General features: G+C 42.4%; 1 protein-coding gene across 1 annotated transcript; it reads right to left on the reverse strand.

Annotated features, from left to right (window-relative positions):
• Nucleotides 1-12,786: 12,786 nt before the first annotated feature.
• On the reverse strand, nt 12,787-45,283 carry LOC147463038 (histidine kinase CRE1-like). Its single transcript, XM_086486732.1, has 9 exons — nt 43,043-45,283; nt 41,420-42,406; nt 41,211-41,327; nt 40,942-41,063; nt 39,364-39,589; nt 34,373-34,481; nt 33,818-34,295; nt 33,122-33,746; nt 12,787-13,821 (listed from the first exon to the last, which is right to left on the reverse strand). Exons 1-9 carry the CDS (start codon nt 43,403-43,405, stop codon nt 13,609-13,611), a joined length of 3,240 nt encoding a protein of 1,079 aa, XP_086342858.1. The 5' UTR covers nt 43,406-45,283; the 3' UTR covers nt 12,787-13,608.
• Nucleotides 45,284-72,089: the final 26,806 nt, after the last annotated feature.

Consider the following 72,089-nt stretch of genomic DNA (forward strand, 5'->3'; position numbering starts at 1 on the left):
GTGTTTTATAATCAATCAACGGGTCAAATTCATGACGAAATGGCATTCCCAAAATCATATCGAGACCATGCAATGGTGCTACCAAAAATGTACGTGCTTGTGTGAATTCACCAATGCAAACTTCAACAGTAAGTTGGGTTTTACAATTAAAACGTTGATTATTAAAAACAGTTTTGACCTTGTGAGGTGATGAAATTTCAGAGAGTGATAATTGTTGTGCCAATCGTGTGGAAATGAAATCATGGCTACTACCATCATCTAGCAGAATGGTGAAATTTTCACCCTTAATAGTGCCTTGCACTTTAAACAAAGTGTGAGGAGATAAAGGAGTGCCTGAGGATGGGTTGTCATCGTTATCATAATCAGGATCATATCCCTCACCGTAGTTAACTTCCACTTCGTTGTCGTCGTGTATAGCATCTTCGATGAGGTTAAGAGTAGCTCCGTTGGGGCGGTTTTTGTTGAAGGGTTTCTGATTTGAATTCCTCTTGACTCCATTTGAATGGCCATTGGATTGACCATTGCCCTTAGCATGACCATTTGGGCACTTATCTACATAGTGACCATACTGAAAGCATTTTAAACACTTCACTTTTTTGTTACCATTAGAATTTGGAGGAGAACGTTGGTTGGAAGGATGTTGGTTGCCTCGTTGCTGAGTGTTGTGGTTGTTGTTGCTCGTATGAGGTTAAGCAGTTGTAGAAGGATTGTCAAATCTTCGTCTTTTGAAAAAATTACGGCTTTGGTGTTTGCTTCTGTCAAAGTTAGGAGAGAAAGGAGGTCTCTTGTTGCGGTTAGTGTTAGCAGGTTGATCAGTGTGAGAGGAATGTCCACCTTTTCTTCTTTTCTGTGTTGAGAGCCAAATTAATGGCCTTTGACAGAGAATCTGGTTCGAACATATGTACCTCAGCACTAATTTGTAGTGCCAAGCCTGATATGTACTTTCACTTCAATTTCCTGCAAACTAACATGTTCAATAGCTTGCAATTGAATTAGACAATTCCAAAAACGGTCAGTGTAACCCTGTACATCTTCATTTCGACCCTGTCGAATTAAATCCCACTGACGTCGTGCTTTAGCTTTGTACTGTGTGGGCAAAAATTGGGGTAAAAACACTTTTTTAAATGCATTCCAGGTACATGGTCTTCTTCCATGTTGTTTGGTGGTGTTCCACCACAATGCAGCGCTGCTAGTGAGATGATTGGATGCACACTTTACCATTTCACGCTCGGGAAAGTCTTCATCATGAAAATAGTCATCTCACTCACCCTAGAACCGTGCTAGCATCTTTAGTGCCATCAAAATCTTTGAAAGTGAAGGCTTTTCTGCTAATTTTGTTTTTCTTGGGTGCCGGTGCAGATTCGGTGCGTGTGCAGAATGCAATAATTTATCTTCAAGTTCTTGCCTTCGCATGCGTTTATATGTGAGTAACTGCTGCAAATTTTGAAGTTGCTCTGCAATCATGGGTGCCTGAGGAAGGTGTGCTATGATTGCGTGCTTTTTTTTTTTTTTTTAATACCTAAATGGTAATGTTGAAAATGGCTATTTGGTAATATTCACAAATGCAATATGCGGAATAAAATAAAATAAATAACAGAAATGTAATGTACTTAGCTGAGAAAGAGCGGTGGCGTCCAGTCCGGAATGGCGATGTGCTAGGAAATTGCCAGAGAGTAGACGGTCCGACGGTGTATCACCAAGCCAGTTGAAGTTTGTAGCGTCTAGTCTCCCTTACCCAAAAATACTTTTGTTGCAAAAATATTTGGCAGCTGTGGAAATCTCCCGTGCCAATACCAACCCGTTGACATGAAAGAGGGGAAAGTCGAGCTTCTTGGACTTACCTCGGTGATTGTCCTTCCATTTCTTGATGGCACTCTACGAGTTCGATACTTCTTGGGAAACAACGACCGAACGAGGAAGAGCCAATTGAGTTGGAAGACCGATTAAGTGGAGGCAGGAGTTGTAGCTCATTAAGTGGATGCAGTGAACTTGAGCGGAATGGTGTGAATGGAAGTTAAGCAAGGTTTTTGTGTGATTTTTTTTTTATTTCCATTTGGCGGCACTGGCTTTTAACTTGAGCCTCACCTTTTAATAAAAGGTGTGAAGGCATGAACAAAAGTGTGGTCGACAGCGAGCAGGCAGCCGAAAGCGACAGGATGAGAGGAAGAAGGAGATGTAGCGCCCTGTGTGGGCCGTTTCGGTCTCTGCAGAAGGAGGAAGTTATGCTCAGCAGCCCAGGGCGATCTCGTACGGCAGATGCGGTTGCGGCCGATTTGGTGCAGTACAGAGCTTCCTTTTCTCGGCTCAGGAGGTCGTTCCCACTGTAAATTTTCCGACAACTCAACCTTGAGTCACTTGATTGGGTGCAAACTTTCCTCCCAAACTCCGCTCCCGGATTTTATCAAGGTCTTCTTGGCCTCTTCAACCCCTTCTCTCTTTTCTTCGACCTTCGAGTCTTCAAGGGAAGATTTCAAAGCTTTGCCGATTTCAAAGGCTTGTCGATTTTTGAATTGTGGTCGACATAGCTTTCCTTGATCCTTGCTCGAATTCTACAATTCCTTAATGAAAATTTGCATCAAAATTTCTAAGTGTACCTCGGTTGTTTTCTTTTTTTTTGCAACCATAACTTCTTGATTGATGAAATCGAGTCTTCTTGCCGCATAATTACTCCGAGTGAACGGAACCACCTCGCTCTGATACCACTGTTGGGAGAAGAGGGGGACATCCACCCCTTAAAATATTCAACACAAGCTTCCAAGCAATCACCATCAACCTGTCCACCTCTTCTTCCAATTTCCAAGCACACACGCTCACCTACACTATGACACACACACAAAGTAAACATAGAATTGACATAGACATGCTTGTAAGAGAGTGTAAGAGATGTGTAAGAGATGGAGACTAGATTAGAGAGTACACAGCCAATAACCATAGCTTAAGAGAGTAGAGAAGAGAATCTGCAAGAGAAAGGCCTAAATCTAGCCTCAAACTCCACGGCACCTTTCTTGTGGAGTTGGTATTTAATATATTATTGTGAGTTTAAGGTGCCAAAAATTGAGGCGCCTCTTTTTACAACCACTTTACTCTTGCAAATGAGTGAAGCTCATTAGTTCTTGCATGACCCATAAGGGGAGTTCCCACTACAACTATTTACAGAGCCATAGTGGCTTATTGAAATGACGTTCCAAGATACTGTGCAAATATAAAATGGCCAAGAGTAATTGCCGTCGCCTCTTCATCAACTCCCCGCATTCCTCTCTACAAAATCATCATCAACTCAATTAGTAAAATAAATAGACGGCACATAATTAACCATTATGCCCAGCTATCCCAATTGCAACTAACCACTACAACAGGAGGGTGCCCAATCTTGTAACATCCCTCCCACAAGGGATAGCAACTGTCCTCAGTTGCTCAATAGAGAAATCAACTGGACCGTGAGTGATGGAAAGTGTAGAGAAGGTCGAGAAAGTCGAGAGAGAAATCTTTGGGTTGAGTCACTTCATGTACGAGCTATTTGTTGCGCATCATGCGAGCACAAACATATTAAAAAAAGGCAATCTTCTTCTCCTAGCTCTGTGACGTAACCTCTTCTGCCAACCCTCAGATCAATCTCCCACCTCCAACCGGCTGGTTGCCCATCATTTTCAACCTCCTTTTGACTTTGTTTGTTATTTATTCCCTTCGACAAAATGACATCTTACTTAGATTTTTACTAAAAGAATCAACCCAAAATCCTATGCACGTATTCTTCTATTCGGTCTATTCTCCTACTTTTAATTAATTAGGCCTCAAGATTCCCCAAATCGCACCATGCTAAAGGCAAAGCCCAACGATTTTTCCTTGTTCTTACGCATCATACCCTCATGCCCTGCTCCCATGGCGACGACAGACACTTGCAACAAGCAAAACACACCCCCTTGCTGAAGGAGTACGAGTGGAAGTGCGACGCGAGAGAGAGTGCGAGAAGAAGAGCACGACAATATGGTGAACTCGCTCTACTGTAATGTGTAGAGCATAGTGAGTTCTTATTAGGTTTTTACAAAAGAATATGTGTACATACCTGGAGGCCCGCCCACTAACCTGGGCGACCACATTGGGCTTTATACCCCAACAACCTCCCACTTAAAGTCCAATGTGGTACTTTAAGTGTGAGAGAAGCTACTATACAAGCTAATATACAAGAGATGTAGAGAAGTGATGTACTACCCTACACCTAACTGCTTGCGAAAATGCGCAAAGCTCTCTGAGGGAAGTCCTTTTGTAAGTAGATCAGCAGGATTTTCTGTGGTGTGAACTTTGACAAGCTGAAGTTGCTTATCCTCGAGCATTTCCCTGATGAAATGATACTTCACATCCACATGCTTTGTCTTTGAGTGATAAACTGGATTGCGAGCCAATTGTATAGCACTTTGACTATCACAATATAACACAGGCATCTCTTCTTTGATTCCCAAATCTGTTACTAGTCGATTAAGCCAAATTGATTCTTTGCATGCCTCTGATGGTGCAACATATTCAGCCTCTGTAGTAGATTGAGTAACACAATCTTGTAATCTAGCACTCCATGATACTGCTCCACAAGCCAATGTAAAGACATACCCTGACGTAGACCTTCGGTTGTCTAAGTCACCTGCATAATCTGAGTCTGTAAAACCCTTTACACTTAGCTCCTGACTCCCATAGCATATACGCATACTCTTTGTAGCTTTCAGGTATCTCAATATTCCTTTCACTGCCTCCCAATGTTTCTTGCCTGGGTTTGACATGTATCGACTTACTACTCCCACTGCAAATGCAATGTCTGGGCAAGTAGCAATCATTGCATACATCAAACTACCCACTGCAGACGCATATGGAATCTTATCCATTTCAGCCTGTTCTTCCTCAGACACAGGACAATCTTGTTTGCTAAGTTTCACATATGGTGGCAATGGAACCCTCAGTGCCTTTCCCTTCTCCATATTGAAACGTTGCAAAACCTTGTCAATATACTCTGTTTGAGATAACCAAATCAACTTCTTTGATCTGTCTCTCTCAATGCGCATACCAAGTATATGACTTGCCTCACCCATGTCTTTCATGTCAAACGATTTTGCCATCTTTGACTTCAAAGCTGAAATTTCTTCCAAGTGCTTGCCAGCAATCAACATGTCATCCACATACAAAATAAGGATCAGCCAACTACCATCCTTAGCCTTCTTTGTATATAGACAGTGATCGAACTCACTACGTTTGTAGCCTTGAGAAAGCATAAACTTGTGGAATTTATGGTACCATTCCCTCAGTGATTGTTTTAAGCCATAAAGACTCTTTAACAGCTGGCATACCCAATCCTCCTTGCCTTTCTCAACAAACCCTTCTGGCTGCTGCATGTAAATTTCCACATCTAAATCACCATGCAAGAACGTTGTCTTGACATCCATTTGGTGCAACACCAAATCTAATATGGCAACCAATGCAAGAAAGCATCTCAATGTAGTCATCTTGACCACCGGAGAGAAGACTTCATCAAAGTCAATGCCTTGTTCTTGCTTAAAGCCCTTGGCAACAAGCCTTGCTTTGTACTTTGGCTGACTATCATGAGCGATGATCTTATACCTGTAAACCCATTTACAAGGTAGAGCCTTTTTGCCCTGTGGTAATTTAACTAGCTTCCATATCTTGTTTTTATGCAGAGCTGTCATCCCTGACTGCATGGCCAATTGCCAATTCCCGGAGTCCTTCATTTTCACTGCTTCCTTGTAACATGAAGGCTCATTGCAATCAGTCAACATGACATAGTTCATAGATGGAACAAACCTATCAGGAGGTCGCGTGACACGTCCAGATCTACGCACAATAGGTGGCTCAGGCTCAGCCACAACCTATGGTTCCACTCTATCCTGTCCTTGCTCGTCTTGAGCCCTGACATTTTGTCTTGCACGTGCAGGTCCATCTTCTTGGAAGACAACTCTTCTAATCTCCTCAACCCTCTCTGGTTTAGAATGATATTTGGATTCATTAAAGTAAACATCATTGCTGCGGACAACCTTTCTAGATTCGGGATCCCAAAGTCTGTACCCCATCTCACCAGAATTACCATAGCCTAGAAAGATGCACTTTCTACTCTTTGGCTCAAGTTTGTTCCTAAATTCCTTTGGAACGTGAGTAAATGCCTCACATCCAAAGACTCTGAGATGCTTGTATGAGGGCATTTTGCCTGACCATACCATCTCTAGCACTGAATCCTTCTGCAAAACCTTGCTAGGAGATCTATTTACAAGATGAACAGCTGTTGATACAACTTCAGCCCAAAACCCATTTGGCAGCTGTGCATTAGACAACATACTTCTGACCTTCTCTTGTATGGTCCTATTCATTCTCTCAGCAACACCATTTTGAGGAGGATTGTAAGGAGCAGTAAGTTCACGTTTTATACCTTTTGACTCACAAAAGTCCTGAAAGGCCTTTGAAACGTACTCTCCACCATTGTCAGTGCGTAAGCATTTAAGCTTCTTGCCACTCTGATTCTCCACAAGTGTCACAAACGTTTTCAAAACACTAAACGCTTCATCCTTGTGCTTGAGAAAGTAAACCCATACTTTCCTCGAGTAATCATCTATAAATGTCATAAAGTAAGAAGCTCCCCCTAAAGATAGGTTAGGCATAGGTCCACACAAATCACTATGAACAAGTGCCAACTGTGTATCTCTTCTACTGCTTCTATGCTTATGTGGCTGCTGTGTTTGCTTACCATACAGACAATGTTCACAGAATTCAAAATCATTAAATGAAAAGCCACGCAAATAACCAGAACGAGACAAGATTTCCATTCCCTTCTTGGACATATGTCCTAACCGGCTATGCCACAAAGAAACGTTCGGCTGCTCGGTTACATTGATTACATTTTTAGAGACATTTGATACATAAATCATGTAAAGTCCTCCAGAATTTACTCCATGTGCTACTGTCATAGAACCCTTGGATATCTTCCACATGTTCTGTCCAAAAGTGGTGACGTAGCCAGCATCATCAAGTAAACCTGTGCTGATCAAGCTCTTTGTAATTGCGGGAACATGTCTCACATTCTTCAGCGTGAAAGAAGAGCCATTCAGAAACTTCAATTGAACATCTCCAACACCTAAGATCTCACATGTCTGCCCATTGCCTAGCCGAACATGATCTTTAGTGGTCACATAAGAGGTAAACCACTCCTTGTTTGGAGACACATGAAGTGATGCCCCTGAGTCTATAATCCAGTCACTCAGTGCATTTCCATCAGATGCTGTAAGAAGAGCTGAGTCCATTGTATTCTTCAAGAAGTAGATGTCTCCTGACACTAGACTGTCATCCTTTGCAACAGTGTTTGTCACATTTATTTCTTGAATCTTCACTGAGGACTTGTTCTTCTCACCATGGTCTTCAGCTTTCTCTTTGCCTTTTTCTGCTTTCCATTCTCTGCAGTCTCTTTTCATGTGACCCTTCTTGCCACAATGGTAGCATTCTATGTCACTCTTGTCTTTAGCACTGCGGGACTTGCTACGAGACTGATTCCTCTTTCCACCTTTGTACTTTTCTTTGGTCCTTCCCCTGACAACTAAAGCTGTTCCTTTGCCTTTGTCCATTGTCTTTCTATTGGTTTCTTCAGTAAGCAGACTTCCTTCTACACCTGCTATGTTCAAACCATCTGGAGGTGCAAAATTACTCAAAGCTGTGCGAAAAGTGTCCCAACTTTCCGGCAATGTGATCAACAGGAACATAGCTCTAACAGGTTCATCAAACTTGACACCTTGAGCTGACAACTGACTATAGATTCTGTTGAATTCATTCAGATGATTGGACATAGGTGTCCCTTCTTTCATCTTCAAGTCAACAAGCTTCTTAAGCCAGTATACCTGTGAAGCTGCACTCTGCTTCTCATAAAGATCACTCAGCTTTAACCATGCTTGATAAGCCGACATCTCGTCCGCTACATTGAAGTAAACGCTTTCTGCCAAAGTCAGCATAATGGTAGAAAGTGCCAATTCATCCATTTCGCTCCATTCATCTTCGTCCATATCTTCTGGTTTTATCCCCTTGAGCTTTATAGGTTTTATCTGCTTCTTTTGTACCAACACGTGCCAAATCTGCTTCTTCCACAATGGGAAATTGGTTCCATCTAGCTTCTTGATATTGTAAAGAGCAGTGTCCTGTGATCCAGCCATAGCTACGCTTCACAGTAGTTTACTTTCCTGGGAAAAATTCGGCAGAGTTTCCCCTGTAAACTGACCTCTGAACCAATATAAACCTGTCAAATGAACCAAGAAAGCTTCAGATTCTGCAAAAATTTTGGCAGAGTCTCCTTTGTAAAATGGCTCTGGTGTACTAAAAACAGACCAAAAAACAGCTCAAAAAACCACTGTCTCTCTAACACTGTAAGCTGTGGGTAAACCTGTCCTGCACCTGTACTGTCTCTGACTGTCCTGTGACTGTCCTGTAAGCATAGACTGCGACAATGCCTAACGGCAGTAAAGCAAAGATGCAATCCCAACTGTCTAACTCACAGTCAATACATCCTAGCTGGCTATCTAAGGGTGCTCGAGGGATCGCTCCAAGACCTGTATCATCGAAAGGATCTCAACATTCGAGAATCCCCCAGCTCAATAAAACCTCACTCGACCCTCAACAAAGGCTGCAATAAATCTGACAGTACATAGACTTCCCACAAAGTCATACATCCACAAATTTCCCACTATATGTTGTAACCGCTGCGGCGGTTGTTTGTTGCGTGACTCACAGCCAGCAAACCCTCAACAGACATACATCATCTCTGACAATACATCCCATGTGGAAGTACCTGCAATGTCAGGATGAAATCTGGAATATCAAGCAGCAAACACAAGCTACCTGATGAACCAGTGGATGTCGCCTACAGTCTGTGTGTAGATGCGCCCGTGTCGTATGTGACACGCCTCCAAGAACTGTGAGTCGTCCTTCGATGTGTAGACAGCCACAAATCAACACTCTGGGAGTGTCGATATCCTCAGCACTTGCAGTCGTAGGCCGAAAACCCCAAATTTGCAGAGTCGGATCTGCACCCGTCGAGACCACGTAGTCGAAAATGGCCTCAGATCGATGGCCTCAGATCGAGGCTCGGGGCCTCCTGCAGTGCTGCCCCGAGCCTCGATCTGAGCTCTGATACCAGTTGAAGGAGTACGAGCGGAAGTGCGACGCGAGAGAGAGTGCGAGAAGAAGAGCACAACGATATGGAGAACTCGCTCTACTGTAATGTGTAGAGCATAGTGAGTTCTTATTAGGTTTTTACAAAAGAATATGTGTACATATCTGGCGGCCCGCCCACTTACCTGGGCGACCACATTGGGCTTTATACCCCAACACTTGCCATTGCCCCATCTGCACCACCGGATCGAGCTGCTGCAACAATGTGAAAATTTTGAAACAAAACTCAATATCTGTTGTTGCCATCATTCTCCTTCAGAGCTTCACTCCATCATCATGACAAGCTCTCGTTTCCCCATGCCTGCATCCCATGACAAGCTCTATAATCGCCATGACAAGCTCTATCCCATAATGCAGAGCTTCACTCCATCGCCATGACAAGCTCTCGTTTTCACGATTGTGTTAGCACCTTTGCTCTCTCCCTTCCTAGCTCCACAGTTGTGCCTGCATCATCGCCTCTCTATTTGTCTGCCTTCGGTTTCATAAACACCACCTCCCTCTCTATTTGCATCCGCTTAGAGCCCACCACAGATACCAAGCAGATGAGACGCGAGAGAGAGAGAGAGGTCCTCTGCAACGATTTCGCCCCCTCTCTGTCGCACCTGTCTTGCAATCCCCAAAATACCCCCCTTGAGGCCTTTTCTCACTCGTGGCTCTTGGCTTCCCTTTTTTTCTTCAACCATTTCCCAATCCCAAACATTACTTTTTAAGTCCAATGAAAGTTTGAATGCCTTGGTGGATGAGAAAAAAGACATGCAAATTCTTCCTTGCAAAGTATGGTCGTTTGGCTTTGTATATAATGATGCGACATCTGCCAAAGGTTTTCCTTTTCTTTTAGAAATAATTGCTTTTTTTTTTTTCAAGGTAATATGTGACAAATTACATGCTAAGCACCCAAACGCGGATCTTCATTGTCAAAAAGAAATAAAGATTATAAAATCTTGAGTAATCCAACCAAGATAGATACGATTGAATTTTGGGAATTTTTGAAATTTGAGAGATATTTTGGGACTTTCCACAAATTAGAGGGGTATCACCCAAAAAAAATCTCTTTACTCTTTCACTTTCGAGGTCGCATATGGCGTGTCCCCCTTCACTTGTCATTTCCCCTCTTTTTTCCCTTAAGAAAGAAAAGAAGCATCTACTTAGATCCTACTTAACAAACCCCTTTCCAAAATTGGAAGGGCCTACTCTTGAGTCTTTTCAAACATGTCCAAAAAGTGAATGTAGGCTTTAGAGAATAGCATTTGAAAGGCTAAGACACTTAAAGCCCTTAAGGACATTTGTGTAGCAAAGAAAGTGGGTGCTACGAGGCCAAATAGTTTTATATTGGTTTTGGTCAAGTTTTTCCTCCTATTGGACATCAAAAACTTATGTGTCGGCCGTATTTTGTTTTGATGTCCCTATTGGACATCAAAAACTTATGAGAGAGAGAGAGAGAGAGAGGTCCTCTGCAACGATTTCGCCCCCTCTCTGTCGCACCTGTCTTGCAATCCCCAAAATACCCCCCTTGAGGCCTTTTCTCACTCGTGGCTCTTGGCTTCCCTTTTTTTCTTCAACCATTTCCCAATCCCAAACATTACTTTTTAAGTCCAATGAAAGTTTGAATGCCTTGGTGGATGAGAAAAAAGACATGGTATATACGGCGAAATTAGGGACACATACTATACTACTACTTGGGTCCATTTCATCCAAAGGAGTTAATTAGTGGTTCATATTCTTAGGTTGGGTTCACTGTGAGCGACGGCACAAAATGGCTCGGCAGGCCTTATTCCAAGTGGAGCTATGAGAAAATGGAGCTTTCATCGGGAGGGCGTTCACAAAGGGCGAAGGTAGCGTGCATGGCAAAGCTTGCTTGGCAGCATGCGATTGGATGCAAGAATCAGGGTGGAAGTCTCACTCGGGGATCGGAGGAGGGGTGGAAGAAAAGATGTGCTGACACAGTTTTCCAAATGGAGCTTTGTAATTGGAACATGTACCCCCTTCTTCCGCCGCCTCAATGTGAACCCAGCCCTAGATTCATGAGAATTTGGAAGCAAAAGTTGATGCTCGTCGTCACGCTCATCCTGCTCGAGAGCCCCGTGCCATCTCCTTCCCCAGCCTTGCGCAGACCCTCCACAGACCTCCCCTTGTTTCCATGCGCGAGCCCCATGCTCGCCACCAAACATGCCATGACTCATCACCTCCTTGCCTAGCTTCACCTAAGAATACAGGGAGCCCCTCGCTGGCTATCTCCGCTTGTTCCACTTGTTACAATTGAGCTCAGGGACATGAGATCTAGGCTCCCCAAGTTAGGTGGCCTTACATTGGTCCCTTAACCCTCTATACTTTTGTTTTGGCAACAGTCACAATTGTGAGTCACGTATAAATTCCTCCCAAAAAGAATTACATCATAAGGGTGCCCTGTTTTCAAAAACTTAAGATCCGGGAGGAAGGAGCAGAGGAGTCAAAGCTGCCCAACCAAGCCCCCCTCCTCCAAGGGCACTCTTGTAGCGTAGGCCTCTCCCCACCTATCACACGAATACTAGTCTACTTTTGGCTCCTTCATTGTGACAACTCACTATACATTAGCATAGCTCAAATGTGAATACACAAGGAATTGAATTGAAGAGGGCTTTGAGTCAAAGATGGGCTTGTTAGGCACTTCAAAGTCAGCCACACATACAAGAAAAGATTAGGAAACTCAATCTACCCATTAGGCAATTGCAACGAGGAACAAGGAGATTGTGGGAATAAAAGTCATCACTTAAGCAAGAAAATGGAGTTGATAAGCCCTCTGCTAGCATAAGCACATGCTCATGAAACTGGTGAGATTGCCTTGAACTTGGTAGTATCCATCGTCTTACAAGCTATGAGGCTATCTACCCATCTTTGTTTATCTATGTTGGTTTAAGACCCATACTATATCATAAACTTGAGCAAAGATTGTTGTGACAGAGACTTGGCTTCGCTCTTAAGGTTGTATGAACGAGTACTTGGGCTAGAAACTATGATCTTATTGTAGTTTAGCTTTAGAGGGTGGTAATTTCAGGCATTGCAAATGCTTCTTCAAATGTAAATTTGGAAACATAACGCTTAAATTCAAAGCCTTTCCTTGTAGAGATAATTTTGGAGTAAATTACAAGTGCCATAACCGCACCCCCCCCCCCCCCCCCCCCCCCCCCCCCTCTTTCAATAAGGATCCTATTTTCAAACCCTCTGAAAGATACCCCAGGATTCCACTTGACTATCAGCTAAAAATAACTGTCTGAAGAAAGTCATGCTATTGCCATCAGTAGGCCAAATCCATCAGAGTGCAAGTCGCGCTTTGCAAAAACTGCGGTTCTCAAACTGTTGAGCCATAGGAACGTTGTTCTTGCAATTTGGACATAGCCAGGCTTGCTTAATCTGTCAAAGGGAGGGCATGGTATCTCATTGGTTGAAATGTGTGTAGTCACAAGTGACACCCTTAACCAGGGCTTGATAAGAGAGATATGCTTTATCCAAAGCCATGAAATTATCCTCTGAAGTTTGGATGAGAAGGAACTAAATAAACCTCAAATTTACAACCTATAATTATAAATTTGCAATCTATATAAGTATTACTTGCTCAAATGTCGCATTTTCCTTCTCAAATCACACTGACGACTTCAAACCGGCTCAAAATCAAATTTTCTCGAGGCTTGCCTTGGAATGCATTCTTTGAGCCTATATACTAAGACTTTATGTCTGAGCTATGGCATAACTACTACTGGTTCTTCTTGGTGTCAATTGGAGATGCCTAGTGTTGAGCCACGGCAAACCTTCCAAACCCATAACATGTCAATTCTATCACGCTGGCATAACATACATGTATGTCGGCAACTATGCTTTTGTAGGACCATTTTCTTGATGAATGGCCACCAATTTGAGATTAACAATGATTATCAATTCCTCGTAATGCTACACCGTAATGTACATGTGGAATGCATCTTTGTACATCCTGATGTACATTTGAAATGCCGAACCACCGAGGGAAGAAGAGAAAGCTCTGGTTAAGTTGTTAGAGCCTGCTACACCTGTAAGTTACATCAAGTTGCAACTTGCATATAGACAATTGGCTGTCTAATGCAAGCAATATATACTACAAAGTTAGTTTGCTGAGTGTTGCTAACTGGATTTCCCCACGACTGAGGACTTATGCACATCGATAGGCGAATGCACCACATCCAAATGTACCTTGATTCTGTAGAAGGTAACAATCTTGCTTGCTGTTGGGGTCTTTCTCATCAAAAGCGTAGAGTGCGGTCGAGCAGTGCTAGAATTGAGTAGGCAGCCCCTTGACGTGCCATGTCTTGTACTGTTGAACTGTATTTGTATGTGTATGTTTGCATCAGTTACTATGCTTAATTGTGTGTGGCTATCCTTTGAATCTCTAGGTTAGCTTTCCTACTGCTGCATTACTTTTTGAATGACTTCGATTAGCTGCTTTGCTTGGAAAGGCTTGCAGGCGTATGCATCCATTCCTGCTTCCAGGCACTTATCTTTGTAGCCTTGTATGGCATGCGCAGTGAGACCGATGATTGGCTTGCGCAATAGGCTGTGCTCTTCTTCTTTTGACCGAATTACTTTCGTTGCCTCCAGGCCATCCAAAACAGGCATCTGTTAAGACACAATGCTCTCTCTCTCTCTCTCTCTCTCTCTCTCTCTCTCTCTCTCTCTCTCTCTCTCTCTCTCTCTTCATGCCAGAGATATGCTTGCAGAGCCTCTTGCTATGATGTTTAATCGAGCCATGTGTGAGTTTTCCTAAGACTTGGAGTATGTTCATGATTGTGCCTATCTTCATTAGGAGATCCCATGCTTCGCATCACTATGGTTGGTCACGCATTGGCTAGATTATATGCATCTATTCTTGAGCAGAAGTTGAGTAGATGGGCAGAGAGAGAGAGAGAGAGAGAGAGAGAGAGAGAGAGAGAGAGAGAGAGAAGGCATACGGGCATCAGAGCAGGCAGGTTTCAGGAGAGGTTTCTCCACTCTTGACCATATTTTGACACTCTGAGCTATTATTGAGGAGGGTAGATCTCATGGGAGGAGGATTTAATGTAGGTTTGTTAATTTCCGCAAAAGCTTTGGCTCTCTGACACTCTGGTCACTTCTGCCATGCTATACGGAGTAGAGATATGAGGACCATCACTGGATCATCACAGCAGAGTCGGCAGTATTGATGGATGGAGATGTGCGGAGAGGCCCTTGGTTTCTATCATCTCTCGAATGATTAGGGCCAAGGCCTCAATACGTAACATGTGGTTATCAGGGCAGAGCTTGCTGCCCCTACATTGGTAGTGAAGCGCTCACTCGATCTGTCTCTTTTATGCATCATAGGGAGATAAATCATGCTAGTGGTTCCAGCTGCATGGCTTCAGTATGGACAGACTACCCCCATTTCAATACTCCCTGGATGCACCCTCCATCTCTCTCACTCGGGCAGAGATTACTACACTTATGAGGTAAGAATTGACTCAGTTGGATACCAGGAGGACATAGATACAGCCGACACATGAGTTGGGTACGAAGATGGCTTTCTATAGAGAACATCTTCTTCAGCTTACGGTCGATGGATTTGTGATCAGACCCAGATACATGGAACTCATCTATCTCACAGCCTTGATGGGGATTCATTAGCCGACACACACAAGGGCATGGAGAGTGGGCAACATAAAGAAAAATGGAGGCAGTGGAGAAACCTCAAAAGAAAGAGCACTCATCCTCCGTTTTCCCTCCATGGAAGCAAAGAAGTCATTCTTGAAGAAAAGACCAACTCTTAAAGAGACTGGCATCTTTCTCGGGGACGATCTCACCCTCTCGCAGATCGCTCATATGCAGGAAGTAATGCCGGAGATTAGAGCGGCAAGGGGGAAAGGCAAGATCTCTTTTTACCGAGACGGAAAAGTGGTAATACTTGAGCGACGCTCCACATGACGGTGCAAGACTTACGGGACCACACTCAAAGTAGCTGCCTGAAACTGCAATGGATCTATGCGTCTTGATGTGGGTGCTTTTAAGGATAGCTTTACTGGAAGAGACATCATATTCTACTCTGAGACACACCAGGCCCCTGGGCAATCCATGCCTCACATCAATGGCTATAGGTGGGAGACAGCCTACAGACAAGAGACACGCTCAGAGCACAGAGGGCGGGGCTCGGGAGGAGTGGCAGTGTTATTTAGAGAGGATCTGCAGCCACTGATACATATAGCCCGCAGGGACGAGCAGGCTAGGTACATGTGGGTGAGACTGAAAGCAGAGACAGGCAGATACCTCTATCTAGCTATTTGTTACTTTCCCCCGAGTACATCAGTTTATGCAGCACCCAGAGGACAGTCCCCTTTCTCTATTTTGGATGACGACATATGGGAGTTCTCTAGGGACTGTGACATTATCATCCTCGAGGACTTCAATGCTAGGACTGCCCATCACCACGCAGTGTTTTATGATACTTCAGAGGAGATGCTAAGAGAGATAGATGTGGCAGAGACGGGCCTTTCCAGACTATCACACGATATGGAATATATTGAGTATGGGCGACACCTGATAGACATGGGCACTGCACGTGGATTGGCCTCTTGAACGGCCTACAGAGATTTCCTGCGGCGGGAGGTTTTACATGCTTCCCACACAGACATGGAGCCAGCACGGTGGACTATGTCATGGCACAACCGAATCTCATCTCTAGTATCCAAGATCTCACAGTTGGGCCCAGACCGGTCGGGGTGGCGGTGGATCATGCTCTGGTGTCAATGACCATCTGCTTCCAATTCAGTGTAGCACACAAGCCACGAGTAGCAGCCCCTACTCGCTACACATCCACAAGGGAGACGGACTCTGTATACATGGACGGAATCTACAGATGCCTATGCACTGAGGACCCGGGGCGACCTTTGGAGGAGCTAACTACTATACTGACACAGACATTACATGAGGCAGCAGCAGAAGCATACCCACACACGAGCCTGAGCAAAGCCGCCGATCTGGGAGCATGCCTCAGAACAGCTGGTACGATGAGGAGTGCCGCCAGACTAGAGCCAGACTTCAGAAGGAGGTGCTATTGGGGGACGTCACTCACAGACAGTCACAGATGGACTTCCGACGCCTGGTGCAGCGGAAGAAGAGGGCTTTTTTGGCTAGACTCGAGCAAGATCTATATCAGCTATTCTTGAGTCAAGACTCGCGTGAGGCGTGGCGGCTCTTTCATGAGCAGTCCCCCCCCCCTGCTATTTCCTCCACAGAGACCTGGGGTTAGTACACATCATCTTTGTACACAGTACCTGGACAGCCGCCCCTCCCCAACCCCCCCAACCCATGCCCACATGTGTCTTTTTCACCGTTGAGATGGTGAAGAAAGCTATTGACAGGATGAAGACTGGGAGAGCATATGATCATGAGGGCCTAGTAGCTGAGCATTTCATGCATGCCAAAGACCTACTAGCAGAGCTTCTAGCAGTTATGTTTAACCGTGCCATGTGTGAGGGCCTACCGGACACTTGGAGCCTATCTACGATCGTACCTATCTTCAAATCAGGAGACCCCATGGAGCCTGGGAATTATCGCACTATTATGATTGGGCACACATTGGCACGGTTGTATGCATCCATTCTTGAGCAACAGCTGAGTAGATAGGCAGAGAGGGAAGGAATACGTGCAACTGGGCAGGCAAGATTCAGGAGAGGCTTCTCTACTCTTGACCATATCCTAACACTCAAGGCCATCATCAAGGAAGGCAGATCTCATGGGAGACGGATCTATTGTAGCTTTGTGGACTTCCGCAAAGCTTTCGACACGGTACCCAAAGCTAGACTGATGCGCAGATTATAGGAAATGGGAGTACCCACAGAACTCATTTGGGGGATCATGGCATTGTACAGATCAGTAGTAGGGCATGTACGCACCCCGGAGGGACTTTCTACACCGGTTCACTCCACTATTGGGGTGAAGCAGGGCTGCCCGCTCTCTCCCACTCTTTTCGGTATGTATGTGGATGAAATTTCTGACTACATTGACAACGATGGGGATAAAGGTGCTCAGTTGGCAGGGACATGGATTCCACTTTTGTTATGCTGATGACATAGTGTTGATCTCCGAATCCCCAGAGGGAATGCAACATCAATTGGATGCTTTGCATACGTTTGCCCACGCAAGTGGTTTGTCTGTCAACCTGGGTAAAACCAAGGTTATGGTGTTTAATACCACCCCACAGTGGATCAGGAGGTCAGCACCTACATTCACATACGGCCAGGAGACTGTGGAGTACACAGACGCTTACACTTACCTTGGAGTGGTTTTTAGCGGACCTACATTCTCACTCAGAAGAGCAGCAGAAACCAGACTTACTAGACCCCACGCAGCTTTGGGTAGATTGGAGAGGATGTGTTCGCAGGTTCAGTTTCAGGAGCCCCGGACGAAGCTCTGGCTCTCTGACACCTTGGTGGCTTCAACATTGCTCTATGGAACCGAGATATGGGGACCTTCACTGGATCACCACGGGAGGCCGAGTCGCTCAGACGGATGGGGGAACATGGAGAAACCTCTCGTCTCTATGATCTCGTGGCTCGTTAGAGCCAAGGCATCAGAACCACGGGCCATTATCGAGCAGAGCTAGCGACCCCCCCACTTGTGGTGGAGGCGCTCACCAGATCAGTCTCCTTCATAAACCGCACATGGGAACTTCCTAGAGACAGATATGCTCACATAGCACTTGAATCCTCTCGACAGTTAGCCATACAAGGAGATACAACATGTTGGTATGGGAAGATGACATCATGGTTTCAGGCACATGGGTTCACCATAGACCGGCTGCCACCATTCCATTACTCATTGGATGCACCATCTCTCACTCTTACACAGTCAGAGATCACCAAGCTCATACGCCAAGACCTGACCCAGCTAGACACGAGAAGGACATGGACACAACCAGCACAGGAATTGGGCACCAAGATGGCTTTCTACAGAGACCACCTTCTCCAGCTTACGGAAGATGGTTTTGTGGCGAGACCCAGATACATGGATACCCACTTGTCTCATGGGATACGATGTGCTATTGGCCAGTTACGCACATCTTTTCACCAGTTGCGGATTGAGATTGGAAGATACAGCGGAGTACCAGCAGAGGACAGGACATGCCCCTTGTGTAACATGGAACTTGAGACAGAGCTACACTATACATGTCGCTGCCCCGTCTACTACGAGATACGAGGCCGCTTCCATTGCTTGTTCAGAGAAGGTTTTGGACCACTGTCAAGAGTCATGGGATACGAAGATCAGAGATGTCTGGGTTTGTTCTTGCTCGAGCTACGCAGACACAGAGATAGCCTAATGAATGGCGAGGCTAGCCAGTCTCAAAGACGAATCACAGATTTCTTCAGAGCAGACACGGGACAGTCGCAAGAGCCACTCCCACAACAGAGCTCCCCCTCGTCTCACACCAGAGGCACACTGATTGACCGAGCGATTGAACTGGGGAAATCCAGGCGCCCGCGACTGCGAAGAACTACAGAGCATCGACGGAGGCTACGACAAAAAATTCGGAGCACGCTGGCCAAGCGTGCACGACGCCCGGTCAGACTACTACTAACCATGGAGGAAATTGATGAGATTCGCCAACAACCGATGCTAGATCTCTTGTGATTCAGCCATCCCAACAAGCCGCCCATTTTTTGCTTAGGTTTTTGCTTGGTTCACATCGATCAACTTAGGACCCCATAGTATATATCTTTGTTTTGTACTATTGTTAGGTTATTTTGTTACTCTGACTTTGTATCAGATCCACCACTTTGTAACTTTCGGGTCTCATAGGTCATTATAGCCTTTTGAAGACGTTAATATAACATTTCATTTAATTTCATTTCTCTCTCTCAAAATCGAGCGTCCCCCGTCTCTCGCAGTCGTCCCCTCCGTCCTCTGTAATTATGGGATACCCCTATTGTTGTATGCAGATGATATTGTGCTTATTTCAGATTCACCTAAGGGGATGCAATGATACGTTTGCACAAGATATTGGTATGTATGTTAACCTTGGGAAGACCAAGGCTATGATATTCAATGTTACAACGCAATGGGTTAGGCAATCAACTCCCAGTTTTACGTATGGATAGGACTGAGTGGAGTATACGGATATATACACTTACCTTGGGGTGGTTTTTAGTGGCCCGATTTTCTCTATAAGGAGAGCGGTAGAGACTAGATTGACTAGAGTCTGCAGCTTGGGGAGGTTTGGAGAGGATGTGTTCACAAGTTTAGTTTCAAGAGCCTTGCACCAAGTTATGGCTTTTTGATAATTTGGTTGCCTCAACTATGCTATATGGAGTGTAGATATGGGGACCCTAGTAGATCATCATAGTCGTTAGCATGGACGTACAGAGGGGTGGCGAGACATGGAGAGGCCACTTATCTCCATGATCTCTAGGATGATCAAGGTTCAGGCCTCAGTTCCCCATGCGATCATCCAAGCAGAGCTGGCTGCCCCTCCTATGGTGGTTGAGGCTCTTACGAGATCAATGGCATTCATACATAGCTTATGGGAGTGACACACTTGGACACCCCAAGTCTAGAATCTGTCGCGACACGAGAGAGAGATTCACTGAAAATAGTTCACAGCTCTAAATCAGAGTTCAATTCGAGACGACGCGGCCCGACGTAGTTCCGTGCCCAGAGGTATTGGCCCAAAAACCTAGCACCCCTTTGGATATTTCTTTACTATATTAAATCTTGAGCAAAGTATAACTCCCGTAGGGGTCCTCTCTCTCAGACTCTGCGTCCAGATGCTCTAAGAAGTGAGGCCCCTAGGGTCCTTATATTCTTACAAGGGTTGCAAAAAGCAAAGCCCCAAAAGCTTAAACTCGAAAGCAAGAGTCCCAAAAAACAATTGTTCAAAAATCTACCAGCAAAAAGCATCAACGCAATTTGCGAAAATCCGTATAGCGTGCCATGTAACGCCCGCCATGTCAACAATCCAGATAGCCTACCACGTCAACAGTCCATACTGCTTGCCACGTCGACAATCTACCAACGAAGGTCCGTACAATCGTAATGACACGTGTCACCATTTTGTGACATACCCCCCTCTTGAAAGAATTGTAATCACCTTCAATTACGCTTACAAAACAAACAGAGGCCATAAACAATTTAAGTAGACACTGACTCTAAGTACCGACGCACTATACGACCCAAATCCAGCACTTGTACAAAGACGAGAGTCACATTGTATCACATTCTATAAGGTGCAGCGGAAGTGAATGTTGAACTTTGCTCAAGATGATTGCGCTCAAGGTTCCTTTTACTTACGGAAGGGGGAGCCTTCCGTTCCTTTAGTGAGAGAGTGCAATGGACACAAACAAAGTGGTGAACACTGTGAATGAAGGTGCATGAGACTGAGAGATAGAGAGAGAAGAATACGACACCAGAATGTTGTCAGACCCTCCTCCGAAGGCCCCACTCTCTATGGCGAGAGCGGTCTACTATTAATTGCACAAATCTCTACAATGCAATGGACTCGCGAACGGTGAGGACGCCGAGACGGGCTGAAATTTTGCAAAGCTTTATCTGCTGAATTCTGACTCTATGTCAATGACGATGTCGATGGCGACGATGCGACGACGACACGCTGAAAACGCAGATGCTGAAATCTGCGTTTTCTGGGCTGAAACTGCAAACTTCAATGGATCTGACCGTGCGGCAAGGATCTGCTACGGGAAGGTGAGACCTGCGAGGTTCGGGACTTCTATTGCAGTGTCCGACTACTGAAAACTAAAAGCGTTGGTGCTTCTGGTGGTTCTGTCACGGTGAATCTGCAAAACGCTAGGCTGTCATGCTGATGCAAAAAAGCTAGGGCTGAATGTTGTCCTGCTGCAAAAACGCTATGGATCTGCTGCGTCTGCTAATGCCGGGGCTGATCTTGCTAAAGAACGCTAGCTATGTGGATGCAAAAAACGCTAGGGGTCATCTGTTGCAAAAACGCTAGGTGTCTTGTTGGGGTCTTGCTAAGAAGGTGCCTGCTGAACAAAGTATTCCTACTACCTCTTCTACTAGAAAGTGCTAGCGGCTATCAAAATTGCCCTACCTAGTTGCCAACAAAAGTCACTTAAAATAATAAGTGAAAAATGGCTAAAATAGGAAAAATAGGTCTATGCACTGTAAAAATGCTCCCGATGGGTTCTCATGGTAATCTGCTGATCATGCTGTGTGCAACCAGAGGATATGCATCTACTATAAGTGTCTGGACATGCACGATCTGCAAACAGACTCACAAAAGTGCCAGAACACTAACTGAACTGAACCCATGTCATGAAGTAGCTTGTCCACGTACACATAGGGTTAGTCTCATGGTAATCTGCTGATCATGCTGTGTGAAACCAGAGGATATGCATCTACTCTAAGTGTCTGGACATGCACGATTTGCGAACAGACTCACAAAAGTGCCAGAACACTTCCTAATCTAACTGAACTGAACCCATGTCATGAAGTAGCTTGTCCACGTACACATAGGGTTAGATGTGCACGTGACACATTCTAAGCACAGTCAGATCACATCTCATAAAATCTAGGACTGTGATTTCTGGTGACGTATTTAGCAATCGCATCTAGATACGCACCGGACCTCACTGATGTCGATTAACTAATCCCATATCGCGATCACGTCCCTGGATTCTCAGACCGAAATGTTGCAGTCATTTGGTCAATCATTCGGCGCAAGCACTGTTGTGTGCAAGTAATCTTTTTTGGTGATCCCATGTCGAAGTACTTCTCTCATAAAGTCATTCAGCAAAATACTGTCAGCACATCAGTATTTCTGAAACCCAAAGGGAAATCACTGACTTTATTCTATCCAGGTAATTTGTGATAAAGGAGTGGAGTAACTCCCCTCTTGTGCAATCCCGCCTGCACCAGATTCAACCCATTGCTTTGTGGGAACTCTTGGAATAGGCACAACTAGACCAAAAGCGTCGAGGTAAAGTTCCAAAACTAAGGAGTATCTGTTGGGTCATCCTCCTCCATCCATTTCACATTCAATGCTGAATGGTTCTTAACTAGGAACAACCGTTCACTTTACCTTTCTCTTTCCTGTCTTGGAGTCTGTTCCTGAAGGAGTATCTTCTCGCTCTTTTTCAATTCAGGTTCATCCGGGAGCTATCACCGCTCCAAAGCCATCATCATCATAACAGGTTCTTCCTTACAACATTGGTTTCATCCAAAAATTCAAAATCTTCTTCCAAAAAAAGTCTTATTTCATAAATTCATACAACAAAATAATGCTAATTCATCCATAATGTTCTATCTAAAATCTGTTATCGAACAAGTATCTCCTCATTCCACTGTATTTCCATTCTATCATTCATCCTTATTCTTGTGCCTTGTTGGGGCACCGTGCAACGATATGTCCTTGTTCTCCACATTCTAAATATTCATCTCTCTGGTCTTCTGTCAATCGAGATCGTGTATCTTTCTGTTCTTCTACCAGTCAAATTCGTGTATTTGTCTGTCGTTTGTTTCTGTTCTGACTTGTCGCGAAGGTTCATTTGGTGGGTAAGCCAAGTTACCCAAATGCATAGCAAATCCCCGCTTAGCATGTCCCATCAATTGTTGAATGGACTCTGACTTCTTCTCAAGACAATAGTCTCGAATTTCTTTGGAAAGTCCACAACAAAACCTCTCAATCTGCTCCTTAAAACTGATCTTTCTGAAAGAAGAGGTCAGAAGGAAAGTATCCCAAAATCTTTCAAAGCAATCATTCAAAGTGTCACCTTTGATCATCCAAAGGTGGTTCCAACCGGTTCTCACATCTCGTTCATATTCTTGAGTGAGCCATGAAGAAATAAAGAGTTTCCTAAATTTCAACCAATCTGTTGGTGCTTCTTTTCTTAACAAAAGAGTGGACCACCGTGTCCGTGCATTGTTTTCAGAACGGTGCTGCCTGTCTCATCTTGGAGTGCTCTATATAGCAGCCTCCAAAAAATGCTATATCAAATTGTTGGATAAAGGCTAAAGCCTTAGGAGCAGCTCGAAACCCTGAAAAGGTTTCAAACTTTACTGCTTGTCCACCCTCTTTGAACTCCTTGGCCTTCTTGCCCTTGTCGTCAAGAAAATCATAGTGATTGGCTCTGTAAAAGTGCTTCCTTTTTTAATAAAACATATTCCGCTCGACGTTTCTTTCCCTTTCTGTCCTCATCACTCGAGTCAAAAAAGGATGAGTTGTCCGAGCTGTTAGAAGAAGATAAGGACGAACTGGACAATGCTTCGAAGCTTACACGCTTCTTCTGTTTTCTTGCTTTCTCAAAAGAGGATTTTCGGCCAAGGAAGTCAATTCCTTTGTTATGTTTCTTCGATTGCTTCTCTTTCGGCCCAAATAGTTGGTTGACTCGTTTTTCGACAATGTCCTCGAATTCCTCTTAAATAGACATACCTGGGACAAGAGGTTTCTTGATGCCGGTTTTATTGGTGATTCAATGGCTTTCTACCAATAAGTATGCACTTCAACCATCAGGTGCCGGGTCAAAAAATTTGCATATTGTGGATCTTGCAAAGCTACAATAAATCCACCTTCCATGAAATCTGCCCTCCTCAATAAAAGCTCAATGTTAGAATGTGATCTAGGGTAGAGAAACTGTCACAAACTGCTTACGTGTCAAGCCATTAAAGATCCGAGGGTCCACGGGTTAAACCCTAAGAGAAGCAACAGCAGAAGAAGTTTTACCAACTTACAAAATCTTGCCGAGTGGGCTAATTTTTAAAAGACGTTCCCACCAACTTATGAAACCCCAATGGGGGCCCAACTGCCTAGGGATATTGAACTAAAGCAAGACCCACACATACAGACACAAAAATACCCTGCTTAGCTGATTACATAGTTGGCATGTAAGAAAGACACCAGAAGGTAGACGTCGAGAAACCTTTGATTATAGTTTTCCATGGTCTTCGTGGAAGCATTTTGAATTTTCCTCATTCCGACAAGATCTAGACATCAAATAGAGAAGTCATATAACTACAAGAAAAATTTGTCTTGAAGGCCTACCATGTCCTTGGAGCATGCGGTTGTGTCACAATTGAACTTCACCACTTGGCACTACATAGCATTATCTGTAAGATATTCCGTTGCTCAAGAAATCTTGGATTCTTCTAGATAGTTCCTTAAAGCATAGATGTTGTCTAGTTTTTGTAGGAACTACAATGATTTCTTTAGATATTTCACCCCAGAAAAGGTGAAAAATTTTACCATCGTGCCGCCGTCTTCGAAATCTTTCAGCTCGTTAGGCGTGTACCCCGGATACGGATAATAAGGATATCCATACAGGCTCCAACCATTGTACCTTGGTGACCGTGGTGGTGGGGGACATGGTGATGACACCAATGGCGGAGGCGGTTGAATTGGATCACGATCAAACAGCTGCACCATATTCTTGAAGACTCCCCCAATCGGAACAGACCGCTGAGCAGGTTGCTTGTTAGAAGCTCTCCTACTTTTTAGTGTCGAAGGAGGAGGTACCACTTGGGGCATCAGAGGGGGTAACATGTAGTTCAGAAACTGTTGAAAACATCGAGAGATTCTGTGAGGATGTAGCGAAAGTATGTCGCGAAGCTCGTCAAAAAGAAATTGCAAGTACTCTGTCGAATCTATGAACGCCATTGTGCTCTACCTATTTTGGGTAGGACCAATATGCTTTCAAAAAAGCACACGACTAGAGCTCTGATACCACTGTCATGGGAGGGCACCACGTGCCAACGAAAAGAACGAACGAGCTAACTTTTAATACTTCAGAACAATTGAACTGAGAGAGAGTGCACGACACACGAGACAAGGAGTGGCGGAGTTCCACCCCATGAGAGCATTGGCCCCAAACCTTGGCGCCCCTTTCGGTATTTCTTTATACTGCTTCAACTCAGTACATCAACTATGGCTCTGCTTTGCACTTACACGTGGTAGAGTGTCAAAGAACAAGCCCACAACTTGTATTTAAAGGCCCATCTAAAAGCATTACAATGAAAAGCATTGATTCTAAAAGCAATTGGCCTCCAAAAGCTCAATGCAAATCAAGCAGCACAAAAGCAAGAAATCTGAACGCAGCCACGTTAGCAACTGTCAACACAATTCGTAGCGTCCATACAACCTGTCGATGTCGAACACGGGAGCATCCATATAGGCCAACCACGTCATCAAACAACTACGCATGGTTTTTGTGTGTGTGGGTCCTGCTTTATTTAATGCCCTACGCACTTGGGCCCCCATCGAATGGGTCCCATAAGTTGGTGGGAACTTCTTTTACAAATAAGGCCACTGGATAAGATTTTGTGAGTTAGTAAAACTTCTTCTACTGCTTCTACTTCTGCTTCTACTGCTGCTGCTTCTCTTAGGGTTTAGCCCCTCAATCGGGATCTGTAGGTTGACTAGCGTTGGGTCTAAGAACCCCCAACCTGCCGAGTCTTCAATAACTTGACACACCAGCAGTTTGTGACACAAAACCCCTCCTAAAACCATCTTGGCCTAGCTCTCAAATGCCCTCTCTTTTTGCCCATCTGCTTAGCTTGTGCTCAATGATGGATACACATAATCTCGCTAGTGTGTGTCCAATCATGAGAGAGAGAGAGAGAGAGATGCAATGGAGGGGCTAATCATCCCCCTAGCTACATAGACCAATGTAACCCTCAACGGACATAGATACAACACTCATATGGACCAAGTGGTTTCCAAAACCCTATTGATATACCAGGACAAGGTTGGGTCAGGCAATGTCTACTGCTTCTGCTTTTGTTTTGCTGTTGCTTCTTCTCTTGGGGTTTAGGCCCCTCGGTCGAGATCTGTAGGTTGGCTAGGGTTGGTCTAAGAACCCCCAACCAGCCAAGTCTTCACTAACTTGACACATCAGCACTTTGTGACAAAAACCCCTCTTGAAACCAGCTTGGCCTAGCGCTCAAATGCCCTCTCTTTTTGCCCATCTACTTAGCTCGTGCTCAATGATGGATACATATAATCTGGCTAGTGTGTGTCCAATCATGAGAGAGAGAGAGAGAGAGAGATGAAATGGAGGGGCTAATCAGCCCCCTAGCTACATAGACCAATGTACCCTCAACGGACATAGATACAACACTCATATGGACCAAGTGCTTTCCCAAACCTTGTCGATATAACAGGACAAGGCTGGGTCGGGCAATGTCCACCAGGACACCCAAGAACCCATAAATAAATAATGGGAAGACATGCACATAAATAGCCTAAGTGGATGCAGGACCAAACACAAGCGGTCAGACCAAAATTGTCCTACCAAGACCAGATGCAACCTAAATGCGAATGAGTGGGTGGCCAGCCCTAGGGACACTAGCCGCAAGCATGCCCTAGATAAACGTGAAGCAACAAAATGGTGTAACTTTGATAGTTTTTGAACTCTCAGATCTCCTATGAAACTTCATCATGAGCAGATTGGGTCTACTGAGCAAATACGGAATGGATAATAACCTGTTTTTCCCGAGTTCCAAGGCTAACATAAATAATTCTCTCAAAATGTGTCATCAACAACTAGAGAAATATTATCTCTATCAGAACATCCATAGAGGGGGGGTGACACGTAGCATGCCACCAGGCTCAATAGGATTCAGGCCTTACTTATAGGCTCTTCACACAGTGAGTTTTGAAAAGGAAAATAGAGGGTTCTTTTCAAATTTTCACATTCACACGGTGTGTTTGAGAGAGCTTGGAGTAGTTAAGCTAATAAGTAGGGAGATTGGTTCCTTTTCATAAACTTTTGCTATTTTGCAAAAGTTTATGAAAAGGAACATCCTTTTGCACAAACGTAACTTGAGATCAAGGGTAACATTCTAATCAAGGAGTCCATATTTCATGTGTGCAATAAAGTGACCTACATTAGCAAGTCTTAGGAACTTGTTACACGTGCGTGTGAATGCTCATATGTTCCTTTTGCCTCCTTTAAGGAAAGTTTGGGAGTAGTACAGAACTCCCCGTGTGAAGACTCTCTTAGCAGTTTCTGGAGACACTATACAAAGGACTTGCCATGATTCATGGTGCACAATCCAAAGGATATATCCATCTTCATCACCTATCTGGCATTGCTCTCACCAATCTTACCGAGAAGGGGTGAGATAGGCTTGCCGATAACCTTCATTGACATCTGCGTTGGCATGGTCATCCATCTACTCTACGAGCTTCCAATAAGTTGCATTATTGCTTCACACTATCCATGTTGATGCAATACTTCTTTGCCATTAGCAAACAAGGGCATCTGATCCACATTGCAACCAATTGCTTGCGCATGGATGCATCATAATCATCATTCATGTCACTTGGGACATTACCACATTACCCAACGGAGCCTCTCTCGAAAGTAGCCATGATGCACATTTAGGAGGCCGCTCATTGGAGGCAATCTTGTCGTATGTGCATGGAGTTCAATACCAATGTCTCACATTAAGCAGAGATGTCATGTACACATGGCTCTATGTGCCACGTGGACAAATTACTACTCCATCTCTAGAGCCAAGGTTTGTTTATTGAGTCTAGGGAATTTACTTTTGGCCATTTTGTAAGGTTTCTCTAAGTCACGTGTTGACATTGTCGAATGCCAAGGTAATAAACTCTTACAAACTACTCGCAAGAGGTTCCAAAACTCGAACTTCCTAGCTAATGGACTTTTCGGGACATGCAGGTCTTGCGAGCAAGAAGACGATCCAGCTTCCACGTCCAACGCCATCTCTGATTAGTGAGATGCAACTAAAATAAAATAGTGCCAAAAAGTTGCATAAGTACATGTCTGACTGGCAGATCTCTAGGCCAATTTACTCCTATGTAAAGCACCCCATACTCACCCTTGACCCCTGTAAGGTGCAGCCGAATGAATGTTGAACTTTGCTCAAGATGAGTGCTCCGAACTGTGCTCAAGGTTCCTTTTACTTACGGAAGGGAGAGCCTTCCGTTCCTTTAGTGAGAGAGTGCAATGGATACAAACAAAGTGAATGGACACTGTGAATGAAGGTGCATGAGACTGAGAGATAGAGAAAGAAGAGAATACGACACCAGGAAGTTGTCAAATCCTCCTCCAAAGGCCCCACTCTCTATGGCGAGAGTGGTCTACTTATGATTGCACAAATCTCTACAATGCTTGGACTTGCCGACGATGTCGACGACGATGAGACGGGCTGAAATCCGAAAATGCTAATGGCTGAAATCTGCAAATCTTTATCTGCTGAATTCTGACTCTATGTCGATGACGACGATGCGACGACGACGCACTGAAAGCGCAGATGCTGAAATCTGCATTTTCCGGGCTGAATCTATAAACTTTGCGGAATCTAACCGTGCGGCGAGGATCTGCTTCTACGGGAAGGTGAGATCTGCGAGGTTCGGGGGTTGTTCTACAATGTCTAAGTGCTGAAAACTGAAAATGCTCGTGCTTGTGTTGGTTCCGCCGCGGTAGATCTGCAAAACGCTGAAATGCCTGGCAGATGCAAAAAATCTGACTTGCGGTGGAAATCTGCTAACGCTAGGGCTGATCTATTGTTGTTGTGCAAATCTGCTAACGCTAGGAGTCGGAAATGCCCATACTTGGTGCTCATACTTTCTTGTGCTCTGTCTACAGCTGGGTCGTGCCAAGGAAGAGACATGGAATGTGACTTCCTTGAATGCTTACTTTTCAGCTTTTCATGAATAATCAGCATACATCCGTGCTCATTCATGAGTGAAACATTCTCATCAAACAATATGTCATGCCTATGGAAAGGGATCACATAAGGACAGTGACTAATATACAGGAAAGCATCACGAATGAAACACTCGAACAATGCGTGCTGACTAATCATTCGAACACATAATACTTCCTGTAAGGGTTCTTTGGACCTAAGCTCGAGAGCCAAGATCGGTTCTTCCTAAGGGGGTTCTTTCTGAGGGCGTTCTTCCTGAGGGGGTTCTTCGGACCTAAGCTCAAGAGCCAAGATCGGTTGTTTGTGATTGATCGAATCTGCAACGAGGTTAGCTTCGCTAGAAAAAGCATCAACTAAACCATCATCGTTGTGAACAATCACATCATCTTCATTCAAATCATCATGCTTGTGAGAAATCACATCTTGATCATCATGCAAATCATCATGCTTGTCCTTGTCATTCAAATCATCATGCTTATCATTGGACATTCAAATCATCATGCAAATCATCATGCAAATCTTCATGTGTGTCATGCTTTGGAGAAGAAGAGACGGAGAGAGTCTCCTTTTCCTGAATCTCTTGCATCTGTGCTTGTACTTGAGAAAAGAGTCGCAACATCTCCTTCATCTGTCGGTCATTCATAGCTTTTCTTGCTTTGTTCTCGCGATCCATTTCTCCTTTTCTTTCGTTGTTCTCGCGATCAAATTTGACTTCTCTTTCTTCGCGCTCACGCGCTATGGCTGCCATTCTGTCTTCGTATTTACGCTCAATTTCTGCTTGTCACGATCTATGGCTGTCCTTCTTTCGTCGTGTTCTAACTTCCTATCCGTAAACAAATGCGGCAACTCCTCCATAGGAGGTAGTGCAATCCTTGTCGTAGATCGGGAAGGGGGAGGGTCAGAAAAACCTCCTGGTGGGGAAAATTCTTCTTCGCCTCTCTCATGCTCATCACCTCCAAGCGAAGTATCCATTCCGCTTCGAGTGATGACCACCCACTGAAGTCGTGGGTTCTTGTGGGTTCTTGTGGGTTCTTGTGGTCATGGGTTCTTAAGTTCACAAGGAACTTTGGGTTCTTGGGGTTCTTGAGGTTCTTGCGGATCTTGAGGTTCTTCTTTTGCTTGCAATCTGTGTTAGAGAAGGATCTTCTCTTCACCCAAGTTCTGCTCTTTTCCGCGGGCGCACCCCTTGGCAGCCTTGCGCTCACACCAAGGTTGTTTTTTCCCACCTCACGTCGATTGGCCGGCCGCTAAGTGCACAGTCCGCTCTCAATGAGTGAAAAGAGGCACAAGGGGAGACTGGACAGCCCTTCTTTCTTGGGTTTCCTGTCACTCTTCAAAAACACGATTAGGAATCGGCACACCCAAGAGGACTTGGGTCACGTGCGACGCAACAAGCAAAAAAAAAAAAAGTGGTTCTTTCCTTGAGTGATACAAAACACTGCCAAAGCTTTGATACCCATGTAAGGTGCAGCGGAATGAATGTTAAACTTTGCTCAAGATGAGTGCTCCGAACTGTGCTCAAGGCTCCTTTTACTTACAGAAGGGAGAGCCTTCCGTTCCTTTAGTGAGAGAGTGCAATGGATACAAACAAAGTGAATGGACACTGTGAATGAAGATGCATGAGACTGAGAGATAGAGAGAGAAGAGAATACGACACCAGGAAGTTGTCAAACCCTCCTCCGAAGGCCCCACTCTCTATGGCGAGAGCGATCTACTTATGATTGCACAAATCTCTACAATGCTTGGAATTGCCGACGATGAGGACGACGATGGGACGAGCTGAAATCTGAAAATGCTAATGGCTGAAATCTGCAAATCTTTATCTAATGAATCCTGACTCTATGTCGATAACGATGTCGATGACGACGCGCTGAATACGCAGATGCTGAAATCTGCGTTTTCCGGGTTGAATCTATAAACCTTGCGGAATCTGACCGTGCGACGAGGATCTGTTGTGGGAAGGTGAGATCTGCGAGGTTCGGAGGTTGTTCTACGATGTCTAAGTGCTGAAAACTGAAAACGCTGGTGCTTGTGTTGGTTCCGTCACGGTAGATCTGCAAAACGATGAAATGCCTGGCAAATGCAAAAACGCTAGGGCTGAAAATCTGACTTGCGGTGGAAATCTGCTACCGCTAGGGCTGATATGTTGTTGCCGTGCAAATCTGCTAACACTAGGAGTCTTCTGCTTCTTGCTGTCACCAAGTTGTTACCAATGCAAAAACGCTGGCTGATCTGGGCTGTGATGCAAAAATGCTAGGCCTCTTGGGGGTTCTGCTGAGAAGTTGCCTGTTGAGCGTGTGCTTCTGCTGCCTCTTCTGCCAAAAAGTGCTAGCGCTAGGTTTCTACTTATACAAACTTAGTAAATTTGTCCTACCTATTTTCCAACAAAAGTCACTTAAAAATAATAAGTGAAAAATGTCAAAAATAGGAAAAATAGGTATATGCACTGTAAAAATGCTCCTGATGGATTTTGATGGATATCTAATGATCATGCTATGTGCAACCAAAGGATATGCATCTACTCTAAGTGTCTGGACATGCACGGTCTGCGAACAGACTCACAAAAGTGTCAGATCACTTCCTATTCTAGACTGACTTGACTGAATTGAACCTTGGTCATGCTGTAGCTTGTCCACGGACACATAGGGTTGGATGTGTCACGTGACAACCTCGTTATCCAAGACGCCTAGCAAGAAGCCCTTCCTAGCATTTTTGCAACAGGTCACCCTGCTCTTCTCCGCCTTGATTGTCCACTCTATCTGCAGCCATCTGTAGTATCTTTGGCAGCCATCGCACTCCTCTATCTATCCTGGAGACAAATCGAATCGTGCTAAGAGGTATTGCATTTGTGTGAATCAGTTTATGCAATCTAAGGCTGGGTTCACATCAAGCCGGTGGAAAAGGCTATGTGTAGCATGGGCCAATCAAAGGTTTCCATTTGGCAACTTCTGTTCACAAAGGCCCGTGGAACTCTGAAAAGTTTCTTCCACTTCACCGCAGAAAAGGGGTGCTTTTCTTCCACCCCCCAAATTTTTGTGCCGAACCCCCCCCCCCCCCCCCCCCCGAACTTCTCTTCCGCTCTGACACGGTAGCTTGCAACCAATCTTAAGTCTCCACGCAGAATTTTCCCCCTCTCTCTACCACCGCTCTGTGTGAACGGCTGCAAAGTGGAATCCATGGCTATGTACAAGTTCCGCCTGGAAGCTGCTGAAAAGCTCCCTTTCTTCCACCACGCAATCTGAATTGGGCCTAAACTAAGTACCACATCAGTAAGGGTGAGGGGGCTTAAGAGGGTTGGTTGGGACCCCATTGGTATCTCTCTCTCTCTCTCTCTCTCTCTCTCTCTCTCTCTCTCTCTCTCTCTCTCTCTCTCTCTCATATATATACATATATACACAAACACATACATATTAATTTCTTCATTTACCTATTTACTAATTTTTACTCTCACATTCTCTATAGCAGATCTACTTCTCTTTGCATAGATCTGTCTATCTACGGTCTCCAGACATCTCCTTGAATTCAATAAAGGAACCATCAATAATGCAAAGTTACTAATGAAAGGTTGACACAAAGAATTGTGATTGGTGTGATTGCTCAATTCTACCTATTCTCTCAACTCTGTTGCATCTGACAGAAGTCTTAACAAGATTCTTGCCCCAACATCTCTTGAGTTTGGACTATTCTACACTCAAGTACTATACAGACATGCTTTCCGGCCATCATTACCAACCGTCATGTGAATTGCAAAAAGCAGCAAGATGCACTTCACAATAAGTGCCCACGTCCTTTGTGATGTGCATCATCATCCTAGATAGACATGGATAATAAGGTACTGCTGATGGCAGGTCATATAATACAATGCCACCCAGAATGACGTTCACCATTGAGCTTTACTTCCTGCCAAAATACAGCCAAGTAAAAAGCATGTACCATGCCTCCTTTTCAAGTGCCTCTACGAGCCAATGTGTTGGGCATGATATTGCACACAAAACCATGTGCTGTTGTAAGCAAGGGATACATAAGATAAAAATAGCATCACATTTCTGCCCAAAAAAAATCTTTGTTCAGTATCTCAAGATTTAATCTTGTGCAAGTCCTACATGGACAATCCCTTCAGGTTGAAACTCTTTTCAACAATGCTAACACAATAACCAGTGTTTGCACATGTTTCATTCTCACCTGCTGCTAGCACCTTGGAGACGAACACAACTTACAAGTACTAAGCCTCTAGAAGAAGAAACAAGCACAAAAGGAAGAAAAAGAATACCTGTACATCCATCAGAATAAGGTCATACACATCCCAGCTCCTTTGAAGGGTATCAAGACATTGTTGTCCATCACTCACAACATCCACTTCAATTCCAAATTTTCTGAGCTGTTGACAAGCAACCTTCTGATTAACGAGGTTGTCCTCTGCCAGAAGGACTTTCATCCCCTTTATTTCACGGCAATGGGCAGTTGAAGACTCGGATTTGTTAAGAATGCCTTGCCCCGTGTCTTCACTAGCCTCTTGATGGCGCATGCTTTGACAAGCAGCAAACTTTCCATCTAAATCATTGCTTCCTTCGGGACTAATCCTGGAATGTAACACTTCCACTGCCACTTTGCCATTATTATTCTTGCCACTACTGGCACATCGACCACCCCTTTTACCGTTGACATCCTCCAAGACTTCACTTTCTGGTTTTTGACTACTCGTAAGGGAGCTTGAAGACTGGTTGAGGAAAACCTCCCTAAACCTCTGGTCCATAGCATGTAATGATTTTCCCACCTGCTTGGAGTCTAAAGAGGAGTTTGGGTTTCCTTTCTCAAAATAAGCCACAAAATAAAATGTGCTCCCTTTACCTAGCTCACTTTCAAGCCATATACAACCATCCATCATCTCTAGTAGCCTGCTTCAATAGTGTGAGTTAATGAAATGCACAATAAAACTGTGTCAAAAGAGTGCACTACTATAACTTACCTTTCTACGATGCTAAGTCCCAGACCAGTCCCTCCATATAGCCTTGTTGTAGAGCTGTCAGCTTGAGAAAATGCTTTGAAAATTTCTTTTTGATTTTCCTTGCTTATGCCTATTCCTGTATCAGCTACAGCAAACAGTACCGCTACTTTCTCAGCAATCTTTACATCATGAGGCTTGTTACCGGGAGCATCATTTGGGCCCAGCATACATTCCATGCCCACTTCCAACATCGATGTTCCATGTGTACCATTTCTACAATGTCCACCATTATCAAAAGCATCAGATGTATTTGGTGCATCACTTCTACAGGTCCTCTTAAAGGAGCAATTCGCTGAGCCGACAACAGTTGACAGCATTGAGCTTTTTGGAAATCTTGTGGAGGCAAAAGGGCTTTTCTCTCCTCTATGAATCTCTCCAGTAAAAAGCTTTGCCGTGAGAGAAACTGAGCCTTTGAGGGTAAACTTGATTGCATTTCCAACTGCAAAGAAACAACACGACCAGCTCAGAAAAGAGCAAGTGCTTTTGACGCTCTCACTTGACCCCATACTATCTTACCAAGGTTCAGTATGCACTGCTGTAGACGTCCCGCATCACCAATCAGAACATTGGGCACATCCGGTGCTACATCCCACGATAGATCTAATTGCTTCTGTTTGGCTCTAATCTGCGTTCCAGACAAGTCTCTCTCTCTCTCTCTCTCTCTCTCTCTCTCTCTCTCTCTCTCTCTCTGTGTGTGTGTGTGTGTGTGTGTGTGTGTGTGTGTGTGTGTGAGAGAGAGAGAGAGAGAGAGAGAGAAATGAAATGAATTGTAATATTAGCGTCTTCAAAAGGCCAAAATGACCTATGAGACCAAAAGGTTACATGTGGTGAATTTAATACCAAGTCTGGGTACAAAAAGTACAAAGAACTGAAAAGAAAATAGTGGGTAGGGGTGGGGTGAAAGCTGATACAAGGGGAATACAAAGGGTGAGCTGATACAATGGAGCTCTCTGACAGTCGAGGCATCATATACATATACATCAGTATCCAAAAGGCTATATAGATTCAATGTCCTCCAAGGTAGGCACTCTGTCAGGACGGCTCCTATGTCGTGCCAGTATGGTATGGATCCTTTGTCGCAGTCTGCGTCGATGTCGAGAGGGCCCCCTCATCCGTGGGTGACGGGACCGCCCCAACTCTATCACCCGATCAAGCAGTATGCCTCTGAAGCCTCTGGTGTTGTTTTGTTGTTGGGGTTGCTCGGACTCCTCTGTCTGTGACTCAAAGAAATCTGTAATTTTCTGCTGTTGCTGGATCTCTCTCATTGTACCCCTCTTCAAGAAGTCCTCTCTGTGTTTGCGAATCTCCAGTAAGTATAATCCGAGGCATCTCTGATCCTGGTATCTCATGACTATAGAAAGTGGCCCAAAACCCTCTCTGAATAGACAGTGAAAGCGGCCTCGTATCTCATAGTATATTGGGCAGTGACATATGTGATGTAGCTCTGTCTCTGGCTCTATCTAGCACACCTGACAAATCCTGGACTAAGCGGGTACTCCTCTAAATCTACCTATCTCGATCTCTAGCTGATGTGAGGATGTGCATATCTGACCAATAGCACATCGTGGGATAGATGAGCGTCCATGTATCCTGGTCTAATCACAAAACCATCCTCCGTGAGTTGGAGAAGATGCTCTATATAGAAAGTCATCTTCGTACCTAGCTCATGTCCTCTTCGTAGCCAGCTAAATCAAGTCCTGTCTAATGAACCTGGTAATTTCTACCCTAGTGAGGGAGATGGAGGGTGCATCCAAAGTACTAAAATGGGGGTAGCCGATCCATACTCAAGCCATGTAACTAAAACCAAGATGCCATCTCTGCATACCAACATGATCTATCTCCCTACAATGCCAGCTGTCGCGAAGACTCTAGTGCTAATCGAGCATATTTGTCTGTAGGGAGAGCCCAAGTGCTATGCATAAAAGAAACTGATCGAGTGAGTGCCTCCACTACCAATGGAGGAGCAACGAGCTCCGCCCTAATAATGTCATGTGGTAGTGAGGCCTTGGCCCTAATCATCCGAGAAATCATAGACAACAAGGGCTTCTCCATACATCTCCATCCATCAGTACTGCCAGCTCTACTATGATGATCAACTGAGGGGCCCCATATCTCCACTCCGTACAGCATGGCCAAAGTGACCAAAGTGTCAAAGAGCCAAAGCTTTATCCGAGGTTCTTGGAACTAAACCTGCAAACGTATCCTCTCAAGTCTCTCCCCAATGCTGCATAGGCTCTGGTCAATCGCGTATGTGTTGCACGCCTCAAGAAAAATACTGGACCACTGAAAACCACCCCAAGATAAGTGTATGTATCTGCATACTCCACAGTCTCTCGACCATATGTAAAAGTGGGGGCGGACGTCCTTACCCACTGCGTCGCGGTGTTCAACACCATTACCTTGGTCTTACCAAGGTTCAATCCACTGTCCCCTGCAAATACATGCAATGCATCCAAAGGACGTTGCATCCCCTCTGGAGAATCTGAGATCAGCACAATATCATCAGCATATAATAGCAACAGAATCCATGTCCCTGCAAGTTGAGCACCTCTATCCCCCTCTGCCTATACATAATTTGAAAACTCATCTACATATATCCCAAAGAGAGTCGGAGATGGGGGACAACCCTACTTCACCCCAATGGTGGAGTGAACCATGTCGGACATGCCCTAAGTAGTGCGTACATGTCCTACCACTGTCCTGTACAAAGCGATGTCACACATCCAACCCTATGTGTCCGTGGACAAGCTACAACATGACAAGGGTTCAGTCAGTCCAGTCAGTCTAGCTAAGGAAGTGTTATGGCACTTTTGTGAGTCTGTTCGCAGACCGTGCATGCCCAAGCACATAGAGTAGATGCATATCCTCTAGTTGCACACAGCATGACATCAGCATTACCATCAGAATCCAACAGAATGCATCAGGAGAAATTTCAGTGCATTAAACCTATTTTCCTTATTTTTGACATTTTTCACTTATTATTTTAAGTGACTTTTGTTGTGAACTGAGTAGGGCAATTTGGGTAAGATAATATATAAGCAAACCTAGGCTAGCACTATTTGGCAGAAGAGCAAGGAGAACACAGGCAAAGGGCAGCAAGTTCCCCCTCTCTCTCTCAAGCAAGACTTCCCCCTTTGATGGCGATTTCCCCCAGCAAGACCAACGTTCTACACAACAATCCCCCTAGCGTTTTCAGCATCTAGCCTCATCGCCATAGCCTCAGCCTGCCAGCGTTTTCCAAGCTAGCCTGTGCAGCGTTTCCAGCCTCAACACAGCGTTTTTCAGTCAGCATTTTCAGCCCTATAGCCAGCGAGAAAGAGGCAACTATTCAGCGTTTTTGGCCACTGATTCCAGCGTTTTGGGGCCACCGATTCCAACGTTTTGGAGCAGCCAATTCATCCACTCATAGCATTCTTGCACCGCAGCCCCACATCAGTTTTCAGCAGCATTTAAAGGAGATGCAGGTTCGTTTTTGCATCAGCAGATTTCAGCATCCTTGGCGTTTTTGGACAGCAATACAATAGGTTATCGGAACACTCAGTTTTCAGCCACAGACTCGGTTCCATCGTCACCACTGTCGACATCAACATAGCCCAGTAGACTTGCATCAATTAGCATCCATCTACTCTTGTACCAAATTGTGCAATCAATAGTAGACCACTCTCGCCATCGAGAGTGGGGCCTTTGGAGGAGGGTTTTACAACGTCTCTGGTGTCGTATTCTCTTCTCTCTCTATCTCTCAGCCTCATGCACTTTCACTCACAGTGTCCATTCACTTTGTTGGTGTCCATCGCACTCTCACATTAAGAACGGAAGGCTCTCCCTTCCCTAAGTAAAAGGATCCTTGATTACAGTTCGGAGCACTCATCTTGAGCAAAGTTCAACATTCATTCCGCTGCACCTTACAAGCTAAGATCTCCCATATCAGCTCTATGGGCACCCACATGTCTTGCAATCTGTGTATGAGTCTGGCTCGTGGCACTGTATCAAAGGCTTTGCGGAAATCCACAAAGCTACAATATATCCTCCTGCCATGGTGTCTACCCTCCTCAATAATGGCTCTTGAGTGTCAAAATCTCGTCAAGAGTGGAGAAACTTCTCCTGAACCCTGCCTGTCCTGCTGCTCGTATGCCCTCTCTCTCTGTCCATCCACTCAACTCATGCTCAAGAATTGATGCATATAGCCTAGTCAGAGTGTGACCAACCATGATGGTTCGGTAATTCTTTCCATAGGATCTCCCGACTTGAAGATAGGCACAATAGTGGATGCGAGAGCTTGATATCAAAGAAATGGGCCTGTCTAGATTATCACAGGATGAGGAGCACACTAAGTATGGCAAATACTTGATCAATATGGAGACTGCACATGGATTGGCCATTTTGAATGGCCTACAGAGATCCCCTGCACAGCAGGTGGTTTTACATGCTTTCCACATCGGCATGGTGCTAGTACAATGGATTATGTTATGGCTCCGCCAGGACTCATTCCTTCCTTTCAAGATTTCATGGTGGGAACTAGGCTAGTTGGGGTAGCAGTTGATCATGCTATCTTGTCTTCACTCCATTCTAGTTCAACATAGCTCCATTGGGAGAGGCCTCCACACGTACTCGGTACACCTTCACAAGGGAGACGGATCCCGTGTACACACTGATGAGATATATAGGAAGCTATGCACTCAAGAGCCAAGATGACCACTAGAGGAGCTCACCCAGATTCTGACAGAGACGCTCCATTGGGAGAGGCCTCCACACGTACTCGGTATACCTTCACGAGGGAGACGGATCCCGTGTACACTGATGAGATATATAGGAAGCTATGCACTCAAGAGCCGGGATGACCACTAGATTAGCTCACCCAGAGTCTGACAGAGACGCTCCACGATGCAGCATCAGAGGCATATCCCCATAGCTAGCCTACACGCGGACGATCTGGGAGCATGCCTCAGAACAGTTGGTATGATGAGGAATGTAGAGAGAGACGAGGATCAGATTACAGAGAGAGGTGCTCATGGGTACTACTACACATAGACAGTCACGGATTATCTTTCGCCGCCTAGTGCGATGAAAGAAGAGGGCTTACCTATCTCAACTAGAGCGTGATCTGTATCAATGTCTGCGCGTGCCTCTCTCTTTGAGGGTGTTGTCTCATTGTGTGCTATATTTATTCTAAGTTTTTCTCTCACTTTCAAGTTTCCCATCAGCAATATATAGTTACAATACGTATGTATGTATGTATGTGTATCTGCAGAAAACAGAGCTGACTCGTCAAAACTACAGACAAAAGATTAGCATTCAATATACACACACAAACAGAAAGCATTCGCACCCATAAATGCACAATTTCTTATGTTTCCAAAACTTAGTTTTGTGTATTTTCATACACACACACCTCCTCATGTTCCCAAACTTAGTTTGTGTGCACTTCTGAGGGTGAACATGTGTATTCAATAGCTGCACTTCTGGCTTCTGGCTGGTAAAAGAGCTACTTTACAAACTCATAACTTTACCTGAAGCATCTTCATAGTTGACTCGATAATTCCTGATAGACTAAAGGGCATGTGCTCCAACTCCAAACGACCTGCTTCAATTTTTGCCAGATCAAGTATAGCATTTACAATGTGAAGAAGGCAATCAGCGGACTGTGATACTGTTTCGAGATGCTCCCTTTGTTCTTCAGTAAGGTCAGTATCTAGTGCTAAGGATGCCATCCCAATGATGCCATGAATGGGCGTTCTGTAAGAAGCACAATAAATCGTTAGGAAGAGTCATGACAAGCAAGATCAACAGTTGCAATACTCAAAGAGAAGCCTATGAGGAACATCTTTTCTCCTCACAATAGCTCTAGCTTAAGGTACTTATTATAAGTAAACAACTAAACTAGTCTCTTCCGACCCTGCCTCTGCCCAAAAATGACAAGTTACAACACCCATCAGAATGCTGCTAAAACAATTTCAGAAACGTTACCCACTTGACAACGGAAAGCAAGCCAAATTGCGAGTCAAGAAAAGATCTTCGAGCAGTTTGATGCTGAACTATGTGTACATACTGTTTTAAATGATTTGTCAAAATTAATGTTTTTCTGCCTTTAGTTTTGTTTCCATCTTCTTGCATGCTCCTTGACACAAGGGTCGTCTTCTCTCCATTCCTTCCCCTGTAATGTTTCTGTTTTAAAATTGAAGTTTGAGAGCTCTATAAACACCGGCATGTCATGACTCAATATGTGAGTGGGTACTTTTCACAAAAAGTGTACATCAGTTCTGCCAAGGCCACCTTGAAATCAATTTTAAAGACTACAGAATACACCATGTAATCCAAACTCTAACAAGGAGTCCGACCTAAGGCATTTGAGAGCAAGAATTCAATCCACTTTTATGTAAGAAACGATATTATTTTAAAAATCTGCCTTGTTAGAGGGGACATTTGAAAGGCTCAAAATCATTGCAGCTCTATGCAATTTACATTCAATTTTGAACTTCCTCAAGGTTGTCCTGCTATGACCCATCCTAAAGAAATCTCTGTTGTTAGTTGACAAGCCTCAACCTCACCACAAAATGATCTAGGAAGTTTATGTCAACAAAGAACAAATAGCCTTCTCCAGAGAATAAACATTAAATACAAGTCTTTAGTCTACGTTTTGTAGAATATACAACTTTCAGTAACATCCTCAAATATAGACAGTTATATTTGAATGTCCCCAGCTGCATGGGATGGAGCCTTAGAGTAAGTGGCTTTTTGTGTCACCATCCCTACTGCTACACTTTGACTCCTGCAGAATGTCTCTCTCACAAAAGAGTGTGTGTAAAGGAAAATACAATGCGCATTGGTGAACTTTTAGATGTGTGTAAGAGAGGCACAAGGATGTGTCTACATCATGAGTGACCAAAAATGAACTGTTCCATGTGTTGCTTCAATGTTGACAGATTGCTCAAACATTCTCATACAAAGCTGACGCAACAAAGTATCAATCCTCATCAGTGACGAACTTGGCACATCTTTTTATGCTCTAAGCATGCCATGGAGCAGGACAACTCCACAACAAAGAACAGACTATCTATGAAGAACATTGAAATCGCACTTAGAATCACCTGATTTCATGACTCATGTTGGCAAGAAATTCTGACTTCGCCTTGCTAGCCTCTTCTGCTGCAGCTTGTGATACTTGTAGCTCGAGATTTGCCTTTTCTAGTTCCTTTGTGCGCTCTTGGACCTTATTAAACGATATAAGTAAGTTTAAGAAACCTCTTAGCATGTGTGTGTGACAGTGCCTGTTTGTGTGTGCACATGTACATGTGCGTGAGAGACACTCTGGTTTTGAGTCCTCGCTTACAGCATGCAGATCTCCCAGAATTATTACCTGAGACTCTAAAGTTTGATTCATTTGGTTTAGCTCTCCTTCCATTTGCTTCCTGTCATGCACTATAGCTGCCAAAGTGATAGCCACCATTGCCACCACACTGACAAACATTTGCACCTGCCATGTATGTAAAAATCATCATACATTAGAGTAAACTTAGTTACCTTCCATCTAGAATTTTGTCTGGAAACAAGCCAGAGAAATTCTACCTGTAGTAATGAGCTATCACTGCCACCCTCATGATAGAGGGGCCCGTGGTGGTTGGCAGTACCTGCACTTGCTATGACAGCCACCACTACCACAGCAAGCGGTAGGCCCACACGGTTGAAACGGAAGGATGCCCAAATGACCACAGGGAACACGAGATACGACAAGTGCTGAACAAACTTGTTAGTAGGTGGGATCCCGACATTGAAGAAGATAAACAAGCACAAGCTGATCAGAAGCACGAATAGCACCACACATTCAGCCAGCCGCATGAGAAACTTTTGTATTGAAAAGTCTGGAGCTTCCCAAAGCTGTTCTCTTGGAATCATGATACTGTTAGTGGAAGGAACCAAGTCTTTCTCAAGGTGCAAATTCCAAGGTTGAACCCTCCCACTTCGTTCCCCATCATAGCCATGGGCACTTTTGACATCAGCAATGTTTGCTCCAGCATGTCGTTTGTGCTTTTCTCCCTTGCACTTGCAGCAACACTTCCCCAGTTGTGTCCTTGACGATACTATATGCAAAGAGACATGATCAGCTTTCAAAGAGTTCTCAGTCGATCCACCCTCCTCTGATATAGCAACCTTGATGTCCACTGTACTTGAATGCTCTCTAGAAACACTGCTTGATGTGTATAATGATGACTCAACGTGGCAGTTTGTCTGCAAGCTTGTTGGATTGCGAAGCTTTCGTTTAGCTGCCAAGCAAGCCTTCATTTGCTTACTTCTCCCCCAGCAAAACATGTGAAGATCCTCATGGAACAGGTTCCAAACATGAAGAATGCATGGCACATAGCAAAGGATGGCTGACAAATCACCAAGCACCCATGTTGGCCAGACCTTCATAAATTGATTCCACTTAGAAACCTTTGACAAAGTGAGAACTAATGCATTGCCCGTCCCTGCAAGAAAAGTCGTAACTGGAGCTACTATGAATAGCCATAGGGCATCATGGAAAGTGTCAATAGAGAGGTTTCCATCTCTTGCATCCTGCAACATAGGGCCTCTCAGTAAATCTGACAGATTCTGCGTTTTGAAATTTTTATGATAAAAGTGAGTACGATCCAGCAAGGTCAATCAGTAGTTCAACGGACACCCTAGCACCACGGCATAAAATTTCCATGGGTGCTTACAGATAGAGACTGCCACCTTTCTTAAGTTAGGTGCATGCTGTAATTTGTAAAAAGTTGGCCAGTCCTGTGGGCTAACCCATCTAGTCTTGCGAGCAGAATTTGCCAACAAATGATAAGCTAATTGACAAAACAACATGAAAAGCACAACTGTGCCCTAATTGCTGCTCAAAAGACTAACACTCACACCACATAAAATAAAAAGAGTGAGTCACAAGCTTGTACACATTGAGCATTGATTCCTTCTTTAACATCACAAAAATCACTTTCTTGTGTACACTTCCACAACAATTACCGGCAGCACAAGGAGATTCAACCTTAGTTCCCAGTATCCATTTTCAATTTCAAAGTGCACTATTATAAATCGGAGCAACCACGACATGAAAAACGGATTAATAGCCTTCTATTGCTAGCTTCTAAATGCATCCCTTGCAAGTGGTAGCCTCCAGCACAGTTCATCTAGAGAACGTAGAACCCAGATAAGTCAAAGAAATACCTGCCAGTGAAAGCGACCGTTTCTGTAACAAAGAGGATGCTCCAGTAACCATGCACAGGAGATGGACTCCAGCAATGAAAACAAACTAAGCCCAATAGAAGCTGGGAAGTATGCATCTGGCTTGTGCTGCCGCATGAAGTACAAAATATTGCTCGCAACTGTGCCACACAAGATGCCTGGGAAGACTTTGTGTCCAAATATTAGCACTGCAGCCACCATGACCCCTGATGGTGCCCATATGGGAGATGACTGAGACTTTAATATTGAGAGAACCACAGAAAGCTGCCCAGTTCCCACATATATGCATGCAACCAGGAAGTTGAGGAAAAACCATTTCCTCGACCCCCATCTCAGATCCTTCATGATTCTCCAATGCGTTGGAACACCATGAAGTTGCCAGCATTTAAGCCATCCTAACAAACAGATTCTTTTGATACATTGTGAAACTCCGACTGCTGGGTTGCACACTGAACCTTCTGTGGTTCAACAGGGGAAATAATCTCTTTACAAGCCTTTCACTACAAAATTAAGATAGCTCCTCCTGTTCTCTAATCTAACCAGAGCTCGTCAAGATGGTACAAGCTGACAATTAGCTACACCGGATGTGTGATCCAAGGATCCTACATTGCACTAAATATAACACCTGCATGAAACCATCTTTTCAAGTATGCTGCAGAATTAATCACACAAAAAGCAGCCTCCTCTTCAAGTGATACACTTAACCCCTGTCCACTGGGTTAACCGAATGTGCCTCAATTCTGCACTCAAGCAATGGCGACTTCGATATGTTGCACCAAAAGCCAAAAAAGACAACGTAGTGATGTTTGGGTATGGAAAGACTGGCACAACTGCAGAAAAAGATTCAGCCCAAGAAGATGGAAGATTAACCCTGCTATTAACTGCAGAGCAAAGTAGGCTCCTCAGATAACGGCTTTACTTCTGAACAATCACGGTAGCGTCCAAGAAAGCCAAGCTTGATTGCTAATGCAAGCAGGGCACTGGTACGAACACTTGCTTTACGAGAATTTGCTTAAAATTACTATGCTGCTGATTATAGTGGGACTTATTTCAGCATTCGCTGGGCTTGTCGAATGAAAAGCGCACTGGTACAAAGCAAGGAGCCTGTATGTTTCTCTACCTTGCAGAACAAGATTCGTTTGAACAAAAGAAGAAGCTTGTCCAGCTAGGTTAATCTCAAAGGTACAAGGTCTGTTTGTCGAAAAGTGCTTGCAAAATGGCAAAGAGGCCGGAGCAGAGTAATGGTGGGTAGGGATCTCAAGAGTGTGGAGGAAGGACGGTTGTCAGATTTAGAGCAGGGGGGTTGCTGGAAGCTTTGTCTTGTCTGAGGCTCAGGTCTCTCTAGAGCAGAAACAGAGGAGGATGGGCCTCTCCCTAAGGAAGGAACGGGGGAGGGGGGAGGCTGACGGGCCTCCTTAATCAAGGAAAGGGGAAGGAGTAGGAAGAGTTGCTTTGTGTGAAGAGTCTTGCCAAGTTTTGCTTGCTGCTGCAAAGAGAGAGTACCTACTGCATATGGAAGTCGCCATGGGCATTTACTTTGTGGATGCCACTGCACAGAATGCGGATTGAGTACGAGAGTACCGTCCCACAATGTAGCACGCCGGAGCCCATTCAAAGGCACACACATCTACTGTTGTGAGAGCCCAGCAGAAAAAAAAAGATGCTGGACGGAGTGGGCGCATGAGAGAAAAATGAACGCTCTTCTCTCTTGAAGAAATGGGCTTCGTTTTCCCTCCCCTCTCTCTTCACCTCTTCTCTCTCTCTCTCTCTCTCTCAGAGACCCTCTCTTTCTTTCAAGTTCTAGCTTTCCTTTCTTCTCTCTGCACACTCTAGAGAGTGGATTTTATATCGCGTCTGTCACTCTCTGTGCATATTTGGAGGAATGGAGCTCTCTCTCTCTCTCTCTCTCGCTCTCTCTCTCTCTCTCTCTCTATACATTTCTGGACAAAACGATTCCCTAGTTCCCCTCCTTTCTGTCGCTCTCGACATGTTTGGAGGGATGGGTCTCTCTCTCTACATCTTTGCACAGAGATGGGTCTCGACTCTCTACAACGAGTCTCCCTCTATACCCGACGCCCTTCACACAGGCTCACTTACGACCCTTCCTCTTGCAATTGATGGTTGATTCGCGGGGTCGTGTTCTCTCAAGTGGCTCTCTCTCTCTCTCTCTCTCTCTCTCTCGCTGGAAACGGCACGGAAAGCCTCGCCAACTACGTAGTACGCAGCAGTGCAGCTGCCAGCACTTTCACATTCTCTCTTCTCTCTCTCTGCCCCTTATCTTCAAAGTTCAGGTTTCTAAAGTTCTAGCCTTCTACCGTGAAGTCCATATTGGAGAACGCAGAACAAGGGTCCCTCTAAAGAAGAAGGCCGCACTCAAAGAAGATTCTGCGCATGTGCCCCCCTCTTTCCTGTTGGCTTGGCATGCCATTAAAACATTCTCCCTCCCTTTTTGAAACTTAAAAGTGCCGATGCGTCCCAATCCTCGGAGACAAAAGTAGAGAGAGAATTCAGCGCGAGACTCTGCAGTGTGCGTAATGTATGCGCGCAAGCAAGGGCTGACTGATGAATCTCACGTACAAAAGGATCGAACTTTTGAGCTAGATTTTGTAGAGCTTCTGGTAAGGTTAGATTAGCCCACAGCCCAAAGCTTGTAATTCAACTGGAGCAAGTAATGGAGTAACGGAGAGGTAAGATGCTGCCCAACATAAGCACACTTCTATGGTACACAAAGGCACCAAAAGTAGCACCGCTCTCCAACTTCCAACACGTAGATCACACTTGCTTCCTTGACCTACGATGAAAACTGGCATTCGTGCATCAGCCCTAAATTGCAGGCCAACTTTCCTTCTCTCAAAAGTCATGTATGGATTGCAGCTCATTAATCACCTGCCCAGTGGCTCCAACTTTTTTTTGTTTGCAGAACCTTTGTGTTGTTGCCAAAACACCATTGTAGGCAGCAATCTAAAAGCTTAATTAAGTAGACGGATTTTTGGGGTGTTGTGGATAGAACTAGCCCCCTTACCCTTAAAGGGCACGGTAAAGCCCCCATGGATTGTAGCAAGAGAAGCAATTCAACAGTGGTAAGAAAGATCAATAATATAAGGTAAAAACCCCTACTCAAGGATACTGGGATCGGGCGGGCAAATGCTAGAGCGACAATTTGTCGCTTTTGAGAAGCAGAGGCGCAAAAGATGTGTTGCATCATTCTCTTTTGTACAAGCTAGGCTTTTTTGCTTGCGATGGGGGATGTAGGCTTTGCGATAACACTTCCCGATGCACAAAAGGGAAGCTAAGTGATTTAGTACATGCGTGAGCCACTTAAAGGACAATTGCACACGAGGTTCGATCTACTCTCGCGCTACAAATAGGAACGCTCCACCTGAGTTTTCCCTATGCCCTAACTCAAGCAAGGTCGGTGGACACTTGCATGGGGGGTGGTATGTATTATCAAAGGAACATGTCCGCTTATGGGGTCTTTTATCCTCACAATTAGATTGTGTATGAAACACTGAAACATCTTCCTTCCTTTTCTTCTTATTCTACAAACACAAACAACAAAAAGTAAAAGATCGATGATTTTGCTTTGTATACTTGTTTGAATACCTCTTCTAAGCTACGTGTTATGCTCTCTCTATATATCCCTCATCATATTGGTCGTCCATACTACACAAACCACTCAAAATTAGCTTAAAGCTAACACTTTCGTATACAGACACTTTGCAGATAATAAATTTTTAGTTTATTCAACACAATCATGTATCTACAAAATTTTTTGGGATAAAAAATCATGGACTATGGTCTTGAGGTTTGATCATAAAAGAAACTATGTCAAATAATTTGCATAAACACGTGTATAAAGGTCATATACATCATACCATGGCATGTGAACCACTCCCTTGGAAGGAAGTATTTCACTTCCCAAAATAATAGAGTAGTCAAATAATTACGGGGCTTCCATAATTATGCATTGAAACACATAGTATAACACTCTTACTCTTCAAGGAACATGGTTGGCTCATTACGAAATATGGAATGCAATATTCCTTAAGCTTAGCCATTGACACGTTTGTTTCACATGACAAACAAGCTGCTATAAAGATGACTCCCAGAATGTCAATTGACACTAACCATGATAAAATAGATTTTATAAACCATAAACTAGCAATGGCTAGAGCCGCACTAACTACTCATAATCAGGATCACACTAAATCGTACTTTCCTTGCAAAGACAAAGCACCTAATAACAAATAATCGGATGTTTATCTTTGATGCAACATCAATAACACATGGTGAGACAGTCGCGTATTTGTCGTACCACATTAAAGGATGTATGTTCTAACAAACTCATTTTTGTGGATGGTGGCAGGTGTCTTATCTCACATTCATCAAATTCTAGGGGCCTCAAATCTATGCAGTGAGGCATTTATTGACTATATGCAAATATGGAATGTACAAATTTGATCGATTGTTCTAGTAGCTCCTCTTTAAGTCTTGTTTTTCAAATCCAATTGTTCAAAACATTGTAGCACAATGTCATTGACAAGTATTATACAAGCCCTAATATTAAATTATAAATACTAATTTATGTCTCTATTTGAGCATGGTTCAATATGAAGGTAATTTAAACATAAACACACACATTTTCACGTCTCTCTCTGGTCACCTTTGGTCAAGTAATCACCAAACTCTGATTTAGAGCTATAGATATTAGTATCTATGATCTAATACTATGGTATTCTAGATTGTAGTATTGTAAATACTTCTTTATGTTTTAATTTTCATTTGTTACAAGGGGGATGGGTCCATCCCTTGTGAAATTTGGGTATGCTTGGTCTATTTCCTATTCCCCCCTTGGGAACACAATGTTTCTTATCGTGTTTCAAAGGGGTTGACTTCCACAAAAAGCTAATAGACCTCGAGACTACAGCCCTTGCCAACAAAGTCATTTCTGCACTACACACACCCTCAGTGAATGAGTGGATTGCCCTTTGGGTAAAACCTAGGAACGATAACTCTTATCTTGTTCCTCTTGTGGATGCCTTTTAAAATTCTCTTTATATTATAGACTGTCAAGATAACTCTGACATTGATTTCTACTTTTCCTCTTTACCTACTATAGTTAATAAATTCTTTTTTATCAATCATATTCCCATTATTCCTCTTGAGATTAAGCATCAGCCCAAAGTCATCAACCCTCTCTTAGACTTGGATCTTCTAGATGAAAAAGAAAGGGACGCCCTTTCATCCTTAGCAGGTAATCCTCTAGGAAAATAGAGAAGTCTGTATTTGCCTCCTTTTCTAGTGTGATACCTTTGGTACCTCCCAGACAAGTGGAGCTTGATGCTATCAGATTATAAAATAAGCTTTGGAACTTTGAACGTATTAATCATTGTGCCCCTTTTACTAAGGGGTTGGGCAATGTAAGACCTATGCTTTACAATCTAAGCATCTGCTACCTGCTAATTTTTTCTTTGATCTAGGTAGTATTAAATTGTCAAATATTTACCCCAACAAATGTTCCAATGGTGCCCTTATAGCCCGTACTAAAGGATTTTCTTTAATTGAGAAAACTAAGAACACTAAGTGGTTCCTTAGAAATTGTTCGAATACTTATAGACCTTTTCTAAAATGCCAATGTAAGAAACAAGATGTATAATCTTCTTGCGATTCCTCTATCATTTGGTTTGACCATGGGCTATGGTTTGTCTTTCAAAACCTTCCAAGATTTTTTTAACTTTTCCTTAGGCCCTGCCCAATTATATGCCTTTATTCTTGGGTTTCTTCCATACCTATAGAGATCCATCATGTTGTTATTATATACTATGCTTTTCACAAGCATACGATAGAGACTGCTAAAGGCTTGGTCTTATTTACTCTTGGATCTCCCCTGAATCCAAAGTTGCACAACCTACCCATCGCCAACACCATCGACACCATTCTAAAACCTCCAAAAAGCAAAGATTCTAGGAAAGGATCACCAACACACTAGGTACGCAGTCTTCTTCAAGAAAACGTCCCAGACAATTTTGTGGTTTTGAAAATTTTGGTGACACAAGAAATAATAGACTTCCAAGAAGACACAGATGAGATACACCACTTGATTACTTTTAAGAACAATATGCATTCTTTGAGAAAGAAACCAATTAAAAAAAGAGGTTTATTCATTTGCTTTACTATAATAGATTTATGGATTCTCTTAATACCACAAGCTTTTTTCAAAAGATGTTTGTGCACTTCAAAATCCCAAAAAAAAAACATAGTTTTAACATAGGATATGGCTGGAAGTATGGAAAAAAATTAAACTATACAAGCTATAAACCATATAATGTGTTTGCAAGTAACTCTTATAATAACATTGAATGCATTTGTGGAAATTCCAAAGATTTGCACCCTTCCTTCAAAATTACAAATAATTTGGTACACATGTCCTTACTCTTGACCCCGGTATGTAGACACCAATGCTACGGGAAATGATGATGAAAGGTCTTAATCATATTCCTATGGTCCCGATCAACCCCAAACCTGTCATTCAAGAATTTAAGAAAGCTTGGGAAAGAAATTTTCAACTTTTTTGTTTCGATATGCAAGAAAACCACCTTTTGTATATTGAGGAAACTATCATGAAAACATTTCAAACAAAGTTTACTAACCATAGGATTAATCAAAGGCCATGCTTTAAAGATAAGAACTTGGTAAATGAAATTAACCTTGAACATCTGCTTATCTATGGACTAGACAAATTGGCACCAAACCCCTGTGTTTATATGTAAGAAACTTACAAGATTGGTAGCTTGTGATAGAGCACTATCTCATGAATTTAAAGAACCTTATAAAAACAGCTTTGGATTTTATGACCATGATGGATATCCCACATCCCAAGACGATAATGTTACCATACATCATGGATAATTTCAAGCTACACAAACACAAATTTAGATGGACTACCAATGCCTACAATTGTGTCTTTTCCCCTATTACTTCTTTATTTTTGAAAATGCTAAGCTCAATGCTAAAAGCATTGAAATTACTTTTTCATGAAGTTGTGGAAGGGTTGCATACAAAAGTAATTAATTTTAATCGCATAATTCAGTATGTGTATTGAATGATTGAGCATTAGTATGATTGTTTGCTTAACCTTCCTAAAAATATCATTGATATACATACCTTTGATGTAAAAGCTTGCTATGAAAAGCTATACCACATAGCAGGCCTAACAATTTAATGAAATCCATTGAAAATAAGATTATAAGAACTATTAAACATGTTGGGTTTTTGGTATTGAAAATTTCTCGTAACAAGATTACCTTGATCAAGAAACCAAAAGAAATGAAATAATGCTTGAATATTTTTTTAACCTTAAAAATATATATTCTTAATAACCGTTTCATGAAATTGGGAAACCAATTTTTTCAACAAATAACTGGCATCCCCATGGGGTATTCTTGCTCATTGCAACTTGTATTTAGGATGGTTCAAGTTTGAATTTATGTGAAAGCTTTCTCATTTAGCAAAATTGGACATGATTCAGGCATTCCTACATACATATAGATACATAGATGATCTATTGTTTATAAACAATAAATTTGTTGATAGATGTTTGTTTCATAGCAACACCTTGTCCACAGAGGACCCCTTTTCTATAAATCCCTTGAACATATTAATACTCAAGAAAACATCCCAACAATTTTCTACCGTGTTATTAAGCATGCACATAACAATGCACATGCCTTTTATTCGGGGATACCAATTGCTTGGCTTGGAAAAAGGAAAAATTGCCTTGTGACAATGTAACCTTTATTCAAGCCCAAAGTAATAGACCATTAATAATGGCTACTAAGGTTTGCCTATCACAGATACTACCCATCATATATAATGCTTCCCATGCTACATATACACTGACGAACATAGATAAACTTATCACTCTATTTGAAAGAAATGGATTTGCTAGGAAAACCCTCATTGAATTTATCCGAAAGTTCTTACTTGAAAGTAATTGCATTGGGATTAAGTATAGCATTAAGCTGGTTATTGAATGTCCACTTATTGGTCTATCCCCACCAAATGGACCTTCTCTTGGGTTGAGGAGGACCCACACACACACACACACACACACAAAGGATTTTTCACTATGGCACACTACCACACAAACACACACCCATGCAACATTTTCACTTTTGTAATATTCTATGGACACATGCAATAATAATGACATTCTCTTTAAGATTTGGTGCATTATGAGCTAGTACTTGTTAGAATGACTCATCATTGTTCAAATTTATATCATGTTGGTACGAATGTACATGCAAGCAGTGACATGGATGGAGCAACAATGTTAAAAGAGCTATGAAGCATGCCCGATAATGGTCTAGATATCAGTACTCCACACCCACTACTATAGCCAATTTGACCATGGTACACCCCACACGATTTTTAGCTAGATCATATATTCCAGTTTTTTATGCACATAGTACAACCCCAAGTCCCCCCCCCCCCCCCCCCCCCCCCCCCCCCCCCCCCAACCACCACTTGACCCCATGATCTGTTGAGTGCATCGAAGTGTTTACACAACCTTCATAAAACAAAGGTTTTCCACTGTTTTCCCTTCTCTCCTTTGGTTACATGATGGGCTAATTAAAAATTAGTTGGTTTACTACTTCCTATTGGACATTTAGCTGCTCTAGAAATCAGTTAAAGGTTTTACCTTAAGGTGTTGATCAATTTTTTGGTGTGTAATAGACATCAATTTTTTACGTGATCATGAAATAAATCTGGCTCTATCTTCACACTAAGAAGATTGTGGTAATTGAGAACAATGGAACCATAAGCTCTTCATCTTAGCGCATAAAAACAAGTCCTTGATTGTGTTTTTTTTTATATACCTACACAATATAAGGTAAATAATGCTTCACTGACGCGCCTACTCGCATGGTGGCGAGCCTCAATTCACATTGTTGATGTCTTATTGTATACCAAATAGAGGGTGATATATAATAACTACCTTGGCACCATCATCTATGAGTTTGCACAAGCATTAGTGAGTGCCTGTTACCAATGGCCATGAGCTCGGATATAATTTATTGCTCATAAATAACAAGCTTCATACACCCGTGTGTGCATGGACACACGCACCTACAAAGCTCACACACAATAGGGAGCAGTACACCTCGTGGTAGAAGCAATGTTGATGCTCACTACTTGAAATGTGATTCACACACACACACACACACTTTGTCACTATACTTTTGGCTATGATTGCTTCATCCTTCACACACACACACACACACACACACACACACAACACACACATTATCTGGATAACAGATAGTGGGCGGATTATCATACAAACTAATGACCCTCTGAATATAGGATGCCTTGAATTCCCCCTCAAGTTTGCTAGTAGTAGACACACCCACTTTTAACTTGACAACATAATATACATCTGCATCTTTTTGGTCCCAGGCATGCATGGACACTCACATGCTTAACACCATCGATAAGGTGGTTGTTACACACCTTAAGGATCATAATCTCATCCAAAAATATCTTGGTGGTAGCACTTGCATTTACTCGGAAGGACATGATTTCTCTATAATGATGTTAGATGAGTCCCCTCTTGTTAGCTTTGAATTACTTCAGTGCTCACACACATATGCATACTTTACTGGCAGTTGGCTGGCTTGCATAATTTTCTATCCTTGGGAAAGATATATGTGGTTGTGCATGTTTACACCAACCCACACAACATGCGCTCTCATAACTCCCTTTCTCAGCTGCCTCGTTGGCCTCATAAGTGCGCATGGGAATGTTTTCTCTGACTTTAAAGTGCACATGGACGCCTTATCTTTTCACTCACCAGGCCTTGCTCTGAGATTGTGCAATAAGATCTACACACACACACACACACACACACACACACACACACAGTGTTGAGTGCATTGAACACACATACACACAGGTGCATATTCAGCAACCAGCATGGTATGTAACTGGACCATTGACATTTAGCCTTTCTTGGTGCTAAGCGCGCACACACATGACCTGAGAGCATGTACACACATCAATGCAACTCATGAGATGGAAACACCTTCAAATAATCAACTCATGATTATTTGATCTCACAATACCAAAATGCCCATGAGCTTGCATATAATTTATTGCTCATAAATGGCAAGCTTCATACACCCGTGCACGCATGCACACACACATCTACAAGCTCACACACAATAGGGAGTAGTACACCTCGTGGTAGAAGCAATGTTGATGCTCACTACTTGAAATCTGACTCGCACGCGCACACACACACACACACAAACACTATAATGATTTAACTCTGTTAAACTAGGACTCACTTGCTGGCTAATGCTAAAATCTTTACCCGGCTTGACCTAAGGTCTACCTGGACATGACCACCTATAATGCTTGAGAAGATGGCTTATATGCGATTTCCTTTGGTTTTGTGGGTAAGCACCATGCGTAGTTACCTTGTACTATCCTCAATAAGAGAATCTGGCTTATGCTAGGATTGTTGGAGCTTATTGGCATGAGGATGATTGCTTAAAGGTTGTACCTTTCACTTTTCTCAATGGTGAATCTGGACTTTTCTTAGATTCATCTAAACATATTTTTTCCTCCACTTGGGGCTTGGTGGTGTGGGTTGTACACATCAACCCTATGCTTGATTCCTTGAGGATAGATTGTGGGGTGAATCTGGCTTATGCTTTGCTTATGTAAGTTGATTTTGGACTCTTCTTAGATTCATCACATACCCTATGCTTGATACCTTGAGGATAGATTGTGGGGTGAATCTGGCTTATGCTTTGCTTATGTAAGTTGATTTTGGACTCCTCTTAGATTCATCTAAAACATAGTCCATCCCTCCACTTGGAGCTTGGAGGTATGGGGTTGTACACACACACTTGGTCATTAGACTTTGCTATGATTTCTTTTTCTTATTATATTCTTCTAATGACCTTGCTATAATTATCCTATACTCTCCTCAATAGGAGAATCTAGCCTATGCATGATAGAGTTGAGGGTTACATTATCATATGGGTGATTTCCATGAGTTTGGACCTGATACTTCCCTTAATGGGTGAATCTGGCTTATGTTGAGCATAATGGAGGTGATAGTCTTACTATCTTCTGGGTAATTATCATAATTCTTTTCCATATACCATCCTAAATATTTGAAAATGTGGCCTTTCCTCTTCTCTCTGCCATGATACGATGGAGCTAATAGTTATTTTGTCTAATGGGTACTTAAACCATGTGGGACCCTCCCTCTTGATTAGGTTGAGTGGTTGCTTGGATAATTATTAAGCCTTTTAGCTTCCCCCAATGGTGGTTCCTTTCCCTGGTGTACCAGAGATATATGTGCTCCCATCACTTTCTAACTAAACTTCAAGACGTCTCTCTCTCTCTCTCTCTCTCTCTCTCTCTCTCTCTCTCTCTCTCTCTCTCTCTCTCTCTCTCTCTCTCTCTCTCTCTCTGTGTGTGTGCCTATGGGCTTGAATTGGTCTCGCTCTCCCTTTGTTGTGCTGATGCTATTCCTTTTTACCCATGCTTGGTGTACCCGAGTGATGTATTTCTTACTACGACGTGGGTTCCTGTCCCTATGATGTGTCGACTTTCCTCCCGTTTTGAGTGCTACAAACTAAGGATGCTTGAATGGAATGTATTGAGACTGCTTGGGATTTGGTATCTAGTTGGAATATTCTTTCGACTTATTGCTAGAATCTGATGGGAATGGGATCGTGCTAGCTAAGGTGGGTGATACACAAACATTGTGCACACAAATGACTGTGTGTAGGCTAGATTATTACTCAAGCGAATTAGGTTCCAAGATAGATTAACTTGGACTCATAAACACGATCTTGAGTAGTTGGCTAACCCATCACAAGATCACCAAGACGAGAGACATATAATGCAAACTTGTAATGATTGTTTATTCATGAAAGGAGCTTTAAGTAGCTCTACAGACTCACACCTTTACATGTAGGATAATTCCACCTCTTCTCTCATTCAGTCACACTCTAGTGATTGAATGAGAGAAGAGGGCTTTGTCCTAGTGACTCTAGGACAAAGCCCATACCTTACAATCCTCCCCTTGGGGTTTGGACTAAGACAATACACTGAAGATTCTAAATCCACTAAGGATGACACATGGTATCCACACAGGATGTCAATACATATCCACAAAGGATGACAATAAAAGAGGAATCCTACCGTTGAAGTAGAAATCTTTGTCTTTGAAACATGCCTTTCATCCCCCCTTTTCTTCATTCCATTCTTGGAGTCTTCTAGCCGCACCTTGTTGGTGCCAATGATGTCAATGTCGTTAGAGCCCTCTCTCGAGCTTTATTGAAAAGAAGTACAATGCTAAAAACCATTGATGAAAAAACTACTAACACGGATGCGAATGCTATTGCTGCCAGTTTCCCTCCCCTTGAGGTGGAATTACCAAATTCCCCATTAAAATTCTCTACACCCTTCTCACTCATTGTGCTAATAGAGGGGTCTTAGCTTAGGAGAGTCTTCTAGCCAGTGTCTACCTCTTTACACGAGCACAACTAGAAAATCATCTCCATAAATGTAGATTAAGACATACATTGAAAATGGTGCTTGGTTGCAAAAACTTTAGAGTTTATTGAGTGAGAGAGAGAGAGAGAGAGAGAGAGAGAGAGAGAGAAAGAGTGGGAACGCTTGCTTTCTTTATGAAGCTCCTCTTCACCGGAGTGAAGCCCCTCTTCACAATGAAGAAGTAGTGCCCTTTGCTTTGCTTTGAAACTTTGATGAAGGCCTTTGAATGCTCGTAGAGTAGCTTGAAGCTTTGACAAAGAGAACCTTTAGCACTTGAAGTTCTTCCTTTTGTTTGAATTGAAGGCATTCAAAACTTTGCAAAGATTTGAATGTTGCTCCCCTTTGAGTCTTTTGTTGGTGGGACACTACTGCTCTGATGGAGCCGAAGTCTTAATGAGCTCATTCGGCTTGTGGCCCGATTCCTTCATTGTGCAAGAAACAATCCCAGCGGACCCGTCCGGAGCATGAATTGCTTTGGAGAGTCGTTTTCATGTTCGCCTGTGAGCATAAATGGTGGTGATGCACATGAAGAGCCTCCAACGGACCCAAAACTAAATTAGGCTACAATTTACCAGGTAATTGAGATCTACCCATGTTGCCCCATTTCCAAAATAATGGCAGGATCAACTTGAACCCCCACCAATGGAACAAGCACACTATGTATAGTGGTCTAGCCACCACAACCACCTTATTTCCTTGTGAGGGTCTTCTAGAATAGGATAGTAAAAGCCGAGTTACCAAGAGCACACACACATGCACACACCTTAAGATAGGGATGTAATTAGGAGGTGTTAATGGCCTCGGATTTCAGAGATTAAGGACTCAAAATGAAGCCAAAAACAAAGGGATTCTGGGCACATAATTGGAGTGTAGAATCACAAGCAATGTTAAGATCCAATGGCTTTACAAAATGGCATGACAAACACTTTTCACACACATAAAATGCAAAAGCAAATAGTGGCTCCAATAAGAGATATTTTGCGATGAAATAGGTTGGAAAGGAGCACAAAAATTATGCACACATACAATACTAAATTAAAAATTCCTCCTCAATCACTAAAAGGTAGTGGAGCGTGCTCGTGCCCAAGTGGAGATTAGGGGGAGAGTTTATTAATGATATAATATGCTAATGCAAACAATAAAAGGCTATAATGAATTGAGTAGAGAGACTTATAGCCCAAGGTATGAACCATAGGCTAAGAGAAGAGAAACCAAATGCAAACTCTAATCACACTAGCACACAAATGCATAGCACTAAACCCAGCTAGCAAACCATAGCTCTGATACCACTTGAAGGGAATGGTATCATGCTAGCTAAGGTGGGTGATAGACAAACATTGTGCACACGAGTGAGTGTGTGTAGGCTAAATTATTACTCAAGCAAAACAGGTTCCAAGATAGATTAACTTGGACTCATAAACATGATCTTGAGTAGTTGGCTAACCCATCACAAGCTCACCAAGACAAAAGACTTATAATGCAAACTTGGAATGATTGTTTATTCATGAAAGGAGCTTTAAGTAGCTCTACATGCTCTCACCTTTACATGTGGGATAATTCCACCACTTCTCTCATTCACTCACACTCTAGTGACTCTAGGACAAAGCCCATACCTTACAACATCTATATAATAGGTGAGGGGTATTTTTCCCTCACTTAGCCTTGCAATTGTTTAAGTGAATGAGTATGATGGTGATTGTGCATCTTTGTTGTGCATCTTTGTGTCTTGAAATACTGAGACAATGAGTGGGTATAAGGGATGCTATGATGTGGCAAATGTTTCTACTTTAACTTGGAGCTTGCTGAATACACTACCTCTTTACAAGTTTTTTCAAAACCCACTGGTTGTTATAGTTATTATCGGCATGCAGTTTGATTGACATAATGAAGTTTTTAAACTATGGTGCTTATAGGGCTTACCTGCCATGAAGGTTTTACTGGTATTTAAAAGAAATATTTGCTTTACTGATGGCTAAATTTAATGCTTGCCACTAGGTTTAAATAATCATAAAGCTTTTTGAATGTGTATATACTCTTCTAAAATTGGAACTCAAAGATTTTGGTAACAAAGTGATGTTGATAGTGTTGTAGCCTTTTTTCTCAAAAAATGTTGTGTGTAGGTGGGGTTTATACTTTTTTTGGCAACTACTGGCTAGCGTGTGTAATTGTTTTTTGGCACAAAATTGGTCTCTTTGGGAATGACAATGAATTTGATAAACTACACAACCTAAATTTTTTGAAATATTGATGATAACCTGTGACGTGCCTCTCATGTTATTGATATGTTTGAGTGCTGGTGATGATTGCATAACACTCACTCGTGTCAACTGTCAATTTTGACTATCATAATGTTTAGTGCTACTAGGAGGACTTATAAGCCATGGTTATTACACTTGCTAGGCTTATACTCCTAGCACCCTTATTTTTAGAAACGTTTAGGCATGGACTTTTATATTTGTCTACTTGGGCATTGATGGACTATCTAATCTAAACTAGTCGGCATATGGTAGTGCTCTTCTGGGATGATTCAGTTGCAATTGGCATGTTGCATCCTTATCTATTACATACATGAAATTTTGCGCTTCTTTAATTGTGGTCTATACCTAGATTTATGAATTGTTAAATAAAACACACTTGATGTGGATGGCCTTTTGCTGTCTGATGCCTAGCTAGTTATGGTTTCTCTATTACCTCCTTGTGAATAGGATGCTTCTGATGAAGAATCTAATGGATTTTGGAACTCGCTTTTGTTGTGCTTGCTTGCCTGGCTTACTTACTTGGTGTGTTAGTTTTTTCCTTCAATTAGTAGCCAATACTTGTGTTTGGCTAAGGGTGGATGCTTTTACCATAAATTTGCATCCTAAACTTAGTTAAAATTGAAATTACCAGACACCTTGTTTAATTACCCTTAATTTGAATATGTTACATAATCTAGCATTATTCAATCATGATCAATTCACTATTTACTTTAACTATTTGTGCTTAGCATGTGGTTGGGTGTAGGCTTGGAATATTGATTACTGCTTAACAGTTTAACAATTTTTACAAATGGAGTGTTTTTTCCATTTGTAGAAACTGTTAAACGTTTTTTTAATTTAATTTTTAGTATTTTTTGAATTTAAAATCGCCTAAAACAAGGTTCATGCAGTACATTGGGCCGTAATTTGGACAATAACTCACATTCAATACTTGCATAGTCGTAGCATGTTACTCACTAACTACTTTGCCATTAAACATTTACGACTTGAAAACTCCGCACATATGGCTTGATACATTACGTCAGTCAATACACACAATCACATCGTACCTTAAATAGGGCACACATAGTAGATAAATTTGTAACAATATATGAAAGTAAGAGATAATTTTATTCCATTTTTTCATATAAAATTTCATCAGTATACACATTTTTGAACATCAGCAAATATAAATAATGAGAGGAGTGCTTCTTTGGTAGTAATGTATATACATACCTCTTCTAAGCTATGTGTTATGCTTTCTCTATATATCCCTCATCATATTGGTCGTCCATACTACAAAACCGCTCAAAATCAGCTTAAAGCTAACACTTTATTATACAAACACTTTGAAGATAATAAATGTTTAGTTTGTTTAGCACAGTCATGTATCTACAATTTTTGTTTGGGATAAAAATTCATGGACTATGGTCTTGAGGTTTTATCATAAAAACTATGTCAAATAATTTGCATAAACACATGTATAAAGGTCATACATATCATACAATGGCATGTGAACCACTCCCTTGGAAGGAAGTATTTCACTTTCCCAAACTAATAGAGTAGTCAAAATAAGCACGGGGCTTCCATAATCATAAAAGAAACTGTGTCAAATACTTTGCATAAACACACGTATAAAGGTTGTGTACATCATACCATGGCATGTGAACCACTCCCATGGAAGGAAGTATTTTATTTTCCCAAACTAATAGAGTACTCAAAATAATTATGGGGCTTCCATAATGATGCATTGAAACACATAGTATAACACTCATACTCTTCACTAAACATGGTTGGCTCATTATGATATGAAATGCAATAATCCTTAAGCTTAGACATTGAGGTGTTTGTTTTGCAAGACAAACAAGCCGCTATAAAGATGAATGCCAAAATGTCAATCAACACTAGCCATGATAAAATAGATGTTTGCTTATGCAACTGTGCAACTAGTCTTCAATTGGAATGCTTACCACTTGTCCAATGAGGTGTGAACACTTCATAATGCAACTCAAGCATGCTCATACAATTTTCCCCTCTTGCCATGCATGAAAAAACTTGCCCCCTCCCTTCTTTGGACTCTTCTTGGAAAGTTTACACACCACACACACTTGTTGAGTTCACACAAAGCAAGCATGTGCTACCTTGGACATGTGGCCTAGCCAAACTTAGAAAAGAAGAACCAGAGTAAACTTACAAAATGAGGAAGGGATGATCTAACCTTAATCTTTATCTTTTCCCTTTCATTTCTTTAAAACCATAAACTTACCCTTTTATTAATAAGGTTGGGTGCAAGACCTTTGCACCCCACAAACCTTGGAGGCTTGCAAGACAAATCTTTGTTGAACTTTAGATCTATAGCATACTCACCTATCATAGAGGATAGATCATTGTGAGTAGCTTTTGATACACCATTCACTTTTGGCCTTCGTGAAAGTGCATCGGCTACTTGGTTGTGCTTACCAACTATGTGAGCAATATGAAAATTAAACTATGAAAGATATTTACCCACCTCATTTACTTGTTACTTAATTTACTTAGTGTCAAAAAGTATTTAAGACTTTGATGATCTATTTGCAACATAAATGGAGTGCTTAGGAGATAATGCTTCCATGCATCTAGGGCATGTAAGATAGCTAACATCTCTTTTTCATATATGCCTAGATTCTTTTCTTGGTCATCCAATCTCGTGCTATGGCATGCCCTTCTTTAAGCAAAACATGTCCAAGACATTGTCCTCAAGCATCACATTGAACTTCAAAAGGCTTTGAAAGTTCTGATAATATTAGCATGGGTCGAGAGGTAAGCTTTGCCTTTAAATTTTCAAATTATTCATTCTCTTTTGCAATCCATACAATTTAACATTCGTTTTAGTCAAATCATATAGTGGCTATGCAATGAATGAGAATTTTTCTAAGAAGCATCTATAATATACACACATTCTTAGAAAGCTTCTCAATTCATGTAGATTTATTGGTATATGCCATTCTTTTATTACCTCCAACTTGTTAGGGTCCATTTGGATCCCTGCTTGAGAGATAATATGACATAAATACTGAATCTCCTTTAAGAAAAACTCACTTTCTTTTTTATTAATATAAAGCTTATTATCTCTCAAAACTTGAAATATTACATGAAGATGTTGCTTATGTTCCTCAATAGACTTTGAGTAGGTGATAATGTCATCAAATAACACTCCTAAAATCTTTGATTAGGCCTAAAAGACCTCTCTACCATTTGATTAAAGGTAGCCAATGCATGGGTAAGCCTAAAAGGGAGTACCAAGAACTCATATAGGTCAAAGATTGTTCGAAATATCGTCTTATGGACGTCTTTAGGCACTATCCTTATCTAGTGATAGCCATTTTTAAGATCTATTCTACTAAAGTAGCTAGACTCTTGTAGCTTATCAAATAGATCTTTTATCTTGGTAATAGGAAACCTATTCTTTATTATCCAATTAAGCACCTGATAGTCCACACACATTCTAAAAGTACCATCTTTCTTTTGTACTATTAGAACATGTGAATAGAATGGACATAATCTATGCCTGACCATCCCTTTTTCAACAAGTTTGTTCACGTGCCTCATCATCTCCTCTTGTTGACCTGGTGAGACTTGATAAAGAGGCTTATTAGGAGGTGAACTACCAAATTCTATGGAATGATGATCTTGTCCCCCTTATGGGAGGTAGCTCCCTAGGAATTTCATCCATAAATACATCTTGAAACTCATTTAGGAAACTAGAAAATTCTAACTCCTCTTTAGTTTCACTTTTAACTCACTAGGGACACATGCATCTTTATTAGACTCCTTTACAAAGACCATGCAACAAGAAAGAGAGCACTTTGTCTAAAGTTTGAGTATGTACAAGTGGTACGGTGTTTCCCGCATTGTTTACATCAAGTGTAACATCCGTGTCTCCATAGGAAAAGAGGAATTTTCTCCAAAGAAACTTCATAGTGGTAGCCATGCGATCAAACCATGGTGCCCCTAGGATAACATCTTTATGCTTGTGTGGAGAGATGGAGAAATATTCTTTATTGACATAGCTTTGCACATGGAGCCTTAGCTTCCCAATAAATGGAGTGACTGAGGTCTCTTACCCTTTGAAAGCTCCATCTTCTTGTACCACATCTCCTATCTCAAAGACATTAATTCCTAGCTTGGTAGCTAGCTCAATGAATTCATAGCTTGGTAACTAGCTCAATGAAAATAAATTTGTGGGTAGAGCCATGATCAAACAATATGAAAGCATCAGGCTCTCTTACTTTTCCCCAAGCATAAGAGAGAGGTGCTCCTTTGCAATGGCATTCCTCTTTTAGATCTTCCACCATAGTGGCTCTAGGAGGGTCATTACATTCATTTCTTTTGAGACATACCCAAGAAACATGACCTTGCTCCTCACACTTAAAAATCTTGTTATCTTTACGATAACACTCAACCTCTTTAGAAGATAGTTTATTTTTATCTTTGTAGCCTTTTTCTTTAGTCGTTCCTGTGTTGTTGTTGTAGTTAGTTAGCCTTGGGAGAATTCTACGTCATGTTGTTCTTCCGCTTTGACTCAATTGATTCCTTATCTTCCGTTTGCTTGGAGCTCTTCTTAGTCCCTTGTTGGAAGTGAATTCTTGAAGTGACCATGGTATGATGTATGACCTTCAAGATAGTTTTAGGTCTTTGTGAATTCTTAAAGTGACCATAGTATGATGTATGACCTTCAAGATAGTTTTAGGTCTTTGTGAGTTGACATATTCACTCATCTCCTCTGATAGGCTAGCACAAATTTGTTGCTTTGTCTATCTTTTTGTAAATAGTGGCTTTGAGATGTAACTCCCAAAATTTATCTACATACTTTTGAATAGACTCATATGGAGCCACCTTCTAGCTCCGCCATTCTGTGAGGACTTTGTGTTTGGCATCACTTGTAAGGAATTGCTTTGTAATAGCAATCCTCAAAGCTTTCCAGGTCTTTGGAGGTTCACCTTGACTACGTAGGCTTGCCCACCATTGATGGGATTACTTTTGGAAATGCATGGAAACATTTTGGAGCTTTGAAAATTCCAAGAAATCTTCATCTCCAAAAGCTACATGTGTTGGATAAAAGCCAACACTTTATCAGTTGTTCCGAAGGTTCCGTCATAGGTAAGAAAGCTGATATTCTTTCCTCTCTCTTTGAATGTCTTCAACTTGCATGACTTCTTCCATGCCGGATAACTCCTCCATTTACCCCTTCTCTTCTCTCTTTTGGGTAGAAAGCTGTTATCCTTCGTATCTAAAGATGGTGATGATGAGGAGGAAGAGGAAGAAGAAGGCGAGATGGTGACCGCTTTCTTTGCTTCCTCATGCTGAGATTTCTTTCTTCCTTCTTTGGACTTACATGAGAGGGAGTATTTGATGACTTTCTCTTCTTTTTAGGAGACTAGGTGACCACTGTGCCCATTGTTTTCTTGAGGCAACATCAATTTCAGAGGTAGGAGGAGTGTCACTTTCATATCTCTCCCTTAAAAATTCAGGAGGCACTTCTTCTTCTTGACCAGTTTGCCTTGGAGGTCCTTCTCGTATCTACTCTTCATTTCCCAAAGAGATTCTTCTTTTGGAGGTCTCACGAGGGTCTCACTGGGAGGCCTCACAAGAATTCTCTTTCTTGGGCCCTTGGGGGAACTTGGGCTTGTATTTGGCTTTGAACCTCCGCTTGCAAAATAGATTTTCCCATTGCTTCTTGTAACTTGTCCCCATGGTACTTGTCAACTCTGCAACCATCATCAAATGCTATACCATGAGTCAAATCTAAGTTGTCAATATTAATTACATTCTCTTGATTATGTTGGGCCATGATTGAATTTCCTTGTATGTGTATGCTAGCTCTTTCCTTGACACTTCCAAAACTTTGGCTGCTGCTCCTCTTATCCATTGAAAGATTAGCACTCGAGTAACTATACCTGTGGTTTAAAATATTGTTCATTGCAAAGAGTAGTGGAGTGGATTTAATAGTGCAAGGCTAGAACCTGTTTCTATCGGGTGACTAATAGCTCAATAATGGTTTAAGCTGTAGTCAGGTCCTAAAAGACTCCATGATTAAGACCATAGATCTAGATGGTGTTCCCTGTACCCTGTAAACATGCATACCAACCAAGATAATAAATCTCGGTCCCACTTGTTCTATTGCAATGAAAAACTCCAACCTTTCATAAATTACTCAAGGACCTCTCTTCTTAGGCAAGAAAAGAGAAACCTCAGCTTTGATACCAATGTCAGAGAATCTAACTCTTACTTTTAGATTCAACAAAATTTAGCTATAAAAGGAGAGGATTTTCCTTAAGGGAAAGATACAAAGGAGACTATAGGTTGTGTTGGACTGAGTTCTTTACACAATTACACATTAAAAAGCCTAAAATCATACACATAGTTCAAAGAGAGTTCCCAATTAAGATTAAAAACTCAATGAGGATCGGATTTGCTTGGAGCTGATCCCCGCTTCAAAGAGTACTCAATTAAGATTAAAAACTCAATGAGGATCGGATTTGCTTGGAGACGATCCCCCCTTCAAGAGGTCTTTGTATTATAATTCTCTCTCGAGATGAGCTTTGACTACAACACAACTTGTGCTCTTGTGGAGCTTTCCTTTGAACCATGAAGATGGTGCTCTTCAAGATTCCATGGTATAATCCTCCTTCCCAAGCAGCGGGGGAAAAGATTTGTGCGATAAGAGGTGGATGAGGGTGAAAGAAGTATTTGTGATTTGTCCGTTTATGTGTGCTCATGGGCAAGCTCTTAGCATAACATAATAGAAGAGTAGAAATGAAGAAGAAGAAGCTTTCGGATTGGATTTGCACCCATAGAGAGATCTCGAGTATAGAGTCCATCTCTAGAATGCAACAAAAGAAAAAGGAAGTTGTGAAGTTTTTTTTTATAGAGAGTACAGGAACTTTGGAACACATGCTCACACCCTATGTACAATGGCCTCACAGGTAAGGAGAGAGTCATCCTGTCACACACACACACACACACACACACACAACCTCCATGGTGGAGGCATATGGGAACAATCCCTAAGGACTTAGAACATGTCTTCAGGTTGCCAGGGGGGGATTGAACTCAAGACCTGAAGACATAGGCTATGACTCTACCAACTGAGCTAGCACCCGCCGTTGACTAGGTTGTGAAGTTTTGCCCTATGCCCAAAACTGTAAATCTTCTCTACCTCTAGACAACGGCCTTTGCATTTTTTTGGTTTTTTTTTTGGAGGCAAGGGGGAGCGGGGGGGGGGGGGGGGGGGGGGGGGGTCCTTTTCAAATTTTTTGGTCTTAAGACTCCCCATCACTTCCAAGTTCCATAATCTAGAAAATGCAAAACAATCACATCAATAAATCAAGGCCTCTCTCTCTCTCTCTCATCATTATTTTGTCTCTCACTCGCACACCTCCAATCATGAGGATAAATTGCTTGCTGGACAACGCCAACTCCCATTGGATGGCCTCGGCACCAACAACGTGTGCGGAACCCACCACCCACAGAACGCCCAAACAAACCACCAAACGAGGCCATCCTCAGCATGTGAAAGCCTAGGGCTGTCACGAGAGAAGCGAAAGCTAGGGTTTGAGGGCAATTTGCACATGCATCGCAAACCCTAAATGTCCTCCCTTTTCAAGTAAGGCTCCGCCGTACTTCCAAGTTCCATAATCTAGAAAATGCAAAACAACCACCTCAATAAATCAAGGCCCCCCCCCCCCCCCCCCCCCCCCCCCCCCCCCCCCCCCCCCCCCCCCCCCCCCCCTCTTCTCTCTCTCATCATTATTTTATACACACCTCCAAATTTCCAATCGTGAGGATGGATTGCCCCCTAGTACGCCATAAAGAATGCCATAAACTTTCAAAAGCAAAGGCCTAAAGGGAAGACTTGAAGTTCCTTGTCTATATCAAACCAAAAAGACAAGTGTGAATAATCAACATGCTTGCACACACTCATTTTGTCGGTTAAGAGACTCCCATCACGTAATTTGTCCAAAGAGGGGCCCTTCCCCCACTCAAAATTCACACATGCCACGTTTCTCCTCGACTAGTAAAAAGAGAGTATTGTGGTCACACTTGTCATGTTAAGGTAGAAAGACCACCAATAGATTTTTATTGTTTTGCTCTTGCGTGGGTGTAAAAAAGCTCGGCTCGAATCACACGGCTCGACCACCTCATCTTGTTAGTGTTGAACCATTGCATAAGAACTTCCTTTTTAGACTTTTGGCTCCTCAACTTTGGAACAACTCAAGCTAGAGACAAAGAAAGGTTTAAAAAAACAAAAAAAACCTAGTTTTAAATGGCCATTTGAGATTGTCACATGGCAAAAAAACATTGGGTAAACCAAGGGGTGACCAAAATGTCTTCAACGTGTAAAGGGACCTTAGTGCTTAAACGATGAAAACTTCTCATCATCACGACTATGTGTACCATGTAGCTACTAAAAGTCTTAGAATGATGATATAGTAAAATGTTTTAATCTTATTTTTTAACAACCATGCAAGGAAAGGTTAGATTCTATAGTGAATTGGAAAGCCTTTGAAGTGTTGACAAACCGTAAACATCCAGCAATATCATGTGCACTAGTAAGGCCGGTGGGCTTCGCCCGCCTCTCTCTCTCTCTCTCTCTCTCTTTGCGTCTTTACGTTCTCGTAGTTGCAAGCCACACTTGTCGCTTGAAGGAGCTTTTGACATGTGGCAGTGGGAAGGAAACAAAATTCCCTCTCCCATTATCCTTAGTATAGATACAAGAATGTGTGTGTGTGTGTGAGAGAGAGAGAGAGAGAGAGAGAGAGAGAGAGAGAGAGATATTGTTGATAAACCACATAAGCACACTCACTTTATATCTTAATGCATCTATTGAGTATTTATCCACAAAAAGCTCCACATTCATCAACAATAAGTTGGGAGAGCTAGAAAAGAGTGCTATATCCTCTTTACATTTAGGCATGCACTTAATCAACTTTGTCCAACGTTGACGGTTGTAGTGTGCTCACTATCTTTACCATTTCGCATGTATCTTCGAGTTATATCATGTTGCACAATATCATTAGGTTAATCTTTTCAGTTTTCACCTAGTCCCCTACCTTCTATACATTCAAGGTTCTTTAGCTTGGTTTGTCATGCATAAGGTGTGACGTTTGGCTTTCATGTATACATATCTATACATGTATATGTATATATGCACACACACACACACACACACACACATATATATGTATATGTATATATACACATATGTGTGTGTGTATTAATAACACACACAAACACACACACACAAACACACACACACACACATATATGGATGCATGTATGTATATATGTGTGTGTGTATATATACATATGTGTATATATATATGTATATATGTATGTGTGTGTGTGTATTAATAACACACACCCACACACACACATATGTATGTATGTATGTATATATATATACATACACACATATATGTATGTTTATTGTAAGTAAATGTATGTGTGTGTATATGTGTGTGTGTGAATGTACATATACATCTACATATATATACATACACACATACATGTATACATAGTATGTGTGACTCTATGTATATATACATATAGTGTTGTGTGTGTATGTGTATGATGCATGTACGCATGTATATGTGTGAATATATAGACATAGATATGTGTTTATTTTTATAAATGAATATATCTAATATGCATACATGACATAGACATGCTAAAATTTTTGCTCAATTCAGCCCACCATAAAATACCTCTGGTGTGTCGAAAAAAATAAAATAAAATAATTTCATTATGAGGATCATAATTGGCATGATACAAGAACTGACATTTCTGTGCACAAGGAATGTATTATTTCTTTATATCTAATCCCACCATATTTGGCTTCATCTCATTTGTATATGTGTCTCTTTGGCATTTGCCATGCTTCCAACTAGAATCCTTTTCTTTGAATAGAAGGAAGCAAAATTTAAGAAAGGTCTATTTTGAAAAGCATAATACAGTTGTTCATGATAGAACATTTGTTTATGATCCTTTCATCTATATGTCACCCTCCAAAAGTTGAATCCTTGCAAATAACTCTACCACTCACAATTCTATGGAAAAAACAAGTGAAAGGGTCACGAGTCACGATGGCTTTCTAAAACATAAGAAAGTGATAAAATCATTACGTTGAGTTTAACTAGAATTATATAAGATGAAGAAGTGTTGAAAATATCTCTTTTATTAAGCAATCAAGTGTCCTCTTTGTAAAGAAGCAAACAAAAAATATTAGCAATTTTTTTAAAATTCGTAAGATTTTTGAACTCAGTTTTGACATCATTGCACCTATTTTTCTTCTCTTTACCATGGTTTTCTTATATATATATATATATATATATTACTTTAAAACCAAAATAACATTTAAGTTAAGTCTCCGAAAACATCCAAAGTATGCCTAACCCAACACTTTCTCAAAGGCTTCTTTTTAGAAACATAATGCTAAGGAGAGGAATTTAATAATAAGAGGTTTCTTTGTGAGAGAGGAAATGAAAAAGTGACATTAGCATTTTAAAACATTTGCTGTCACAATAAAGTTATGCATTTTTTGAAAACAAGTATAACAATGAACTATTTTGATTATATTATATTCAAAAAGCATAAATAATAATGATCGAAAAAACACTTGGAGATCGTGTAAAAATTTGAGGGAAAAACAAAGTGAAAAAAGAAGAAAAAGATTGTGTGTGACTCAATAGCCAATAACCCTCTTTAAAGGGGGAGGTAAACAAATGCCAACACCCTCTCACAAGAGCCTACAAAAATAGTAAACAAGAAAGTTTGTCATCATTAGCTTGCCATGTGGCACTAATCTGCAAGCTTTATCCAATGGTCCATAATTGCACCCAAAATGACATGCTTTAATAAGGATGCATTCAGATTGTTGCAATGCGCGCACATACACACAGCCTTTTCCAATAGATTGCAATTCACATATGATAGCTCATTCACAAAAACAAAATCTACAAGTTGAAGGACTAGGGAGACACTGAAGCCTACATCGTTAATCCCATTGGCTACACACGATGGGGACAAAGCTTCGAAGCCTGCCACAATCAATGTTGAAAAGTGCAAGGACATCCTCTCATCCAGGGGGAAGGCCGCCCGTAGTTGTGGTAGGTTCAAAAATTAAAGAAGGGTTTTTTCACCAATTGCTTTTATACCAACACACGGACTTTCTTCAAGTTCCAACCGGTCTGGACCGCATCTAAGGACTTATGTAGTCCAAAAAGCCTTAATGCAAAATTTCATTATGTAATTGGGCATTTCCAAAGGAATAAGACTTTTCTATGCGGCGAAGATTTCAAATTGACTGAGAAAAAATGTGTGAGCAGAATGGATGCCTAAGCAAAATGTTGAACCTGCACCTTGCAGCCTCCCGATGCCTAGCATGCATCGTTGCCATTGGGGCGGAGTGAGAAGCTTGGAGTTGATGATGAGAGCCTCTCTTTGCTGAGCGAGCAGCAACAACAGCAGCAACGTTAATCCGGTGGCAAACATCGTCATCTCTCTCTCTCTCTCTCTCTCTCTCTCTCTCTCTCTCTCTCTCTCTCTCTCAATGTGAATGTATGTGTATCTCCCTCCAATTTCAGCCTTTTGTCCACCTGCGTACGCCATTGGCGGTGTTCGCAGAGCTCCATCGACTGCCCCTCTCGCAGCCTGAAATCGTGATTATTGTCCAAGCCCCCCTTTGTGTTAATAATCATTCTTGCGTTTGCTACCCTAACGATTATTAGCTTTATTAAGTAATTTTTGAGCCCACTTAATGATCGAATGTGCATATAGCTTAGTTGAACCTCTAATTTTTCCGCTAGACGTTTCACCACCACCTAGTGGGGAGTGTAAGCGAATATTACCCTTTATTAAGATCTCCCTTTTGGAAGGGGAGTTTATTGATCTCTCTTTTTGTGTGCCACTTGGTAATGGAACCCGACGCGTTAGTCGGAGGTGAAGATATTGTAAAATTTTCACAGATGTTAGCGACAAGTAAATTATTCGGAATGGAGTTAGCAGTGCCGATGGATGAAGACGATGGCTCGGTTTTGAAACCGTTACATGATGCGGAAATGTCGAGCCCCAATTCGTCGAATACTTCAACCATGAAAGATGACAAAATTGTATCGATTGGAAAAGCGTTTTCTGAGGAACCAAGAGAGAAAATGGGCTTAGCTCAAGGGTTCAAATTCGAGGTTAAAACCCTCAAAGACGAGGCTCCTCAGGGTCCCATCTGTATGAATGTAAATAAGGCGTCAAGTGTATCTGCCGTTTGCAGGCCAGACATCTCATTTGCTAGCATACTTAAGGGGCCTAACTCCAAGGATTGTGGAAAAGGCTTAGCAGAAGGATTGTCGAGTGAAGGAGATATCAAAAAACTGCAGTATACAAGAGCTAGACTTCAGCAAGAGCTTAAGGAAGTCAACAAAATGATTGAATCCGGCCCTAACAACAACAAAAGAACTGGCTCCCAAACAGATTACAGTGAGCTGGTGGAAGACGGGCTGGCAGATCGGGTCTTTTCTGCTTTAAAAAAGTCTTTGCCCAGCAGGTGGAGGTTGCCGAGGCTATTACTGTAGCGATACCACCAGCAATCATAAAAAAACAGTTAGCCAGGCAAGCTAAGCTAATGCTTGTATTTGGGTTCAGTGGAAGAATCCCGAACAGGTTTAAGATGATTCAATGACTACAAGGCCCTTAGATTCTTGGCCATGGAGGAGTAGCTGAAAGTACTTTTTACCTAGCTAAAGGATTCTGTTGAGCGAGATTCAAAGAGGCCTCCGATGTGGAAAGATCCTTGACAAAGGGCCCCTAGTCTTTAATAGGACTACGGTTGGTGTGGTGCCTTGGGAGCCAGTGTTCGACTCAGCTGAATCTTTACAAGTGTTTCATCCGGTTTGGGTTGAGCTTGTGGGTCTGCCTAGTTGGCTGTGGGAAAATCTCAGGATGCTTGCTAGCCAATTGGGAACTCCCTTGTTTATACCTAGCAAGAGAGGGTTTGGCAGAACCTCAAGCAGGGTTTGTATAGGCTGGGATGTGTCTAAAACGCCACCTAAGAGCATGGTTATCAATGTCGGAGCAGGGCTAGTTACTATTCTGCTAAACTTTGGAACATACTTTGGGGCATGTTTTGAATGCAACAACTTTGGATACTTTGCCAAGGACTGCCCCTTGAAGTCAAATGATACTACAGCTCTGACAACATAGGCCCCCAGTAAAATGGATTCCCCGATGGAAGGGCTGGAGAAGCAAGGAGGCAGTAACAAAGGGGTAAATGCAGAGAAGGATAAAGGAGGTATGGTAAGTGACAAAATGGATATTAAGATGTAGGATAAGATTATGGAGGAATTGATTCCCATACAACGAACTTCTGAATGTGCAGGCAATAATAATAGGATCAACACTCTTGATGCTACCCCCAAATTTATGACAATGACAACGATGACGACTGTCCAAGTCCCTGGTCTGAAAAGAGCCAGAAGAGTGAAGGCAGTGGCAAGAGACTCCAAAGTGCTTCAAGTCGTGAGAACAATTGAGGTGAAAGGATCTAATTCATCCTCCACCCCTTCGAAAGGAGGGGGTTTACTGTCCCACTCCACAATCCATTTGCAGCATTGCAAGAAAAGAAATCCCCCGACTTAGAACCCCCGGATTCTCTTGTGACCGGGGGGGGGGGGGGATGATTCGGATGCTGAAGAATTTGTTCCTCTATCCCAATGAACCCCTCATTAATGATGGAGTCTCTCACTATGCAATCTTGGAACGTAAAGGGGTTGAAAACCCGTAAGAAGAGTACCCTTTTCTGGGAGGAAGTAAAAAAGGAGAAGACAGTCAACTGATAGGCCATCCAAGAACACCACTTAGATGCCCATAGCAAGAGAAAATAGGTGCTAGGAAAGAAACTGGTATTCTATGGAGAAGGAAGTAACGGTTTCAGTGGCGTCCTCAACATTGCGGACAGAGAATTGGAGCCGAAGTTGGTTCTTAACCAACCATCCGGAAGAATCTTGGGAATTAGAATCAGATGGGAAGGGCATCCCTTCACCGTTGTGAATGTGTACGGCCCTTGCAATGCAAAAGAAAGAGCTAAAATGTGGATGCATCTTAGAGATACTCCAATTGAAGGTGAGTGGTTGTTGGTTGGTGACTTCAATATGGTAGAGAAGAGCAGGGATAGAATAGGATCC

Source organism: Adiantum capillus-veneris, chromosome 2 (assembly GCF_014529385.1).
Source record: "Adiantum capillus-veneris isolate H3 chromosome 2, ASM1452938v2, whole genome shotgun sequence".
Lineage (NCBI taxonomy): Eukaryota > Viridiplantae > Streptophyta > Polypodiopsida > Polypodiales > Pteridaceae > Adiantum > Adiantum capillus-veneris.

Excerpts from the sequence above, each read along its gene's own strand:
- LOC147463038 (XM_086486732.1), bottom strand. The coding sequence starts at position 43,405 with ATGAAGGATCTGAGATGGGGGTCGAGGAAATGGTTTTTCCTCAACTTC. Across the intron at positions 41,064-41,210 it reads ATCAAACTTTAGAGTCTCAG|GTCCAAGAGCGCACAAAGGA; the intron begins GTAATAATTCTG and ends TCGTTTAATAAG. Across the intron at positions 34,296-34,372 it reads GCAGTGCATACTGAACCTTG|TTGGAAATGCAATCAAGTTT; the intron begins GTAAGATAGTAT and ends GTTTCTTTGCAG.